Source organism: Diadema antillarum, unplaced genomic scaffold (genome assembly GCF_040938485.1).
Source record: "Diadema antillarum isolate AM-2024a unplaced genomic scaffold, OU_Dant_1.0 seq00000635_RagTag, whole genome shotgun sequence".
Classification (NCBI taxonomy): domain Eukaryota; kingdom Metazoa; phylum Echinodermata; class Echinoidea; order Diadematoida; family Diadematidae; genus Diadema; species Diadema antillarum.
In genome coordinates, this window is record NW_027271552.1 from 754102 (window position 1) to 826190 (window position 72089).

The following is a 72089-nucleotide window of genomic DNA, read 5'->3' on the forward strand; positions in this document are numbered from 1 at the left end:
GTATGTACGTGTTTGCAAAAACTATAGAAAAATACGCATTTGCTTGGTCCAGTTGATATGCTGTATATGTTTGAATTGTTTCATGCTTTAGCAGATTAAGCTGTCTATCTAGATTATGATGCCTAACATTTTTTAAAATATTTGAATACTGATTAAGGTGTTTGGCAATACGAATTTAAGGCATTAGAGAGAGAGAGAGAGAGAGAGAGAGAGAGAGAGAGAGAGAGAAATCCTTACCCATGAATTCTAAGATTTATGACTGACGAGATACAGGAGACTGCGTACTTACCACCGGCATGGTAATACCTGGAATACCAGTTTTGGGGAGAGACACGTCTCTGGTAAAACACCATGCGGTAGAAACTGTTTATGAAACTGATCGCATCTTCTCCTGTGTCTGGTCTGAAATCAAAGCATCAAGGCAGATGTGCTGGTGTATATGCTACCTCTTGGTACATACTGAGGTCATCGGTTTTCTGAGTCAATTGAGTGGAGTTGCAATAACAACTCCCTACAGAGTCAGACAGCCCCTCACACACCCACACACATGTACCCACACACGTATCATTTTTTTTTTTAATTCTGAGAAATAGACGGAAAATACATTTGAGATCTGGAAAAAGCTAATTATCCTCTGAAAAGTCGTCACTACTTGAACCAATGACCCATTCACCCCCTTCCCTAGGAATAGATTCCACGTTCAATAACGTAAACGGCCCCGATAAAGAATATAAGATTCATGCTTTATGTACAACGACTTATGACAACGTGTAACGGTAGCATTAATACAACTGCTGGAAAAATAAAAATGCACTATATATTCCAGTAACAAAACACACACACACACACACACACACACACACACACACACACACAAACTAGCAAAACAGTAACTTCTTTAATGTGTATTTTCATGATGCTCCTCTTCATATCACAAGGTAGTAAAAATCTCCAATAAATCTTGCTCCTTTTAATGAGTTACAAATGCTTTCTCCAACTTGATCTAATCGTGAAATACACCGTGTTGTATACACGGCCACAAAGTGTGGATGTAATATACGTGGAAATGCCCCAATTTAACATACTTTGTGAAGTCGGGACATTTTCACATAAACTATCATGTGTGAACGCATGTTTGTTCCATAAAGGCCGTGTCACACCTTTCCGGGCAAGCCTTGCGTGCAACTTGCGAAGAACATTTTTTCATGCCCGGAGGTCCCTCCAGATGACCCGCAAATGAGAGCACCTAGCACTTATCTCACCCTTTGTTACATGGATTTGCTTTTCACCGGCAGCCAAGTTTAGGCCCTGTCACACATTTCTGGGTAAGCTAGTCGGTTTGTTGCGTGTGGGGATTTTTTTTTCTTCTGGATTTTATTGATCAGATCAAAGACATTGTGCCTTTTTTATAAGTCATATGACATATATATTTTTGACATCAAAAAACAAACATTTGAAAGCATTCAAAAGGTTAAAGCATGACAGCGTGACGAGCAGACGTGTAACTGAGTGAGCTCCCGAATACTCAAGGTCAGGAGTATAACTTGATATTTTCATTTTTATACAAGAGTTATGAATGGAGCGTCCATATAGCTTAAGACCTACTACAACGAAATCGTCAATGCAAAACCTGCAAAAACAGAAGAAAATGGCTTCAACTTATCATTCTACAAGATCAGCTGCTGCAGGTGGCCGCAAACCCTCCACAGTTGGCCGAGAACCTACCATGCCTACCCCGGAGACCCCGGCCCAGCCGAGAGGTAACTACCCGTCGCAGCAAAATCGGAGCCATAGCCCAAGCCAAATTCCCGGCAACGAGGATCACGTGACCCAATTACCTGCGAGTGATGATCATGTGGTGCTGCAGTCCACCAATTGCAGCTCGCCAAGCCCTTCCACCGACGCCACATCTCCCGGCAGCGATTTTTTTTTTCCCGTAACCCTAACGCGTCGAAATTGCCAATTGTGTCACTTGAGCAAAGACTATCAGTGTACAAGTTGGTTTTTGTACGCATGTGCGTGGACTTCTGCAGTTTAGGCGTTGAGTTCGTACTGTTACACAGTATCATGGACCCATGCACAGACTAACATTGGCACGGTCGTCTGCTAACCACAGAATCAGATTACGATGTGAGAATGGGACGCCGTCCTTCAAGCAGAAACATAACAACGGGTTTGTGTGTATGGGTATGTGTATGCGCGTGTGTGTGTGTTTGTGTGTGTGCGTGTGTGTGTGTGTGTGTTTCCACTTCACATGTCATCGCCATCGGGTTCGGCATTGCCTTAGGTGGTATTTCTGTAGATTTGTTAGCCGTCTGCTGACACTTTACCTGTGTCTCGCGAGACTTGCGTTACTAGGATGCATGCAAACTCGACGTCGTCATCAATATCTTGAAAAAGTAAATTGGAAATCTAATTGAAGCTTGGAATAAATCATAATCAAAGTATCATATATACGTAGCGACACGTAGCGGTACCTATATAGTGAAGCAACCTTCTTTGTCAAATTTGTAATATGCTATTTACATGTAGATTAACGTCTGTATATCTTTTCATTTTACTCATGTTACACTATAATCTTGTATATCTTTTGTGTCATGTGTAATCTTTGAGTATTGTATTCACTGGTTTGTTATATTGTTATTTAAACTCTTTGTTTGCTACTCTCATATCCCGAGAGGAGGTCGAAAGAGTCAATAAAATTCACAAAATTCACAAATATTTAGGTCTGCTGCGATTGCTATTGTTAACATTGATCATGTTTATTAAGCCCTACAAAATCAGATTCGAAGAGGGCATTTGGTCTTGGGTAACATGGATGAACTCCTGGGTTCCGTAGTTTGGGTTTATCCTCCAACTTCACAATGATTCAGAAAGGCGAAGTATAGGCTCCTTTTTTAGTTCAGGTTCATATAATTATATCAACGTATACGATTACATTCTCACTCAATAACATCCATGATGAAGATGGGGGAGGGAAGAGAAACTGCGGGAGGGGGGAGCTAGTAATCATCGATTTTGATCGATGAAATCTCTCTATACACATTTTGATTTAATCAGCTTTAAAAAGGCATTTTGGATCGGCATTTAAAAATCAAAAGATGTGCTATTTCCATCAAAATCAATTCATTTTCCCAGACCATACATGTGCAAAATTGCTCTAGTATCACGGTTTGAATTGCTGTATCAATAAGTTTTTGATGTTCACTTTATCATTGCCAACCCTATATTATAGTCCATCTCATCACTTACCTTCGTCACCTCTGCCATCACGACCATCATTGAAGGAAACCAAAACCCAAAAAGAAATGTGGATTGAGTGAAAGCAGCAACATTAGTAGAACACATCGGTGAAGTTTAATGAAAATCGGGCAATCGATGCAAAAGTTATGAATTTTTTTAAGTCTGGATGTTGGAACCACTGGATGCATGGCATCATGTGTGGGCAACAACTGAAAGAAAATATAAAGAAAACAAACATGTTTTCACTTTTCTTGAGTAATGGAAGAGCATTTGATTAACCACTTTCAGAAAGTATAGGGGATAGGGGGAATGATTACTACCCTTAACATAAATTATGTCAGTATCAATTAAGTTGATGGAATGCATAATTGTATCGATTTTTTTTTTATGTGTGTTTGGAATTCTCTTCATATTTTCTTTACATTGTTGCCCATCATGGTCTCTATACGTAGTCTCTTTATTTAGTGATTACAACACAAAAATATAAAAACGAAAAACTTTGCATCGATTGCCCGATTTTTCCTCAATTTTCACTGATGTATAATGCTAACGTTGCTGCGTTCACTCAATCCATATTGATCTTTGGGTTTTGGTTTCCTTTAATATCAACCAATCATCACTATACCATCGTTGCTTTTATTAGATTACCATGCACGACCATAACATCATTACCATCATTTCACAACTGGATATCATCTTATCACCACGATCATCACTCGTATTACCATCGTATATCACCACAAGCAATATATCTTCCACCATTATCGATACTTTTTTCCATGTCATCAATTTTATCAATTCAGAAATCAGAAATTTATCAATATCAGCATAGCCATTAAATGTTCACTGTGTGTGAGAGACAGAGAGAACAAAAAATCAAACCCACAGCTCCGATTCTCAAGTAAAACAGAGGCTACTTTCGAGTTTTTATAAAATACATTCATATAGGAAACTGATAACTATAAGTTTGAACGATGATAGCACCCAAAATATCATGGTTACATTTCGTTATTGAGAAGGTTCGTTATTCAGAAGATTCTTTATTCCGAACGTTTGTTATTCCAAATATTCGTTATTCCGAAGGTTCGTTATTCCGAAGTTTCGTTTTCCAAAGGTTCGTTATTCCGAAGGATCGTTATGGACCCTATTTCATTGTCGGATCAATGAACCTTCGGAATAACGAACCCTAGTTTATTTTCGGATTGGCGAACCTTCGGAATAACAAACCCTATTTCATTTTCGAATAAACGAGCCTTCGGAAAGCGAACCCTATTTTTTCGGATAACCGAACCTTCGGAATAACTAACCTGCGGAATATCGCCACAAATGTTCGGAATAACATACGCTATTTGATTTTCGGATTAACGAACCTTCGGAATAACGAATATCCGAAACACACAAATTCCCTATATACTTAAAGGTTTGTTAACCCTAAATTCCAGAAAGGTTCGTTAATCCGAACATTTGTGAAGGTTCGAAGGTTCGTTAGTCCGAAAACAAAATAGGGTTCGCTATTCCAAAAGGTCGTTTATTCGAAAATGAAATAGGATTCTTTATTCCGAGATTCGTTAATCCCCAAATCAAGCAAGGTTCTGGAACGGGTCATATGACTTTTTTGAATGTTCTTAAAACGTTTTTAAATGTTCCAGAGGGTTTTCAAAAGTTATCTGGATTTCTATAACGTCCAAACGTTTTTCTGTCGGTCCTTAAAACGTTAGAAATTTTTTTTTAGTGTTATCTTACCGTTTTAAAAAAAACCATAACGTCCAATTGAAACGTTTAAATACGTCGAAAACTTTCCACAAGTAGACGTTCTGAAAAAGTTTTGACAAAACGTTCAAATAAACGAACTTGGAATGTTTCAAGAACTTTTAGAAAACGTCTTTGTGTTAGCTGGGTAAAGACGTAAAATTCAAGTCAGTTTTGAGACGTATTTATATCACTTCATATTTACGACGTACTAGTGAAATAAAATTTACTTTGCTCTGCAACCTATTTACCACGTCATATTGATGACGTGACGTTAAATTTACGTCAGTTTTGCGACGTCTTTGTGACTTCATAGAATAAGGCCTACGAATTATAACTTTATAGAGTTATATCAGTTTGCGATATACTGTCGTCAGAACGACGACAATTTCACGTCAGTCTACTGTCAAAAATAAGATTCTTTTTTGCTCAAATGGAAGACATAGAGAGACGTGATTATCTAGATTTCAGAAAGGCGTAATAACTGTCGTTTGTTTGCGGTAAATAAGCAAAGAAAAAAGAAGCTATTTAGACGTCTCAAACTGACACCAATAAGTCGTATTGTTGTTTTAAGATCTAAAAGACGTCATATTTGTGACGTCTTTCTGACGCCTGGTTGGTAATACGAAGACGTTGTAAAGACGTGTAGATTACTAATTTAAAGTCTTATAGACGAAAATAAACACAGATACTTGACATCATATAAATGTTTCAAACTGACGTGAATATGTCGTATTTTTCAAACTGACGTCAATATGTCGTATTTTTGTTCAAATGGAAGTTGTCCCGAAGATGTCATTGGTGGTCATTAGATTCGTCTAAATGACGTGTAAATCACAATTCTAAAGACAAGATCATGAGCACGTCATCTGCACGTTAATTCATGCCTTTTTGATGTGTATTGGAAAAGAAAAAAAGGAAGACGTCTGAAAGACGCCATTTTCACGAAAACTATGTAAACAAGGAAAATGGACGTGATTTTGACGTCATATTTAGATCGTGGGCGGTGAAGGTCTAATAAAGCGCACGTGAGTACCTCAAAGCACAACCATGATAAAAATCTGGGTCCTAGCTGACATTTGGACGTTTCTAAACGTACTTGAAACGTTCCAAGTTCGTTATTTGGACGTTTTGTCAAAACGTTTTCAGAACATCATTAAATTTTTCTGGAATGTTTTCGACGAATTCAAAACGTTTCAATTGGACGTTATAAAAACGTTTTTTTTTTAAACGTTAAAATAACAAGAAACCTTTCTAATCTTTTAAGGACCGACAGAAAAACGTTTGGACGTTATAGACATCCAGATAACTTTTGAACAAAAAAGTCTTATGACCCATTCCAGAACCCTGTTTGATTTTTGGATTAACGAACCTTCGGAATAACGAACCCTATTTCATTTTCGAATAAACGAGCCTTTGAAATAAAAACCCTATTTTATTTTCGGACTAACGAACCTTCGGAATAACGTCACAAATTAATGTTCGGATTAACGAACCTTTCTTGAATTTAGGGTTAACAAACCTCTAAGTATAGGGAATTTGTGTGTTTCGGATATTCGTTATTCCGAAGGTTCGTTAATCCGAAAATCAAGAAGGGTATGTTAATCCGAATATTTGTGGCGTTATTCCGCATGTTAGTTATTCCGAAGGTTCGTTATGCGAAAAAATAGGGTTCGCTTTCTGAAGGCTCGTTTATTCGAAAATGAAATAGGGTTTGTTATTCCGAAGGTTCGCCAATCCGAAAATAAACTAGGGTTCGTTATTCCAAAGGTTCATTGATCCGACAATGAAATAGGGTCCATAACGATCCTTCGGAATAACGAACCTTTGGAAAACGAAACTTCGGAATAACGAACCTTCGGAATAAAGAACCTTCGGAATAACGAATATTTGGAATAACGAACGTTCGGAATAAAGAACCTTCTGAATAACGAACCTTCTCAATAACGAAATGTAACCATAGTATTTTGGGTGTTATCATCGTTCAAACTTATAGTTATCAGTTTCCTATATGAATGTATTTCATAAAAACTAAGTAAAGTAGCCTATGTGACTCTGAACTAATGCTCGTTGCTCCAACTTAATGAAAAGATCTTAAATTTGGCTAATATCGGGCAAATTGATTTTCATTTGGTTATCGATTAATATTAAAAATATCGATTTTATTTGGGTTCGCTAATCCGAAAATAATATAGGGTTCGGTATTCCGAAGGTTCACTGATCCGACAATTAAATTGGGTCCGTAACGAACCTTCGGAATAACGAGCTTTGTTTCAGTTTCGGATTAACGAACCTCTGGAAAACGAAACTTCGGAATAAAGAACCTTCGGAATAAAGAACCTTCTCAATAACGAACTGTAACCATCTCGTTGCTCCAACTTAATGAAAAGATCTTAAATTTGGCTAATATCGGGCAAATTGATTTTCATTTGGTTATCGATTAATATTATTATAAATAAGTGAAATTATTTTGTGCCAAATAACACATTATAAAACGATCGTTTCAAATCTCTTCTACAAATGTGTTTTACTTGAGAATCGGAGCTGTGGGTTTGATTTTTTTTCTCTCTCTCTCTCACACATAGTGAACATAATGGCTATGCTGATATTGATAAATTTCATATACTGTGGTAAACTTTTATCACAGCTCTAATATCTCATCACTTTTTATGTGTACGATACTGCACGACTTCGAGACAACAAATCGCGCATGGCTTCCCTTTTTGGGTGTCAGTCGACAACAAATGGTTTATACACATTTAAAGTCATGAACCCACCTGGGAATCTGATACCAGTTAAAGCCAGGTGTTTGTTTCTATAATATATCGATCATGAAGTTAAAAGTTGCGAGTACTGTATAACAAGCTATTTTGTACGTGTGAATGCGGCTAGTGTTCTTACAAACAAACAAACAAACAAATAAATCAGTGTTTTAATATTCAATCGTTTCTCTTCGTCATTATTTTCAATTACGGGTGCTAGGCCATGTGCGCATTGGAGGGAGTGATCGAGTATGAATATATTGCCAGTCGCAATGCTTATTTAGACTGTTGTTGTTGTTGATGGATTGATGACATGGAAAAAAGTATCGATAATGGTGGAAGATATATTGCTTGTGGTGATATACGATGGTAATACGAGTGATGATCGTGGTGATAAGATGATATCCAGTTGTGAAATGATGGTAATGATGTTATGGTCGTGCATGGTAATCTAATAAAAGCAACGATGGTATAGTGATGATTGGTTGATATTAAAGGAAACCAAAACCCAAAGATCAATATGGATTGAGTGAACGCAGCAACATTAGCATTATACATCAGTGAAAATTGAGGATTTTTTATATTTTTTTGTGTTGTAATCACTGAATGAAGAGACTACTTATAGAGACCATGATGGGCAACAATGTAAAGAAAATATGAAGAGAATTCCACACACAAAAAAAAAATCGATAAAATTATGCATTCCATCAACTTAATTGATACTGACAAAATTTATGTTAAGGGTAGTAATCATTCCCCCTACTTTCTGAAAGTGGTTAATCAAATGCTCTTCCATTACTCAAGAAAAGTGAGAACATGTTTGTTTTCTTTAATTTTCTTTCAGTTGTTGCCCACACATGATGTCATGCATCCAGTGGTTCCAACATCCAAACTTAAAAAATTCATAACTTTTGCATCGATAGCCCGATTTTCCTTAAACTTTCACCAATGTGTTCTACTAATGTTGCTGCTTTCACTCTATCCACATTTCTTTTTGGGTTTTGGTTTCCTTCAATGAATGATGGTCGTGATGGCAGAGGTGACGAAGGTAAGTGATGAGACGGACTATAGGGTTGGCAATGAAAAAGTGAACATCAAAAACTTATTGATACAGCAATTCAAACCGTGATACTAGAGCAATTTTGCACATGTATGGTCTGGGAAAATGAATTGATTTTGATGGAAATAGCACATCTTTTGATTTTTAAATGCCGATCCAAAATGCCTTTTTAAAGCTGATTAAATCAAAATATGTATAGAGAGATTTCATCGATCAAAATCGATGGTTACTAGCTCCCCCCTCCCGCAGTTTCTCTTCCCTCCCCCATCTTCATCATGGATGTTATTGAATGAGAATGTAATCATATACGTTGATATAATTATATGAACCTGAACTAAAAAAGGAGCCTATACTACGCCTTTCTGAATCATTGTGAAGTTGGAGGATAAACCCAAATTACGGAACCCAGGAGTTCATCCATGTTACCCAAGACCAAATGCCCTCTTCGAATCTGATTTTGTGGGGCTTAATAAACATGATCAATGTTAACAATAGCAATCGCAGCAGACCTAAATATTTGTGAATTTTGTGAATTTTATTGACTCTTTCGACCTCCTCTCGGGATATGAGAGTAGCAAACAAAGAGTTTAAATAACAATATAACAAACCAGTGAATACAATACTCAAAGATTACACATGACACAAAAGATATACAAGATTATAGTGTAACATGAGTAAAATGAAAAGATATACAGACGTTAATCTACATGTAAATAGCATATTACAAATTTGACAAAGAAGGTTGCTTCACTATATAGGTACCGCTACGTGTCGCTACGTATATATGATACTTTGATTATGATTTATTCCAAGCTTCAATTAGATTTCCAATTTACTTTTTCAAGATATTGATGACGACGTCGAGTTTGCATGCATCCTAGTAACGCAAGTCTCGCGAGACACAGGAAAAGTGTCAGCAGACGGCTAACAAATCTACAGAAATACCACCTAAGGCAATGCCGAACCCGATGGCGATGACATGTGAAGTGGAAACACACACACACACACACACACACACACACACACACACACACACTCACACACACGCGCATACACATACCCATACACACAAACCCGTTGTTATGTTTCTGCTTGAAGGACGGCGTCCCATTCTCACATTGTAATCTGATTCTGTGGTTAGCAGACGACCGTGCCAATGGTACTGTGTCTGTGCATGGGTCCATGATACTGTGTAACAGTACGAACTCAACGCCTAAACTGCAGAAGTCCACGCACATGCGTACAAAAACCAACTTGTACACTGATAGTCTTTGCTCAAGTGACACAATTGGCAATTTCGACGCGTTAGGGTTACGGAAAAAAAAAATCGCCTCCCGGCATGATTAGTCATGATAGTGTCATCACCGAACTGCGCCAACTATTTTCCCAACTTTCGACGGACATGAACTCGAGATTTGACTCCATTAATCTGGATTTGAACACGATGAAGTTGGAGCTCAAAGAAACAAGAAGAGCTGTGCAGGACATGGAAACAACTGTAACTTTCAATTCTGACAAAATTATGCTGCTAGAAAAAGAAACCCTACCTAAAATCAGAGAGGAGACTGCTCGCAAAAATGACGAATTTGAAGACAAACTTCTACAACTGGAAATGCACCACAGAAAGCAAAACCTACTGATTTATGGAGTTGGAGAAGGCGCTAAGGAAGACATCTATGCTACTGTGTATGAGGTTCTGGCTTACTTTCTCCAAATTCCGCTCGGCGAAGCATCCAAAATACCGCTGGTAAATGCCCACCGTCTCCCATCTCCCCAGAGAGGCATCGGTAAAGAATCAGCACCCCGACCCATCATTATACGGTTTGTCTGCATGGCAGACCGTGATCGTTTGCTTGGTGCTTTCGAGCATCCCCACCGCCGTCGTCCTCAGCAGCCACCACAAGCCGAACCCGCACACCAGGTAAATGAGCCCCCGCATCGCCCCCAGCAAACCCCAGAGAAAGGTTGCTACGATCGTGTCACTATCAGGTCGGATTTGCCACCACCGATGAAACGCGAACGCGGTCGCCTAGCAACACTAGCCTACAAGATTCGCAAGGAAAAACAACTGTCCACCGGAATTCGCATTAATGGGACCAAACTCGTTCTTCAGACCCGAAAACCGGCACGAAATGGTTCCCCCTGTCAAGCTGGATCAATTGGGAAAATTAATTCCACAACAGAGGCCTATTGCTCATGATAGTTGTTAAGCGCCCGTGCAGCACCCCCATCCACCCCCATTCAAAGGCCCACCAGTGATCGCTCTAGAGTAGAACCAAATCAGCTCACTTCATCATTATACGATTATTTCAACTGCCCCGACCCTCCTGGTGTCCATGGAATGATGTTCACTGCTCCAGACTCCGCAACATCCACCAGCCCTGCCTCCCAGGTTTCCAGCGCCAGCTCATACAACACTTCCGGGACCGCTTTGTCGTTGGTTATCGTGAGAAATGCCAGTATCCTATTCATCTCTCCAGGGAAGCGTCAAATAAATAAATCCGGTTCTCTTTTTTGTTTTCTGTTGTTGTTTTTCCCTTTTCCCTTTTTACCGCCCGAAATCGACTACTCTGCACAACAATGAGTGAGAGCCCCGCATGCCCCACCGATCTCCATCGCCAGAAATCTAGCAACTATGTGCCTGAGAGCCTCGGCCATACGGAGCCGTTGTAACCTAACTGCTCAGTCCCTACCTCTTATCAACCAAGATTCTTCCATATCCAGTCTACGAGTAGTACCATGACATGCGGTAATTGTAAGGCAACCGATACCTCCATCCAAGCCATCAGAATGTAAGGAACAATCAACCCTCCTTCTCATTTTGTAATGTATACATGATTTATATTACATACTTTTTACACGTATTTCCAATGACGATTGTTATTGCCTGTTGAACAACTGAATACATTCACTGATATGACTCAGATTTGTGGTAATCTAGATGTGTTTCGATTGATTGTTTGTTTGGGGTTTTTTTTCTCTTCCTTCTTTCTGAAACTCAATAACTCCCCACAAAATTTATTAGTGCATCTTGCTTCTCGTAATGGATGTTAGTAGTTTCAAGTTGTTCCATCACTCAATGGACCAGTGTCATTATCTTGTATAAATATATCTACATTGAATGGAACAAATTAATATTATACTCAGTGCATGCCACTTTAGCGGGCCCATAGAACCATAGTGCTGTCTATATCAGAAGAAATTTCTAAAAGTTTTAACCAAAAGGAAAAGATATGCAACTGCTCTTTAAGGCCTCAAAAAGAAATAGTTTGAGTGCAGATCAGAAAACACAATACATCTATCGAGTGTTTCCGGCAGTTCTAACATTTGAGATGCTTTTTGGTTAACCCCTTACCAGTTTTGAGCGAATATTATCAGAGTTTTTTTTTTTTTTTTTCAATCTTCTTCTTCTTTCTTTCATGTGACACTCCAGTTAATAATGGTTAGTTATTCCAGATTTGGCTGTCCCTGTAAACGATAGTGATTATTTATGTCATTAAAATGTTCAGTATCGTTTTGTGACCCAATTCATTGATATGATTTTGGTGTGATAAATACTCGGAGTAGAGCCTCAACTATAATTATTGAAACCTCATCCATGATTTGTTTTGTATAAGGTTCTGTAATTCCATACTAGAGTTTGCCGAGCCACAGTATAATTACCTGCAATATTTTATATTCTTTACTGTATTGTTTGTTCTGAGTTATACTCATGCATGGGTTGCATGGGTTGCATGGGTTATACGTTTTCACCTTATAACGCACAAAACAAAACAAAAATACTGAAAAACCCCGATTGGTAGACATTATTCTGATTCATGCATTACCCCTCTCCTGAAGTTTTTTTTTCTTTTCCTCTTCATTTCTTTTCATGACAACTGGCATAGGGCATTATCTGGGCCTTGCCCTACAATGTATGTGTCACCAACTATATGCATGCTGAATTCCGTCTCTCATTCTGAATAATAGTCTGTGTCAAATGTGTTCTTAAAGGATTTTGAGGGGTGACTGGCCACAGGTTTGGCATGTTGTTTACGAGCAGCATGCCCTCTCATTTACACCTGCACGGATATGAACTGTTGTCCCAATTTTTTAGTATCTAAGAATCTGTGTCTCTAAGTCAAATCAATGATTTTGTTTTTGTTTTTTTTCATAGTGAAAGACACTGTATTCCCTCACGCTAATACTTTGAAATTGTTGCTGAGCAGGTGTAGTGTACTGCATGGTTCCCGGCAGTCTTATTATGTTGGTTGCTGTAACATTCTTTTACAATGAATGGGTCAAATGAATTATACTCAGTACATGCCACTTTAGTGGGCCCATACAACCATAGAACCAAATACTGAGTAGTGCAGTCCACAAGAAGAAAAATCTAGAAGTTTTAACGAAAAGCAAAATACATGCAACTGTTATTAAAGGCCTCGACAAGACATCTATCAAAACACATCTATCGAGTGTTTCCGATAGTTCAAACATTTGAGAATGATTATGCAACCCTGCTTTTGGTAAATTTTTTACTGGTTTTGTATTACCAGAGGGTTTTTTCTTCTTTCTTTCACGCTACACTCAAGCCAATAATCGCTGGTTATCCCATATTTGACTATCCCTGCAAACGATAGTGATCATTCATGTCACTAAACGTTCAGTATCGTTTTGTGACCCAATCTATTAATATGATTTTGGTGTGATAAGTATTTGGAGTTGCGTTTCAAGTAGTTTATTGGAACCCCATCTATGACTCGTTTTGTACAAGTGTATAAGGCTCTGTAATTCCATAATAGATTTTGGCGAGCCTCAGTATAATTACCCACAATAGTTTATCTTTGTTAATGTAATGCCTGTCCTGCGATATAGTCGTTCATGGGCTGGATGGGTACGTTTTACCTGGGCCTTGCCCGATATGACATCAACTATATGCATGCTGAATTCCGTCTCTCAACCTGAATGATAGTCTGTGTCAAATGCGTCTATAAAAGATTTTGAGGGGTGACTGGCCACAGGTTTGGCATGTTGTTTACGAACAGCATGCCCTCTCATTTGCACCTGCACTGATATGAACAGTTGTCTCAATTTTTTTAGTATCTAAGAATCTGAATCTGTAAGGTAAATTGCTGTTTTGTTTTGTGTGTGTGTGTTTTTTTTTTGAAAGTCTCTGTATCCCCTCCAGCTTATACTTTGAAATACTTTACTTAGCAGGTGTGATGTACTGCATGGTTCCCGGCAGTCTGATAACGCTGGTTGCTGTAACATTCTTTTCATGTACAATTCAATTCAAGAAAAGAGCTGAAACCTCAGGGCCTCATTTCAATGCGTAGCCTGTATGGCTCATCCAGGTCACGACTAATGTTATATCCATTCCTTCTTAAGCCACAGCTGCCTTGTTTTCATCTTTACTTTCATTTTTCAATTTATTTAACAAACAAAAAATATCCTTTTCAGCTTCCCCCCCCCCCCCCTCACGTGGTTTTCTGTGATGGTGTGTTCGCCTCGTGCTGGGGGTTGCTGATGGGTATAAGAGGAGTAGTGGCAATGCCACTGTGGCGGCTGTGCTCCTATACTGTATGGAGTCCATGGGGCATACAATGATCTTTGTATTTCAACTGAATTTTAGCTAAAACATAGCACAATGTACTATACTACATATTCTGTGCACTCGACCCGTTGTGCGCTCTGTACGATAGGTGCACCTCCCTGGTGGGTGCGCTTCCCGCTATGGTGTTGTTTTTTGTTTTTGTTGCTTGTTTCCCCCCTTCGCGACTTTGGCGAGTGGGACGTCCCAATCCTGCGGACGCTGCTTATGATGATCAATGATTGAGCAAAAAAGTAAATACCATTTTTTGTTTCACTGATCTCATCTCGTTCTCATTCTCTCTGCAAACTTGAAATGAATATAAAAAAAATAAACACTTATGTATATATGGAATAATCTTCTATTACGTTAAGCAGATAATTTGTTTCATTCTCTTCAATTTAACTTTAATTGATGTGTTGTAATGGTAGGGATGGGGTTGAAGAAAGCTTACGATGAGGTGATATCCGGGAAAGCTGATAGTATCAATCAGTTATACGCTTATTGTCTAAACTCTCTTATGAGATGTTCTGTATTTGTTATTTGTTTTTCTTTGTTCTTCTCTGATTTCTTTTCCATTTTTCTCCTTCATGACATTCCCACCGAACAAATATTCAGAATTGATTTCTACATCGTAGTTTGTCTATCATGACTTGTGAAGATATGACACTTATTGTTTTATTATGGCCAATAGGCACTTACTGTTAATATCAGAAACTACAGTGTAGGTGTATACAGTAAACATCAAAGTTCTATTCGTGTCTCCCTTCGTCTCTCTCCTTCTCTCCTGATCCCCAAATAACCTATAAAAATTCATATTGATAGTTTGAATTATGCACGTGAATATATCTCGTATGAAAATGATATTTTTTGAATATCAAGGGAGCTCACTCACTCAAATGCAGTCTGTTGTTAAATCCATGCTGATATATGCTTATGCCTCGTTTCAAAATTGTATTGGCAGAGCAGACACAGGCCACGGACGTGTGTGCCCAATTTGATATCATCGGCTATGTCTTGTCTGCGTCCTTGTTGTTTCTCGTGTCTTGTGTGTGTTTCATGTCTATGCTTCATGTGTGTGTTTCTTGTATGTGTTTCATGTTTGTGTATATGCGTTTCTCTTTCTCTTCTTCCAGGTCTGTACATTCCCACATAACTACAATCTCCATGTCTAGGTCTAAGTGGAACTTTTGTCGATTCCGGTGTGATTTTCTTTATACTTATGGCTAATCCAACATTTGTTTTCAACTCTGTGAACGAAGATGAATTTTATGATACAGTTGGGCGCTCTTTTACGTCCGCGCAGGAAAACAAAACTTCCACCTTATATGAAGCATACATATCGAACAAACTTAATGCTTCAGCACAAGAATTCGAATATAATTTTGATCCTGAAGATCCTGTGCAAAGTTCATCATGTGTTTATCTGACTGTAAATCAGTATAAACAATATGTTATGAATAGTGATGATGACAATCTTTTGTTAGCTCATTTGAATATACGAAGCATAAGTAGAAATTTTGATAAGTTGCGATTATTTTTAGAAAACTCTGGTAATAAGTGTTCTGTTATAGGTCTGACCGAAACATGGTTGACTCCCAATATAAGTCATTTATTTTCTATATCCGGCTTTGATTTCGTGTACAGAAATAGAAAAGAAAGAATGGGTGGTGGCGTGGGTTTATACATCCCCAACAAATTTGAATATTCTATCCACGAAGAATTGAATGTCATGACTGATGTAGTTGAATCTCTTTTTGTTGAAATGGTAAACCCGAATGGGAAAAACATACTGATTGGAGTTGTTTACAGACCCCCTGGATCGAATCCGAATGATTTTTTGTTGTATATACAAAATTTAATGCAGAACTCTATCTTTACAAATAAACATGTATATTTAATGGGTGATTTCAATATTGATCTTATGAAATGTAACTCCCAACACATTTCGCAAGAATTTGTAGAAACCTTAATGTCTGTTTCTTTATTACCGTTAATTTCTAAGCCGACCCGTGTTACTGACCGATCTGCCACTTTGATTGATAATATTTTTTGTAATATTCTCCCAATTCCCGAGTCTGGTATTGTTTTATCTGACATCTCTGATCATTATCCAATCTTTACACAGGTGCCAATTAAGTTATCTCCAAGGCAAAATAATTATCAGAGACGTCGTAAGATCACGGCCAATAATCTTATTAATTTGCAAAATAGTTTAACAGATATTGATTGGTTTTTTGTATACAACAATACCGATCTTGATTTGTGTTATGATTATTTTATGAAAACTATCACTTCTAAAATTGATGAACATATTCCGTTTTGCACAAGGAAAAGTTCTTATAAAAGAACTCCAAGACTCCCGTGGATAACCCAATCACTTTTAAGATCGATTAATAGAAAAAATAATTTGTTTTATAAATACAGGAGTAACCCTACGGATAAAAACAGACAAAAATATGTGACTTATAAAAACACGCTTACTAATTTATTACGTTTACAAAAGAGAAAATTTTATGTCAACCAGATAATGAAATATAAAAATGATATTAAGAATACTTGGAAAACAATAAAAGATGTTATGAATACATCTAATGATGTATCTAGTATTTCATAAGTACAATGGGGTAATACCTCAAGAAATGTACCTGCTGGTATGGCCGAAATTTTTAATGATTTTTTTGCATCGATTGGGAAAAATTTATCACAAAGTATCCCTTCATCTAATAAAGTGTTTAATGATTTTTTAGATATACCTAATCCTAAAACTATATTTTTGGACCCTACGTATAATGAAGAAGTTATTGATATTATTCATAATTTGAAAGAAGGGAAAAGCCCAGGTTGTGATGGAATTGATAATTATTTGTTGAAAAATATAATTCTTCAAATAATAGATCCTTTAGTATATATTATTAATTTATCACTTAGTACTGGGCTTGTACCAAGTCAAATGAAGACTGCCAAAGTTATACCTATATATAAGAAAGGGGAGAAAAATGATGTCAATAATTACAGACCAATATCGTTATTAACTTCAATTTCTAAAATTTTGGAAAGAATAGTATATATCCGAACTGTAAAATTTTTCAATATGAGTAATATATTTACGAATTTTCAATTTGGATTCAGAGAAAATCACAACACCACCCACGCTTTACTTACCTTTGTGGAAAAGATTACACATGCACTTGATACATTTTCGCATACAATAGGCATCTTCCTGGACTTTTCAAAGGCTTTTGATACGATTAATCACGGTATACTTCTTTCTAAGTTATCCCATTATGGTATTCGCGGAAAAGCCTTGCAATGGTTTACGAGTTATTTATCTGACAGATTTCAATATGTACATGTGAACAGTTTTGATTCTTCTATGAAGAAAATAGAATGTGGTGTTCCGCAAGGAAGTTTGTTAGGCCCACTGTTATTTATAGTTTACATTAATGATTTTTATAGATCTTCAGATAAACTCTCTTTCATATTATTCGCGGATGATTCCAATCTTTTTTATTCCCACCCTGACCCTGATACTTTGATTAGTACAGTGAATGATGAATTGAAGAATGTCTCACAATGGATATATGCAAACAAATTGTCACTGAATATTGAGAAGACAAAGTATATGTTTTTCAGTAATTCTTTAGATAGATTACCAGGTAATGTTATATTTGACACTACTCCTTTAGAAGAGGTTTCGTCTATTAAATTCTTAGGTGTCTGTGGTTATAATAAGTTATCATGGAAGTGTCACATAAACAATATTTGTAAAGTAATTGCACGTAACATAGGCATAATGAATAGATTGAAATATTATCTTCCTTCTTCGGCTTTGATTACGCTTTATTCAAGTCTGGTATTGCCGTACTTGAATTACGGAATTCTTGCTTGGGGGAATACATATTCGACATTGTTAGATAAACTTTTTCTTCTGCAAAAGATGGCGCTCAGAATCGTTTTTAACCTTCATATCCGAGCACATACTGACAAGCTTTTCTTTGAGCACAAAATTCTGAAAATAAAAGAGTTGTATTTGTTTCAACTTGGTCAATTTATGTTTAATTACAACTGTAATCATCTACCCAAAATATTTTATTCTTTATTTCACCGTAACAGCCACGTACATAATTATCCCACTAGACAATCTAAAGAATTTCATCTTCCCTTAGTTAGAACTGTACACACTCAAAATACATTTGTTTATACCGGACCCAGATTTTGGAATAGCTTAGATAATGATCTAAAAGAATCTGTGAAGTTAATTACATTTAAGTATAAACTCAAAAAATATTTGTTTCTAAATATACCAGTTAATTCTGTTCAATGAAAAAACCCGTCATGTTTCACTTTTCCTTGAGATTTTGTAGTGTGTCCACAGACCTTTTCCATCCCTCTCCTTTTCCTTCTCTATATTCTTCCCTGCTCCTTTTTCCTCGTTCTTCGTTGTCCAGTATCTGTCTGAGTGCATTTCCTCAAATTCTGTTATTTCTGTGTATTGTGTTATTGTTGTTGTTGTCGTCTATATGTATTTTGTGGCCGATTGCATATCTTCCTTTCCATTCAATTTTCCTGGCACACCTGGCCCCATAGTGTCTGTGCCACAAATGTGATATGTTATATAGTTTATACGTTTGCATCCTAAAATCCCAGTAAGTATTGTTCATAGTATCAAGATCATTATATTAATGAGTAAAATGTACAATAGTATATAGAAGAATTTAAAATGAATATGTCTTATTGGTATAACAAATTGGTGCTGTTGTTGTTTTGTTCCAGTGTTCCACGTTTTACAAGCGTGGCTTTTTTAGTGGAACACTGTTTTCCATCATTGTGATTATTTACTCTTTTTGTTGCCATGACAAAGTGCATTGTTTCTTTTTTACGACATCATTCGTGTATAATATACTTTATATTGTATTGAAAAATCCTTTTATCGGACGAGTGTAAGAGAAATGAAAAAATAATTGTATCACTTTGGATTATGTCAACTTTTTCTTTTCTTTTCTATGTGATGATGGAAATAAATAAACTATTGAATTGAATTGAATTGAATTGAATGATAGTAAAATTACCAGGCGTCTGATCCTTATTTGGACTACACTCTCTGTTACACACGTTAACATTAATAACTCTAGAATCGTATACACAGAAAATAAGGGGGAAAAAAGAAAAAAAAATGTTTATGAAACAATTGTTCTGTCCTGCATTATCATCCCAAAGATTGCAGCGCCGAATACCACCCCCTCCCCCTCCAAAGCCTGGAGAAGGGACAGGAGACTTGGGTGTATATGTTATCGTAGAAAGGAGTTTATACGGAGAATGCATAAATGAGCTAGGTGAATGGTACCTTTGTTTTGGTTTTTCTTGTGTGTTTGTGTGGTTTTTTTTTTTACGATTGTAGTGTGTGTTCTTGCGTCTTTGGTTTGTTTTGTCTGGTCTCTGGTAATAGTTATTGGGGATTTTCCAGCATGGTGAACAATTTTTGCAGGAGGACAAGGATTTGGGCAAGTTTCGCATGCATCTTACCTGCTTGACCCGCGCTAGTTTATACGTTCTAACTATACTTCCACGTGCCCTCCGTTTCAGGCGCATGGGTGGCGACTGAGGACTGAAAACTCGGTGAAGGAATCCCTTTGAAGGAATGGCAGAAGTCCCACAGAATGTAATTATCTTTGTTTCATACGGGGAATGCGAAGTACCTGCGTTACACCTGCCTGCGAGATGATGCCGTTAAGGGCGTCCTACTGGCGTTCTGCGTGGACCTCTACGGGCAATCCCCGCAACTCACCCGGAAAAAAACTGTTGTGAGGTCCGGGTAGCAAAAAAAAAAAAAAAAAAAAAAAAAAAATCCCCCTCAATTCAACCGGCAAGGCTTCAGACACGGTGTGACATGTCCTTAAGCATGCTCAAAACTCGTTCCGGGTGAGTCGCGAGGGTTTGCCCTAAGTGGTACACGCAGAACACCAGTAGGAGGCCCTTAACTCTTTATGTGCCACGTTCGCACGTCCGGCTCAGTCGACGGCGTGCCAACTTCGCATATTCTGCTCAACAAACAAAGCCGCCAAAACCGATCGATATATCGCTAATCCCGCGGTACAATTAAAGCGTTTATCGCGCTTTTGTTCCTCTCACATACATGTATGGCTTGCATTCTATGTGGTGATTGACTATCAAGCAATGTTCCCGACTAGATTTGCTTGTACATTCTAAGTTTCTGTCACTATTTTATGTGCAAAAGTCATGCCTTTACAGTAATGTAGCAACTGATAATTAAAAACTGAAAATATAATAAAAGGTGTAAGGGCCTTTAGACCAGGCGTCCACTATGGCGCGGGCAAGACGCGGAGAGCAAATTTAGTAATTCCCCACTCATTCGACAACCTCTCAGCACGTTCTTGAATGAGTCCATTCACTGTCCTAAACATGTCCGGGCATTTCCGCATCTTCGGGAGAGAGAACAATTTCCGCGTCCAAATTTCTGGTCTCGATCAAAACTTCCCGACACCTTCGGCAACTGGTCGTGAGGACATCGTCAGGACATTCCGTCTTTCCGCAACCCTTTCAATCATTCATTCACTTATATTTTATTTTCATTTCCAAACAATATACATAGGTAATACTAACGTCAAAACAATCGTATATTCTTCCGCATACGCTCCTGCAATTCTGCGGTGCTGTTAGCTTCGTGAATGAAAGCGGAAGGCACCCGGGATGATTTAGGACAGCCTACTGCCGATGCGGATCGTAAAATGCAAATGCGCGGAGCTACATGTGATTGTGTAGGCAAGACACGAAAAGTCAACAGATTCCTACTAGCACAAAGATTTTTGAAGGCGAAAAATCAATGCAGCATAATGCCTATGAAACATACAAATAAAAAAAAAAAACGTGGAAGGGTAAGAATAAGATCCCTCTCCTAGGTCCCGCAACCGAACCTTTCTTCCTCTGATGAGGAACATGTAAATGTCCACATTTCCTGGCGTCCAATGAAGAAAGCACAGCAGAATGCAGTGGATACTCTGTCAACAGTAACTACGAAGAAGAGGAAGAAGCCCCCTCCGTTCCGAGTAAACGTGTTCTTTTTGTTTTATTTTCTTTCTTTGTCAGAAATCATATTCATTAGCAGGATTTTTAATACAATAAGTTGCCATTACGTAGTACACTGTACATCGTTTTTCAAATGTGACCGCCCAGCTCAAATACTTATGTCAAAGTACTGTACTAAGATCTACGCTGGAACAATTATTTTAACTTATTAGAATTGGACGGTCCTAACCCATTCAAAGGGAACCGGGACTACTGCTATCTGAGCATCTCTCATAGTTTGTATTGGAAGCAATAGGGCAAAGTTAATTTCAGCCAGTGTGATCGACCTCCGTGACGGCTAGCACTTAAATAAGAAAAATCGAAAGCCGGCTTCCAGTTTATAACCTTGTCCTATTTCCTTATACTTTCCGCGTACCTAACCTATGTTGTCGGCAAGTCATCCTAATTGTCCTCTTTCATTATTTTTTACCACTCCTGGTGTAATCTTAGATGTGTCCGCACTGTACGGCTACAATTAGCATTTTCCGGGGTATTTTGCGCTCTTCCTGATAATTCGGAGTACACTCCTAGGAATGTCTGCAGTCAGTCCGTAGTGATTCCTAGGAATGTCCCAAGACAAGCTGATTCCCCACACTTGTCCCAGTATGACGCGGAAAAGATGACGAAATGACAGAATTTGATTCTGCAACCCTTCCTTTTAGGCTTTTCCACTCCCTAGTGGACGTCAGCCCTAAGGGAATGCCCCTGTACTTTTAAACAAGAGGCTTGCAATACACTTCTGTTTATTACATAAAACTGTAAATGTAAAAGAAGTAGAAAAAGAATTAAAAATGAGCTACATGTACTTCCAAACCAATACAGTAAAGAAATATTATCTGAATAAGTTACAATGCGAAACGTGTAATGTGTAAAAGACACACTAAATTTGATTGCAAACCTTGTTGTAGAGGTGTCTTGGGATTTTAAATGGTTAGGGAAATCTGCTCGAATTTCTTTATTTTCACATTTTTCTTGAATTATCAAGGTTGTTAAAATGTGTACATTTCGTCTCCCGGATACGTTGGTCCGGGTGAATGATCAGGGAGATGAGTCTTTTTTTTTCACCTCTGTCGTGTCATCTAAATCTGCGTTTCTCGATAGAAATCGGAAATAGCTGCTTTTGCCATCTTTCTGGTATTAAATAGAATAATTGCCATTGCACATAGGTAGCAAGGCCTCCGCACACCGAGCACGGTAACGGCAACATACCGGTTTTTGATTTGGTGCACCAAAAGAAACCATGTTTTCTTCCGTTACAATAGCACTTCCCCATCAATAAATTTGTTACAAAATTAATCTTCAACGGGTGATTTTATTTTGCTCTTGAAATGGAGATATGAATACAATTTTTTTGACAATTTTGTAGCCGACATGGTTCTTTCTGGGGCGCCATAGCAAAAACCGAAGAGTTCCCGTGACCTTGTTTGGTGTGAGGAGATGTTTAAAAGGTATTAACATTAACATGCCAGTTATATTGAAATTTCACTGCGTTTGAAGGTAGATCTAAATCAAGACATGAAACGATTGTATATGTTTTGTGAAAATGTTAATGAAAATCTGCATAATATAAAATGAGCAACTTTGCACACACACACACACACACACACACACACACAGAAACACACTATATTTTTCTCTTTATTTTTGTGTGAGTTTTATACGTTTCACGAACAGCTGCATCACCGGCTGTTATCACACAACACGTGACTACCTCATCTTGCTCATACATGTATGTCATAATAGGTGGGAGTTGAGGCAATGATGTTATCACTTTAAAGATCTCATGCTACTGTGAATGACTGTCTCAAATTTGATATACAGTCGATGCACAGCTCACTAATTAAATGATGAAATATACGTACCTGAATTATTTTAGTCTTTATTCTATCTAAAATAAAAGAAAAAAGGTGTTCTAAAAACGCAGTTACCTTTTATTTTATTTTCTTGCATTAGGTAGACTGAAGACGAATAGCGGGATTTGACATCATTATCTCACCTTACGTGCTAACATACATAAGAGTTGTGTGAAAACATACCAGAATATGACGTTCAAGATAAATATCTACCTTGGCTATATTCTCCAAATCTGTTCAATTGATGCTACTCAAATACATTCAGCTTAAGCATGTAGTGGCATTTTACTGTATACTGCCGATCATTAATTACTGCACTATTTGCCAAGAAAGAAAACGGCACACAGGTAAATACAGTGGGACATGTGTAATGAATCTCTCACCTGTGATGATAAACAAACACAGCGCAATGGCATTCCTCATCCTTTCTCTTGACACTTGTCCTACCATTAACTTGGAATATACCCTCTGGAAAAAAAAAAAACAGAGAAGAAATGAATTAATTGTTATGCTTGATAAAAACAATTTGATAGACTCGACTGTTGGTATGTGGTTTTATTATTAAAACAAAAATGAAAATGATCTAGTGCAGTGCTTCAGAGTTTAGAGCTGACTGCAACCTTAATACACAACGTCAGTTTTCGAGAAAGTTTGTGGAAATGGACCCGAGTGCTGACATAACAATGGAAGTCTTTCGCGTCCTCGTGTTTGTTTCTTGTTCTCTCTCTCTCTCTCTCTCTCTCTCTCTCTCTCTCTCTCTTGAATAGCAAAAATTTAGTTATTTATTTATTTATTCATTTCAACATATTTTGACAGGATAACGAGATCAGCAAGTGAATGCTGTTTTACATCAAGGTCTTGTACAATCCAACTATATAAATACAAAAATCATGTTACATAAATATAAGCATAAAAACCACTACAATTAAACAAGCAATCAGAGCTGAAAGGAGCAATACGTTAAATTGAAATCAGTAGTAACCAGATCCAAGTATGATATAATGAAGCAATATGATAGAAAAGGATATATTTTGAACAGTGAATAAAATAATGCAAGATTATATACACAATCATACCATTTGATGTACAAAAGGAATGTAAAAACTCTGCCAGAAAGGACTTGAATCAACAAGCCCACGATCATAAAAAGCAGATAGAAATTCTATGTAAAAATCTACACTAATAAATAGATTACATGCAATCTGGCAGTCATGCCCGTTAAACCTAAACAGTCGAATGCATGTACACCCATAACACACATTTAAGGATTCACGCACACATAATTTGCACCAGGCAAGTTTGGGTAACACAGTGTGACAAAAAATAATATGGTACATAGATTATGTGAAAACAGGGCGTTTTATAAAATCAGTGAAAATACATTTTCTTATACAGGGTGTGTATAACAATTTAAAAGCTGACAATGACTTTGATTTCTTTAAAACATTTGGTAGTGAGTTCCATACCTTTCCTCCTGCATATCTAAAGCAGCTTTTAAAACACTCTACATTCGGTTTAGGTGGTACCACATTTAAAGAATCAGCTGCTCTTGTATTAAACCCATGCCTGTCAAAAATCATCTCAATATTATTGCACATTCGGGTGGGGGCAGGTCCATGGATGCATTTATACATGAACGTTGACAAAAAATCATTCCTTCTATTTTCAAATGCTTGTAAATTCAAAACCTTACTAATGTCATTCCCATTTGCAGTTACGTAATCAAAATTTGATGTGATAATTCGTGCTGCCCTCTTTTGTAATCGATAAAGAATATTTCTATTTTTAGCAGAGCAATTTCCCCATACGGAGCATGAATAATCAATACACAGTTGAATAACTGCAGTATACAAAAGTTTAAGCGAATCTTTACTAAAAAATTGGTTCATTTTGCGTAACATAAATAATTTCATAGAAATAGATTTGGCTAAATTTTGTACGTGTGCATCCCACTGAAGATGGTCATCTATTATAACACCCAAATACCTAAAATCATGAACCTTCAATCCCTTTTCCATCAAGAAAACTATCCAAACTTTTGGAGCACCGTGGACTTAATAACATTACCTTAGTCTTATCTAAGTTGATACTTAATCTGTTTCTCTTGTACCATCTATATATCGAGTTCAGATCATTTTGCAACACTGATGTAACTCTATCAGTATCTTTGCGCGAACAATAAATTACTACATCATCTGCGAATACATTACAGGAACATGAATATACAGATTCGGAAATATCGTTAATAAATATGAGGAAAAGTATAGGCCCAAGTACACTCCCTTGTGGTACCCCTGTCGTGATACTTTTGGATGTTGAGAGATGACCATGGCAAAAAACATTTTGACTCCTACCAGTTAAATAATCAGAAAACCATTTCAATTGTTTGCCCTTGATGCCATAACATTCCAGCTTATGCAATGATAACGTATGATCAATTGAATCAAAACACTTAGAAATATCAAGAAAACATGCAGCAACTACTTCACGATCGTTAAAAGACTCCAACCAATCATCAACAGCTCGATGGAGACAAGTGTTAGTTGAGTGATGGGGCAAGAATGCGGCTTGATCTATGTTTTCGAACTGACAGTTTGTCCGCGGTTTGCTCGAAACATCAACACCTCACTAATGAAAACGACATTCATGGAATGGAAATGATTGTGCCATGAATAACACATAATTGATACTTGATTGAACACATTGCCCAGCCTCTTTGAAAGGTTCGCGCTTCTCATTCCGACATTTGATATGATTATGACTAAAAAGAAATGACCGTCTTCAACATGTTCACAGCAATCCGGTTATCCTAATGCAATGCAAGACATGTATTAATGTCGTCGTTGTAAGTGCATGGTAAAACATATTGGCTCTGTTCTTTTTTTCTTTTTTTTTTCTTTTTTTTTTGGGGGGGGGGTTGTTTGGGGGCTATAATTTGCATTATCGTTTTACCAAAGGGTCGCCGATTTAAAAAAAACAAAACAAACAAACATATAAACAAAACAAAAAAAAACACCTAAAAACTAATATGACTATAAACGTTTATGCAATTAATGTGGCCAACCTCGATGTTGGTCATGTAATGCAATTAAAATACCGTATTATTCAAGATGGACAAGATCCAATCATTAAGAAACATAATACGTAGGGTCTGATTCCATCGCTATACAACAAATGTACAATTGAACAAGTTTAAGGTAATTTCTTCTTCTTCTTCTTTTTTTCAACAGAACATAAATATGTACGAATAAATGATGCAAACGACTCCTAAATAACTTACCATATACGAGTACTTGATTATACAATACATTATCAAAAATGTACCAATGCCAATGTTCAGACGTACTTGACGACAATCTAATGTAAAATATAACTTGTGAAATAGGACATTTTCTTCCAAAAGAACGCCTTTGTACCGTGGATGAAAACAAAAGAGTAGAGTCTTTTAAGCAAATTTGTCTGACTGTGGAGGAAATACAAATAGAGTGTTTTCAGATAGTCAATTGAGTCACAAGGACAAAGACTGAACACAACAGTACCTTAAAAGAGATCACTATAAATAGAATGAAGCAGCAGGTACACGTACAAGATGGGAATGGTAAGGGAACAGGAACAACGTGGAAATTGAGTGGCCAATGATTCAGATCGTTGATAGGCTGTAATTGCGTAAAAGCACCCAGAAAAACTGACAATAGCGACGGTAATTGCATGGAAGATATGATAGTGATAGCGATGTACACAGCCGTATATTTCTGTTTGCCACAAGTGAGTGATTACAAGAGGGATAATTTTCCTGTAACACAATTTTACTCACTAATTTCGTCCTTAAGGCGTTGGAAAGTCTTGGAAGAGAAGTCCATTATTCCACTAGTCTCGATCAAATCGATTCTCTCAGTTAATATGTGATGAGTCTTTCCTCCTGCCTGTTCTGTGTATCCTTCGTCAGCTATGGTGGAATATTTTCCTGTCCGTTGAACAAAGAGAACCACACAACAAAGTCCGGTAACGGGAATAAAAATCTATTTGTTTCTCTCTCAACCCCCCTTCATTTTCCTTGTCTTTTTCTATCTTCTCATATTTTCTTTCCCACTACCTCTTATGAATATTAATAATTCTGAAGTGAGCATGTATGTTACTAGAAATTCTCATAAGATGTATATATCTTTATAAAGACATAATTTCTCAAGAACGGTAATTTCTTACAAGGGTCTTGCAATTCGGAATAGCTTGTTAAATTTTAAACAGTGTTCCACTTTAAGCAATTTTAAAAAGAAGTATAAATTGTAACTCGTAGACGAAGAATAATATTATGCAGTATATTGTAAGATTACATGAACATTTCATTGATTGCCTGTTCTTTCATGAATTGTTTGCTATTGGTGGTGTTGTAGCTCTTTAGTTTGCTTGTATTTGTGTTTGTAGCAAAATGTAAGAAGAGCAGTAAAAACGGGATTAGCCTTGATAGGTAAACGGCTTTTGATAATCCCCATATCTGCTGCGTTTGTGTGTGTATGTGTGTGTGTGTGTGTGTGTGTGTGTGTGTGTCGGATGACATGGTGTCATCTGACCTTATTGCCATATATTTTGTGTGATATTTCGAATTGTATTTCAGCATGTTCTTTACGTGAAATATGATATTGGTGATTTAGATTTTGTATTCCAGTTTATGATGCATTTACTTAAAAAGATGTGAAATAAATCTTAAACCTCGAAACTCTGAAACTGTATTTAGATTGTACAGTTGTGAGTTGTTATTTTTTTGTGAAACCTATGGACACCCAAAATAGAGTATTTTACTGATATACGTTTACGACAACCCCCCCCCCCCCCACACACACACACACGGACATCGAGCACACATACACGAGGAACCATGCATAACAGCAGCTGCATCAGGCATCTTTAAGTTTCATGAACAAAACAAAACAAAAATCAAACATTATTCCATCCTTGCCCCCGTCTTATACTTGGGATAGAAATCAATTTCAAATCCCCTGCAATTGATATCAACTTGCGACTGATTGCAATTTTCCACCTTTTAGAAATCAATCTCAGGTGGCGATCATTTACCATTTACCATAAACATTATTTACCATTTTTATATGACACTGAAATAGCCTCATAACAAAGTTGTGGTCTGCTCACTCAAAAGGAGACAAATCTACGAAAAAATCTTAAGTAAGCACCTCTATAAATGGGGGTCATCCCACTAGACAACTAGTCATACAGCCCACGAGTTCGACAGATACAACACGGGGCTTAATGTGTCGGTCTCGTGGACCTTGTTAGCATGGTGTCGAACTAAGTAATGGGTTATATGACTCATGAGCTGTATAACTCATGAGCTGTATGACTTGTGAGCTGTATGTCTCGTGGGCTGTATAACTCGTGGTTGTCGGTCTCGTGACGTGCACCCTTAATGAACCTTTAGTTCGATGACAACAGCTTCACATACTTATAATGCAGTGCTTTTGAGGGTCACAGGGTCGGTTTTTTGTTGTTTTATTTTTTTGATGTTAACAGACTTTTAAAGCAACCTGAAAAGCGATCTGAACATAGGCTTGAATACAGGTTACAAGTTTCGTGCACATAAAATGACAGCCAAGTTGATCACTTCCAATAATGGTCCTATGGTTGTTGTAGTCCTACTAGATTATAGATGGTGCTCAATTCCCTGCCACTTCCGGACTTACAGATTGAATGACTAAAAAGAACGATACAATAATTACATGAGTCATGATTTAGCAAGATATGTTTTTTTTTTTGGTTTTGTTTTTTGTTTTGTTTTTTGTTTTGTTTTTTTTTTACACTTCTTTGTCATTAAAATATCCCGTCGTAAACATCGTCCTACACAGCTGTAGACGTTACTGCTGTGAGCTTATTCAAACACCAGTGGCTTGGAGGATCTCTTTGCACATAAAAATTATTGTATTAATGTATAATGTAAGAAGATCACTGTGCAAAATGCACATAACCAGAATTGCGATAGTCGTTATTATGCAGGATCGCACAAAAAAAGCATACACACGCATGTGCTTTTGTTTATTTTATCATCATCAGCTCGTTGTCTGCCCTTACGTGTATCATGTTTGAACAAAGTGCACCTTTATATTTCACACATTAGCAAATGAATAGAGATGATATAAGCACTCGATACCTGAATTGATCTACCAGGTATAGGTGATATGCGTTGGGTTGATGGAGCAAGTTTTAGAATTGAAGGAAAGTGCGAAGAAGTTTTGTTATGTTTCTTGGCCAAGAGCGGAGAGTTTGATGTTCGTCTTCTTTCAAAATCAACAAAAGCAGCAATCAAAGAGTGAACTTATATGTATACCTGTTAGAGCGTAGTTAAGCGAGTTGATGAGACAGGATTTGCCAGCAGCGATTTCACCGAAGAAAGCGATGTTTACCTTCGACGGGGATGTAGAGCTTCGACAACATGACCTTCCGGGTTTGTAACCTCTTATCTTCCGTCGAAGTCTATATCTCTTAAGAACTGAGGATGAAAGAAATCTTTAGATACGGAATTCAATGCATTTGGTATTTGTAGATAGTATCACAAACTACTACTTGCAGGGTCGGCACTGGAGATTTATCAATAATAAGCATAGATTTATGAATTGGCGTCTTTCACATGAAAGAATATTGACGAACAAAATCAAAAGCAATCAACCTGCCAAACAAGCATCCACATACATGTAGAAACAGACCCTGAAATGTCCTTTGTTGCTATTAATTGCATTGCTTATTGACTACTTTATATAAACGTAATAGACATTGTATAGTTATGATAAAACTTAAATTGCTCTATTATGTACATATTTTGCAGGAATGTGATGGTAGTGGTTATACTGACCCTGCGAGCAGAAAATAACAGGAATGCGTCATGATACAAGATATCTATAGGTATAATTACACTTCTAAACCACTCGACAATTTCAAATCGCATTATATTTTTCTTATCACCAACATGAATGCAGAAAAGGGATTTAGATTTGAAAGTGGCTTCTGAGTGAGGGGGACGAATATTGATTATTAAATGAACAGGCCCTATACCACACGAAAACGAGTATTTCCTGATTTAATTGAGTTACATACCTTTGGTGTATAGGTGTTATTATTCTTTTAAAAAGTCACTTAGGTACTCATGTTGATATCAGAAGAAACCGCATAAAGAAGAGTAACTGTACACGTTTACATTGAAATTCTGAAATTTCCATGGGCTATATACATGACCCAACAGATTTCATGGGCAATTGTTCGAGTTTACATCATAACTGAAAATAAATTATTTTAGATACGCATATGATGAAAAGTGCGTGTTCACTACGATGCTTTACAGGGTGCTTCCAACAAGAATTTTCCGCTTTCTTGTGGCCACTCTACATTTTTAAACCAAAAATCGACTTGCAAATAACAGACATGAGCAAAACTGCCAAGGAGGCCATTGTTGTTGTTTTTTTTGCGTTTTTGTTTTTGTCTTGCTTTAACAGGTTTCATAAGCAAGAGACCCTGGGGGCCTCGCGGTCATCTTAGTACTGCAAGCAACATTTTACACGGTGTAGCCCTATCTACCATGAAGAAGCTTGACCTATACACTTTACAGCAATGTACTTATTCATAGCACTATACTAGCCTTTTTTTTCTGGTTGTAGAGAAAAACCAACCCAATTTCATGGCCCACTGTGGCCCCCGAGTAGGAATGGTGCACATTTTTATAACTATGTATTTGTATGTATAAATGTGAAAATATGTCGGATGAATTTTATTTGTGTAAATTTTTGAAATTTATAAAAAATGATTGAAATAACTTCGAATACACTGCCATCATCGGCAACAAAACTGTTTTAAGGTTTTTTCGTCGACTTCTTTAGTTTTTTTTTCTCTCTCTGTTCAAAGGAGATAACGATGTGTCAAACATTTCCAAACTCATGATTTTCAATTTCTACTCGAATAAAACAATAAACACGGGACCAGAGGTCTTTCAACTTGAATACACATGGCTTTCAGTATTAGCATGGGATAAGCAGTATCTGCTGCCGTTGAATTGGTGAACATAATGCAGGGACCATGCGACCGACGAGGGAGCTACAACCCGCCCCCCCCCCCCCTCCTCCCTTAAAAAAAAAAAATTGTGGGAATAAACAAAATGATTCGAACAAATAACAACAAAACGGATGACTCTCCAACGGTTACTCCAAAAGATTCCCGTCAGATAGGCGGGGGTTAGGTGTGTGTGTGTGTGTGTGTGTGTGTGTGTGTGTGTATGTGTGTGTGTGTGTGTGTGTGGGAGAGAGAGAGAAAGAGAGAGAGAGAGAGAGAGAGAGTAGTGAAGGGGGAAGGTGTTTCCGTTGACCCTCATTTGACTATAATCTGCCCTCAGTCCCCCCCCCCCCCCCCCCCCCCGGGGTGGAATAGATCAACTGTGATTCATTTGATTTCGGTTTGCTTGGTTACTAAAATCAAATTTTCATACCTTTCCGTCTTCGAACAAGCAACAATAGGATTATTAAAGCACACGGCACACCAATAGACAGTCCAATTATGAGACCAGAGTTATCGCGTTTTCCTGAAATTTTGATACAGATACAGAGGAAACATGTAATTAGTCAATTACTTCATTTATCGATCTTTGAATAATTATGCAAATACGTTTTGTGCATTCTGTGTAATGAGTAACAAACAAATTGCAAATTAGTACTGGAACAAAATTATGATAGTGATCTATCACTTGATCTACTCCCACTTTATCTAATAGACATTACTCTCAACCCAAATGGTCCACTCCCGTTTCGCCTACAATCAGTTCGTCTACTGACCATTTAGTCCAATTGCCACTTTAATAGCCTCTTTACAAGTTGGTCTACTTCCAGATGAGCTATGCCCATGTCGTCTAATACCACAGTTTACTAGACAAAATGGGGTAAATCCAAGCACACACAAATTGACATTAGACCATCTGATTATTAGACGAAATTACAATTAGCCTGACTGGGCATTAGACCAAGTATGGATTAGACCAAACGGGCAATAGACGAAATTGATAGTAGACCAAATAAGTGTAGCCGTATTGGTGTTAGACGAACTGGGAAGTAGACCATCTGATATTAGACTAAGTGGCAATAAACCAATTATGATGATATTCGAATAGTGCGGATAACAGCGTATATTTCTTCATATTTACATAGTGAACTATTTCTTCTTTTAGCATGTTTGCTGCATTGACACGCACATTAGTTTCGTTTTGCCTCCTCTCACCACAACAATAACAGCGACAAAATCGTTCATTCTATCGGAATGAACTTCCCAGTAGCAAACCCAAATCAAACCATGTATTCAAAAATTGTCCCGAAAATTTAGCAGTGACGAGAAAAGCTTGACCCGCCGCACGCCGCTGCTACACTGATATCCTTTCCAAATCAATGTTTTTTCTTCTTTCTAGTTGTTTTTGTTTTTGCTGGTAATTAATCAATTCCCTTTCATCGACGTAAATAAAAATGGACATCATGACATACCCGAGTAAGTATGCCCGCGATTATTTTATTATCACAAAACTCTAACGACTGAATAAAGAGTTCTATACTCACGTCGATGAAGGGCAATTTGTTTGAGTTGTAATTCAATGACATAAGTCATTAATCAATTCCCTTTCATCGACGTAAATGAAAATGGACATCATGACATACCCGAGTAAGTATGCCCGAGATTATGTTATTATCACAAAACTCTAACAAACTTAAAAATGAGTGTTTATTCACGTCGATGAAGGGCAATTTGTTTGAGTTGTAATTCAATGCATAATTCGAACCCCCCCCCCCCCCAAAGAATCAACATTTCACGAAACCTGGTATAGGCAGCACAGTGATTTCTGCGGTAGACGTTCCATTCAGAGAGTCTCCAGTAGCCGTGCACATGAAGGTTTGTTCCTCCCCGTTTTTGGCTGAAACAGTGATTGTCTCAAACCTCTCGTATGTGTCATCAGGGAGTGTTATTTGCTGTGAAACCACGGAATACAGTCTCTTTCCCGACTGCTCTGTCCAGAACATGGTAACGTTCGGCTTGAATCCACGCACGTTACACGTAAAGTCAATCGAAGAAGTATTCAAGGGAGTTTGGTAAGTACAATGGCTTGGATTCGGCTGCCCTTTGTCGACGCATTCCTCGATTGCAGGTTTTGAAGCCTTTGCTACGGAACAAGAAATCGTATTGGAAATGCATTCTTTTTCAAAATTTGTTAGGCAACAAATGACCAACTTCTTGTTATTTATTATATTTTATCCATTTTACTATATCCATGTGACGGAAAAGTGTGTACCTGTGGTTACTTTTTATGGTTTGTCTTTAATATAAATTGAGAATAAACTAAAACGATATTTGTCTGAACACGCTTGTGACACGTTTTAAAGAGATGGTACAGTTGCGGCTGAGATGGAACTTCAGGTTTCCAACTTTTTTATGATTTTTTTATTTTTAGATAATGACAAACCTCCCATGAAATGTGAAAGAACTTAATAATTTACAAGGAATTCAAAGTTCATTTCGTGCATTTGATGAAAGTCATTGTTTTGAAATGCCTGAGATATCCAAAACAAAGCCATCCTGATAAAAGTTAAACTTAATTTTGCCAAATAAACATTGAATTTCTCTCAGAATCCTATGCTTTTTAACATCTCATAAAGTGGTTTCTAAGTACCTCAAAAAAACTTTAAAAACTTAATCCTCACCTCACCCAGTACTATATCATCCTTTAATAATGAAGTGTAAGGCAACAGGGACGGGGCTGGGCTTCTGAGACATTAATTGTGATCGTGCACCTCAAAACGAACATAAAGTCACGCACACTGATTTTGCGTGAGGACTGAAAATAAGTGAAATGGGTCAACCTAGCCGAACTTGACTTTTTCATATTTTCTGAAAGAGCGGGTCTTCGTTTACATTATACTAAAATTTGGTATCATAAAACGGACAGGAAAGTGTGTTTTTTTATCAGTATATCTCGAACATTTTTGGTTAAATAGTGTGATTAGGTTTGTCTTCAGAATCCCTTTTTCATTTCTGAAAAACCTTGTCCACACTCTTCACTTTCAACTCTAATAACTTTTGAAAAGATAGTGCTACTGCTTTGAAAGTTGGCATTAATTATGGACAGAATGTGTTAATGAGGCATGCTTAATTTCAGTTTAATCTGATAATCCCTGCATTGTTGTTACTCTAGTGGTTTACTTCCTGTTTTCTTTTTTTTTTTTGGTCCCATTCATCGCACAGCCAGCACGGTTTGGTAAAGATTAAGCGCTTGAATAGACATTGTACTTCAGAGCCTCTTTTCTCAGTTCACACTTTTCTTGAGATTGTGCTTTCTTTCCAATATTTAAATAGGTTAGGAGAGTCCATTTGATTTAAGTTATACATCATTTTAAAGCTTAAAATCTGCTCTTTCAGAATATGGTCTTAACTTAAATTTTGTGTCTGACGACTTTTTGTTTGTTTTGACGTGCAGGGTCTACTCGTCCAATTTCTACAACCAGCTTTCCCTGTTGGGTTAGATCACAAGAACACTTGGGCTTTATAGGGATAAAGTATATAGGCCCACTCGAACGACGGAAAGGAAGAATCTTTTGCATAGCAAAGACAAGTCACAAATACACCGTTGTAAGTCATAATTATTGTCTATTTCAATGGACACGCCACTGGCTTTCTGCAAGTTTCGAAAGATGATGGGATGTTTCACACACGATGACACACTGCTGCCAGTAGATATTTTTTGCGAGAGTTAACAGTTTAGTGGTAATAATCAACGTTCGATAATTCCTAGCTGATATGCAACCAGTAACATATTTTTCGATTAGTGTGTTATTCCTATAAATGAAAAAAAAAACTAATAGAAACATAAATTTTACATTTGACCTCTTTTCACAATAAATAATGCACAAATAAAATGACGTGTAAATGTCCTAAATAAGTTATCCAATGCCACCTACAGGAGGTACAAGAGATGGATTCACAATGGTCCGTATTTTGTTTGATGAGATTTTGATTTGATTAATTGATTCTCTGTAAGGCACATCATCTACAATTCTCGACCAGCAATATCATCACATCGTATTCTATTTAGTGATATTCATTTGACCATGATTTTTTTTTATCGGTCCCCCAGTCTAAAAATTATCTGTGTTTCATAATTCCCCTAATGTGATTTATCACGGGACCTGCGGTTGTACAAGCTTGCTCACACGCATCAGGCCCCATCATATTTCTCACACTATGACCATAGCTCAACTCTGATGTATACAGACCTTGAGGTTGTACCAAGACAAACTTTTGTACATTCCGGTGAAGTTTCATCTAATTTATGTTTTGTATAATTTTCGTTTCGTATAATTATACTTTTTTGTGCTATTTGCGAGAAATAAGAAAGAAAATTGATATTGAAATTGAATTATAATTTATCCATAATGGTACGACACACTTTGGCTATTTACTGCAAAAAAAAAACAAAAAAAAAACAATCGTTATACATGTGATCCCGACTTTCGTGCCGCCACAAGAAGACTATTCGAAGCATGTACCAAACTGGAGATACTCCACAGTCAGGACGACAATTGATTTATGTGTCTCTGCTTAACCGGCCTCTCTCAAAGGAAAATATGTCGTTTTATCATGGTAATTATTCTTCGCCGTCTCTACTTATAAAAGTTAAGCGGTACGCATGCCTACTGGTCCAGACAAGGGGGTGAACGAATGAAAACCATGCACAGATTAACGAAATACACGTTTAATTGCTCGACCTTACATATCTTAATTCTAATCTGACATACTTGACACTTGAAGATTATACCACTAGTTTAATTTGTCGGAAGTGATCGGGGGAAAAAAACCGTAAAAGCTTGATTCCAGAGAGGGTACAGTTTCATACACTTACACATCTACAACTGAGATTTAGACTTGTTCACATAATCATTTCGAGATGTAACTTTGCGTTAGAACCTTTGTCATCAGGTGACATTTCATTTCATGTAATAGATAAACGAGCAAAATGTAGCGGTTACAATATAAGCCTTTAAAATGCTATTCAGATTGATCATAAAAAGAAAGACGGTGGCATCGAACCATCAAATAATCAAAGGCACAAACGCACTAGGGGAATTCTTTTGTTCGTCATTAGAAATCTGACAACTGTGTGAAAAATTATACCGCTAGAAATCCATTTGATTTCTTGAAGCTCGTTGGTCAAATAAATTTGATTTCTGGTTAAAGGCATAATTTACCATTTGCAGATGAAACAAAATCCCAGCATTAGTGCTTTAAAATAGTTTTTAATGTGATTTAGGTATAGAAAAACCCACTGTAAAAAAATGAATCGGTAAAATCCATGTTAGATATTGTTAAATATACAAAATGTGAACAATAGTTATAATAAAAATGTTTCCAGACTAAACCGTCTACAGTTACGGTTTACCATTTTTTTTTTATATTCACTGTTCCCAAAGATACACAGGACCTTTAACGTTTACAACTTATCTAAAGACTTTGGTACAAACAAGTACTCACAGTTTACGGTCATTAGGGTGGAATTTGAGAAATTTTCGAAGGTCGTAAACACCAACTGACAGTGGTAGAGACCCTCATCAGCCACTTCTAAGTCTGTAATTAAGAGGTTGAAGTTCTTATCGATGTCAAATCGTTGCGCCATGCTCACATAATCCCCGTCGTAGAATGCCTTACTCGTCGACAGCTCGGGATGTGACATGCTCTCCTTGACCCAGTACACAGCGAGAGGCTCCTCCTGAAAGTCACACGGTAGTTGGATGTCTTTCCCTCTCCATCCCTTAATCGTCGGGAGGGTATCTACCACTGGGGCTAGACAACGGGAAAATTAGCATTTCTGTCATTCATATAATATTGCCTGCATGACCCACGGTAGAAACAAGGTGCTGTGAACAACAAATACAATCTATTGTAATAAAGACAACCATGTCTATAGCAATTTGCCCTTCACTATTTAATGAATAAAACAATGTCAACCAGTGTGTTTCTGTCATTCATATATATTGCCTGCATGACCCACGGTAGAAACAAGGTACTGTGAACAACAAATATAATCTATTCTAATAAAGACAACCATATCTATAGCAATTTGCCCTTCACTATTTCTCATGAATAAAACAATGTCAACCAGTGTGTTTCTTATTACCTACATCTTCAAAACCAATGAACAGGTAATCAAAACCAAGAAAAGAATAAACTTGTTATAAAAGATGATCTCTCGGTTTTATTGTACCTAAACAATGCTTATAAATGCAAGGATATATTAAGTGGGAACATCAGTAAAGTTTGATGAAATCCGTTCCTGGGTTATGAATGTCAAAAGTTTGTGTTTATCATGTGCCGTCATCGCCGGATGAGAAGCCTACAGACATGACAAATGTGTGTGATGTCATAGTGGGGGAACAATATAATTGGTTTTGATGATTTATTCAAACATTCAAAATTGCTAACTTTTCCGCATGCAAAATACCCTGTTATTAACCTTTTGCTACAAATGTATTATGCACAATATTATCGTAAGTTTTGTCTCTTACCAGAGAATGAATTCATGGTTGGTAAATCAGGATCAATATTTAAGGCCGTGTCACACCTATCCGGGCAAGCTACGCGGGCTTGTGGCGAGGAGGTAGTTTCCAGCACGTAAAAGATTTTCAGCGGGCGAACAAGAATGTTTGCAATTTTCATTCATGCCTTGTCATACCGTATCTTGGGAAGTTTTGCGGCTTGACTTGCGGGAAAACAAATTTACTCCCCGGAGCTCTCCGCAGTTGGTCCGCACCTGACAGTTTCTAGCGCGTATCTCGCCTGTAGTTGCCCGGAGGTGCTCACGCAAGTCCGATTTAACCGCAACTAAGTTTTGAGCATGACCAAAACTTTTTCCGGGTGAGTCGCGGGAATGCCCGTAGAGGTCCACGCAGAACGCCAGTATGAGGTCCTTAGCGGCAGCACTTCCCAGGCAACTCCCACGCAGGTACTTCGCAGTCCCGTATGCAGCCAAGATAATGAAATTCTGTGGGATTTCAGCCATTCCATAAGAGGAATTCCTTCACTGAGTTGTCAGCCCCCACGCGACTGGTACAAAGGTCACACAGTATACTCGCAAGTATAATTTAAGTAGAACGCGTCCAGCAAGTAAGACACACGCGCTGACTCGCTCAAATCCTTTTCCGCCCTCAGGAATGTCCGGTATGCTAGAAAATCCCTACACGTAATAAGCCCGGGTAGCTTGCCCGGAAAGGTGTGACAGGGCCTAAACACGGTTGCGGGTAAAAAAATATGCGTGCGCACCTCCGGGCGACTACGGTTGAGATACGTGCTAGATACTGTCATGTGCGGATCATCTACGGGGACCTCCGGGTAGTCAAAATTGTTCTTTGCAAGTCGCACGCAAGGCTTGCCCGGAAAGGTGTGACACGGCCTTTAGATCTATTCATGACTTTTCATTAATCCATGGGCCAGGCCAGATACTGGTACCACCTGAGGTGGCAAAACCTTTGTGGTGTCATACTTACCAACGGAGACGTCTCCGCGACGTCTCCAAGTTATCAGTCGCAGCAGTCGCGGAGACGTCTCCAACATAAAAATGTCTTGAGGTCTCACCAAGGAGACGTCTCTGAGGCGAGTAATGGCAAGTGGCAAAAAAATTCAAATATGAGGGAGCCGTTGCAGGATCACCTGACTTGATCTAGGCAGGATGTCAGCACGTAGATAGGTCACGTGGTTTTTAAGTAGGTCAAACAGTGTCAAATAGAGTCGCGGAGACGTCTCCGCGACCTCTCAGCAGTTTTTCTGGTCTCCAGCAGGTCTCGGCGACGTCTCTGAGACGTCTCTGAGACATCGCGGAGACGTCTCAGCAGTCGCTGATATGATTAGTCTCCGCGACGTCTCCGCGACTGATGGAGACGTCTCGGAGACGTCGCGGAGACTACGCGAAAAATCGAACATGTTCAAATTTATTGCGACTAACTGGCGACTAATCGGAGACTCTGTAATTTTCAGGAGACGTCTCTGCGACTAGCAAAATCTAGAGTCGCGAACTAGTCGCGAACTAGTTTCAAGCCCGGTGAGATACGCCCTTCAGGTATGATAGCATTTCCAAATGAGTAGCTTAGTCATGATATAAGTACTTTTAACAAATTTGGTCGCGTTTTTATATCCGTATACTTCTGAAGCCCTGTCCACAGGTGTTCTGCGGTAAACGCCGTGTGCCTAGTCTTTATTCAAGACAGCCAAGGGAATATCCAAAGGTTAGGAAACAATGTATATCCCTGTCTAAAAAAAAACAAAAAACAAAACAGAACAAAGAAAAATAAGACGATTCCTTCTGATGTAAATATTGCCGCAATTTGATATTATTTTTTTTCAACTAGTCATCATTTTCCGGTGAAAACGCAAATTCCACGTTACTCAATTTCGCTTTATTTCCAGCCAACAAAAAACATAATGTAAATTCAATGTACACTACAATAGGCCCTACATTATGATGAATAATATTGTAAATAAATATAGTGACGTAAAAAGATGGATCTACTGAAAAACAAGGCTTGTGAAGGGTGGATCACTCAAAAACATTGCACCAATATCGTATCCATATTTGTCTATTTAGAATTAGAGTTGTTGTTGTTGTTGTTGCTGCTGTTTTTTTTTTACTGACGTTCGTCATCAGATGCAATTTTACTCCAAACACCCAGAGGGACCAAAATTGTGGAATGAGTTACCTATTCAGTTAGCGCAACTGTCATTTGCAGAAACATTCGAATCCTAACTTAAAACATATCTGTTCCTCTCACTCTGCAATGAGGACTATACTTGCTGTCTATAATGTTCGGAACAATTGTATTCTTTCTTGTATTCTGGTATGTTTGTTGTTTGCCATTTTGTTCTCTGTTGTCATGTTTGAACATATACCATTTATCTATCTTTTCATTTTTAAAGCGCCATGCGCACTGAAAGGTGGACCTATGCGCTATATAAGTATTCGCTATTATTATCATTATTATTATTACATGTTGAGGGTAATATGAAAAAGTATAGACTGCGTTTTTTTTTTTTTTTTAAATTCTGAGGACATCCAAACTTTAGATATGAGATATGTAACCGCCCTTTATTCTTTTCAGCAGTGTTTACCAGAACATCGTTGTTGATCAGGCAAAAAGGAAGAACAGAAACATAAAGAATTGACACATAATCAAAAGACGCAATGTTGTAGCAGAAATTAGGAACACGAGGAGAGTACAATAATATGAAGGTCAGAGAGAAAAAAGAAGGATCAAAAAGCAAGTAAGAGAGATCTGACGACACGCAACTCCATCGCCAGCTAGGACAAGTGGAAGTACGAATAGAAGTCGTCCCCGAGATAAGACGAGGTTGTTACATTTCACTGTGTGTTTGATTCATATTATATGTCAAATATTAGAATTCAATGATGTTTTCAGAAAATAGGTTAAATGTTTTATAGCTAATTCGAGGATCACATTCGCTGGAAATGAATATCGAAGTTTATGTTAAACCTACGTAGTTCAGACTTCGTCAAGATTGGATAAGTGAAGTGATAGTAAATTTCCTTATGATATAGGTTTTTCGACTGATTTCATTGTTTTTGTCATTCAATTTCATATCAGAGTGAACATTCAACGTTGTCACATCTGCACAGGCTTCAAAACCGTTTGTCATCGTTCAAATTAACTAATTCATTAACCGATTTGCGCATTCCAAATGATTTGATGGCAGAATGCTCGTACATTTTCGGCAAAGGTTATTCAACTCTTTCTGCACCAGTATTCAATTTCGCTTATTGGTAACAAGAAAAGTTCTTAAAAAGAGTATTCAAATTAAACCTGTCCATCAAAAAAGTACATTACTTGAACTTAGATTGAATGTTAAAAAGTCTACAGTCACGTGGATTACACATGATGCAAATAAGTATGATAAATGAATATCGCAAATAGGGAATTTGATGATCCGGATCAAACTAACGATGTCAATTCGTACCATAAACACAATATGTGACCGTGCACCTCAAAACGAACATAAAGTCGCACACACTGATTTTGCGTGAGGACTGAAAATAAGTGAAATGGGTCAACCTAACCGAACTTGACTTTTTCATATTTTCTGAAAGAGCGGGTCTTCTTTTACATCATGCTAAAATTTGGTATCATAAAACGGGCAGGAAAGTGTGTTTTTTTAGCAGTTTATCTCGAACATTTTTGGTAGAATAGTGTGATTAGGTGTGTCTTTAGAATCCCTTTTTCATTTCTGAAAAACCTTGTCCACACTCTTCACTTTCAACTTTAATAACTTTTGAAAGAATTATGCTACTGCTTTGAAAGTTGGCATTAATTATAGACAGAATGTGTTAATGAAGCAAGTTAAATTTCAATTTAATCTGATAATCCCTTCATTGTTGTTACTCTGGTGGTTTACTTCCTGTTTTTTGTCCCATTCATCGCGCAGCCAGCACGGTTTGGTATTCCCCAAAAAGATTATGCGCTTGAATAGACACTGTACTTCAGAGCCTCTTTTCTCAGTTCACACTTTTCCTGAGTTTGTGCTTTCTTTCCAATATTTAGATAGGTTAGGAGAGTCCATTTGATTTGAGTTATACATCATTTTAAAGCTTAAAGTCTGCTCTTTCAGAATATGGTCTTAACTAAAAATTCATGTCTGGCGACTTTTTGTTTGTTTTGAGGTGCAGGGTCACATATGAAGTTCATAATGCAATTGCAGATGAATATAGAGATAAAGAAATCTATGGCTAACATGTAGGGGAAGTGTGGGAGAGTTGAGCCACTGGGAGAGTTGATCCAGGCCACCTCACATCTTCATAGTGACTGGCAGTAGTCAGCTGCTGCCATTTCTTGTCCATGCCTATATGGTTAACTATATACCAGTGTATGAGGCAGCGACATTGGACGAAGCATGACAAAATAGTCAGAGAAAAACCATTTTTGGTCACCAAAAGTGAATATGTACTTGTTAGCTATGTGGTTTTCTCTCTCACCTATGGTAGAGGATAATTGTGAATCAGTTAGAGTAGCAGATAGTCTATAAATCACTTGTTTCTTTCAGCAAATTTCAACAGGTTTGGTGTAGTCACTTTCATAGGCTTTGAAGATTAGTTTAAATGGCGGCTGAGGGGAGAATTGAGCCAACGCGTTAAGGGAGAGTTGTGCCATGGCTAAACCTATATTCCAATGGCTCAGCCTCCGAGTGGCTCAACCCTCCCTTCAAGTGGCTCAATGGGCGTCATTTTCAGTCAAAGAGAGGGGTCTGCAATTGGATGAGGTGAGGGATATTGGAAAGGTATGTGGTACGTGTTGCTAGGGATGAAGCCCTAAGGGCCGTTTCTTCTTCCTCATAAATCACACAAATCTACTAAAGGTGCATCTAGAAATCCTGATCATGTGATCGTTGGTGGACCCCAACAACATCCACATTATCCATCAGATGACCCTAAGTCGAACAGACGCCCCCACCCCCTCTTTTACCATTACACCATCTGTTCCATAATAGTCATATTTCTTCATAAGCTTGAACTTCAATTAATATGATATGTAGGGCCTAAAGAGTAATGACTCGACTCTCCCAACCCCGTGGCTCAACTCTCACCACATCCAGGGAGAGTTGAGCCATTTTGCAAAATATTTTTGTTGAAGTGTCACCCCCAAATCGTTTGTGCCAGATGTCTTTTTGGGCAATCATATCATGCCTGACTAGTTGTAGTTTACACCTGTGAACGAATAATGCATAAATTATGCATAGTTATGGAACAGTATCACTTAATGTAAAAAGTGGCTCAACTCTCCCACACTTCCCCTAATGGGGATTATTTTACAGTGGTCGACATGACGTGTTTGGCGAAAGAAAATGGATATTAAAAACAACTATTGCTGATTATGATGATGAAATCTAATATGAAAAGTAAAAGTTGCAGTCAATGATTACTTGGACACAATCACTCTTGCTTATTGCTAGATAATTATATATACTTCTATTACGACAGTCACTTGCTCAAAAGCGAAATTAAAAGAACTTTTAAATGCTTATGGAGCCAATGACACTGAAGTGCGGGGTTCTCTTTCTACCATAAGTCCTTTGCTAAGTTTCTTGTCCGATGACCTCCAAATGTTTTGAGTTTCCCTAGAAAATTATTTTAAACGAAATATGTTTTATTCGTGTTAACCCATTCTGGTTATCACTGCAACCAGCACACAAAAGCAAGTTGTGAAGAACTTTAAAGTGCTTTCCCAATGATGTACGGTTGGGAAAAGTCACTAGCGTGGCTCTATATAATTTCTTCACGTGAGATAAGAAACATGATTTGATAAGTTTTGTGCATTTGTTTTACATTTTTTATGAAGTGAATTTTTTGCCTAATCAACACTTTTTTATTTAGTAGCTTCTCCATAGAAATTGCGATAACACCTGCTAATCTCCCTCAGAACAATACATTTGTACAGTCATAACCATAAAAAAGGTTGTTTTAAGGAAATTAAAACGATTGTAGTGCCCTCTAGATTTTTGTCTTCATTTCTAATGTGGTAAGCACCGTTTTCTTGTAAGCTTTGGACCTTTAAATGCACTACATTTGTCGAAACAAGGCTATAAATGTGTTCCTTTGTCTCTGTAGATTTGAAATAACAGCACAATTTGATTCTTTTTTTACTCCATATGCCCAATTCATAATTTAAAGCAAATCAATTGAATATTATTTTGTAAATTTTTTCTTTGTTTTCAGCGTATTTTGACTGAATGCACCCCATCCGGTGTTTTTAGTGAAATTTTGATGGTGTCATTTTGTAGAGCATTATACAGTATACACAGTACATATGTGCCAAATTTCAGAGGAATTGGTTGACAAATCTGAAAATTTTTGTTACCAAAGGGCAAATTGTGCCTGTCTTTGATCATGGAGAGTCAAAAAATGCTTGGTATTGTTCGGGTTAATGGCTCTGAAATCTATGACTAAGCTACTTCTCTGGAAATGCTATCATAGCAAAAAATAATCGGGATATGTGCCATTTCAAAATGCGCAACTAGAACTTGCCACCTCAGGTGGTACCAAAAACCCATTTTTCGGGTCTTGGCCCATGGACTATCATAAAGCAATTACCCTTTCTTGTTTTTCGCCTGTACGGTAGGTCATCCCTACATCCGCCCGAATAATGTCATGACAACAAAAGATTACTTACAGCTAACCGTCAGGTTAGTGGAATTCAAGAGAATCTCGAAATTTTCAAACATGAGTTGGCAATAGTAACGACCCTCATCTGCCACTTGCAAGTCGGTGATGACAAGACTGTAGTTCACATCGATGTTAAACCGCTCCTCTTCGCTGGCAAAGTACCCATCAAAGAATGAAGCCTTTATCGACTCCACTGTCTGATTCGAAATGCTCTCCTTTGTCCAAAGCACGGCAAGCGGCGCCTCCTCAGAGTAACATGGCAGTCGAATGTCTTTCCTTGTCCATACCTGAACGTCGGGGACAGTCTCTACAACAGAGGCTATTATAGGAAATGTGAAAATAAGAAGAGTTCGTTCTTTTGGTTATTGATGCTTGGCGTCTGTAAGCCCCATTGGTTAATAAACCTGTCACAGGCGACAGACAGAGTCGAGTCGACAATGTATGCGCTTTTGTTTTCTTTGTCATTTCGATTTCTATCAAAGGTTAACAATATCATCTCGGTTCTTTTAATCCCGTTATTTTGGGTGTGGTCATTGGGAGGGGAGAGATGAAATTTGAATTCTACACAATATCGTGCCTATGTTCGGGTTGAGGTGAGCTAATACACATCACAAGGTCCCCAGCACTTTAAGACGTAAAAAAAAAAAAAAAAAAACAAGTCCTGAATAAAACGAATCACACTCAGTAGTTTCGTCTACACATAAAGCATACCAAACGCAATACACATCCCATGCTAGAAATCATAAGTATACAACACTATAACAGTGCCACTCGGTTGTTAGTTAATTTTACAAAGTTCACAAGGCTATCTTTTAGTAGAATGAACTTCGCACGAGAGCCCCTTTTTCAAAGTAAAAATATCCATTAGTTATTTAAACAGGCATTCTTTTTTCTCTTTGATCGTCATACTAGGGCCTACCCCGTACCACCACCTATAGGCACCAGTGTATAATACATCACACCTATACATCTGCAATGAGTTTATCTTCAATAAACATTTTCTCGCATAACGTGTAGAGACCAAAGTTCATTTGGTTTTCATAGCTCGAATGTTAGACATGTAATGTTATACATACAATGGTTTGGGCATGCAAACACGACGCCATTGTATGATGCAGATTCTTTTTTATACGTATTTCCGTGTGAAGCTAATTCGGTACCCTTTCAGACATGAAGACATAAGTGTTCCTTGTGATAGTTGGTTTCAATCAATCCAATGGACTTGTGAGTGGCTGCCCCTACTTTTTCCAGACTTGCATGAAAACATTAATTGCTAACTACCACAATGTAAAACAGACTTAAACATTAAAATCCTTAATTTATCTAATCTTCACTTCTCTATTTCCACTAACGTGAGTCACTTCAGAAATGAAATTATAAAAAAAAAAATCAAACATCATCTTTCATGATCCTAATGAATGATTATGTAAGAACTAATATCAACGAACAAGTGATCCCATTGTCATGTACACAAATGTCTTTTCGGTAGGCATTTGCTCATTATCAAATTTTGCTGTTGCCAGCCAATAGTGAAAAATATTGTCAGGCGTACTATTCTTGCATGTGTCAAAAGGAGACTCACGTGTAAGGCAGATCCCCAAATAATATGCACCTCTTACCTTCTATAAGGGGAAAATGGTCCACAATCATAAGAACTGCTAGCTGCAGAACGAGGTAAGTGTAGTCTCTTATATCCATTGCAGGTGGAATGAAATTATGCTCTTAATCCATAAATGATAGTAGTTCGTAAGGGTTTCGATGGCACGAAAAATCTCTTAACGAGTTTATCAACCGACTAGTTTTCCGCGGGCTAAAACGTTGTGGTGCGATCATCATACATATTTGTGATAGATATATGCACCGGTCACGTGATCACTCGACACATACTGGTGACGCTTAGGCTGCTGGGGGCCCGGGAATTCCGATGGCCAAGAGCTATAGTTCTATCTCAAAGATGGTCACATCAAGGTACAGTGAGTAGCTGCAATCTGTCAGCTACTGCGGAAAGATGTGACAATTCTCATTCCCCATAGAGCTGAACAAGGAATACAATGCGAACAGAGACTGGCTGCGTGTTGCACCATGCTCTTCCTTTCTGTATGGCGAAAGTAGTATTGGACATCATCATCTCATCACGAAACGTTTTGGGCAGATATAAGAACTGTACTGTATAGCACACAAATCAGAACCAGCAATAAAAGTTCGGTTCAGTTCAGTTCGAGGGCATTGATTTCCAGCTAATGTTGATTTACATAAAAACAGATAACAAGGCCACCAGTTTTAACGTGCTGGGGGCACATCTCAGTGGTGAAAAACGTGCCCTTAACATAAATGAATATTATATGCAATAGTATGCTATATAATTGTAAATGAAAATACAAAACAGACATAGGGACAAATACAGAGATTGAAACAATGAAACAGACAAAGACAAACAGGAAGACAGGGACATACATCCGGACATTGTCATTGACGTTGACGTAAACATGGACTTACACAACAATATCAAGGACATGGGCAAAACAGATGTAAAGCACAGGTAGATTATTGAGGATATAGAGAATGGAAGATGGGGAGGACAGCCAGAAGACAGTAAAAAAAAAAAGAGAAATATATATATATATATATATATATATATATATATACAGCATATATATATATATATATATATATATATATATATATATATATATATACAGCAGAGTCAGGGTGAGAACAACAATACAACATCTCCATTCACAACACTTTGGTCCGAATTCTTTGTCCATGGTTTATGGACAAAGACCGTAGTTTTGTTTTGGGAACCAAGGGTTGCATGGCCTATTTCGTTAAAGTTCGTCGACGAAATGACCGTTTTGTTACGAAATAATCATTTCGTCGACGAAATGACTGATTTCTTAACGAAATACTCTATGCGACACTTGGCGCCCCATGGTCCTTTTTCATGCTTTAAATCATGGACAAGATTGTACCACCTCTGTGAAACCGGGCCTACATTTACCACGGAGGAGTAACTCGCAACAAAACAAGAAGCCGATTCTTATTTCATTTCATTTTGTTTTTGTTTTTTTAAGTTTAGCGGAAGGACACATTTAACGAGTAACGGTAACTTATGGCAGATCCTTTTTTTTTTTTTTTTTTTTTTTTTTGGGGGGGGGGGGGGGGCAGTAAATCCGACATTGCCTTGGTAAAGGCCGTGTCACACCTTTCCGGGCAAGCCTTCCGTACGACTTGCGTATCTTAACCGTAGTCGCCCGGAGGTGCGCACGTAAATCTTTTTACCCGCAACTATGTTTAGGTCCTGTCACACCTTTCCGGGCAAGTTACGCGGGCTTGTCGAGTGTAGGGATATTCCAGCATACCGGACTTTCCTGAGGGTGGAAAAGGATTTGAGCGAGTCAGTGCACGTGTCTTACTTGCTGGACGCGTTCTACTTAAATTCTACTTGCGAGTATACTGTGTGACCTTTGTACCAGTCGCATGGGGGCTGACAACTCAGCGAAGGAATTCCTCTGAAGGAATGGCCGAAGTCCCACAAAATGTCATTATCTTGGCTGTATACGGGACTGTGAAGTACCTGCGTGGAAGTTGCCTGCGAGGTGCTGCCGCTAAGGGCCTCCTACTGGCGTTCTGCGTGGACCTCTCCGGGCATTCCCGCGACTCACCCGGAAAAAAAAAATGGTCATGCTCAAAACTTGGCTGCGGTTAAATCGGACTTGCGTGCGCACCTTCGGGCAACTACAGGCGAGATACGCGCTAGGTCCTGTCAGGTGCGGACCAACTACGGAGAGCTCCGGGTAGCAAATTCAATTCCCCGCAAGTCAAGCCACAAAACTTCGCCAGATGTGGTATCAAGGCCTTGAGCATACTTCAAACTTGTTCCGAGTGAGTCATGGGGGTTCGCTCGCAGAGGTACACGCAGAACACCAATATGAGACCCTTACCAGCAGCACCTCGCAGGCAACTCCAACGCAGGTACATCATCAATTCTCGGCACCTGTAAGTCGCTCGTACCAGAAAACGGATCGGTTTCAAAGCTCTCACGCAGGTCACACGGAATACACGCAAGCAAAAGGTAAGTAGTACGTGTCTAGTAGGTAAGAAACAGGTGCGAAAATTGCAAACATTCATGTCCGCCCGCGGAAAATTTTCCTGCGTGCGGGAAATCCCTCCTCGCAACATGACCGGTTAGCCTACCCGGAAGCGTGTTTTGTTTGTTTGTTTGTTTTTTTTTGACGGCACAGATTGGGGACTCTAACCCTAACCCTAACCCTAATCCTAACCCTAACCCTAACCCTAACCCTAACCCTAACCCTAACCCTAACCCTTAAACCCTAATCCTAACCCTAACCCTAACCCTAACCCTAACCTTAAACCCTAACCTTAAACCAACGTGTTTCCCATAGGTTTAATACGCGCCATGCCCCAATCTGTGCCGTTTAAAAAAAAAAAAAAAAAAAAAAACGCTGCCCGGAAAGGTGTGACACGGCCTTTAAAGGGGATGGCTAGTAACCGATCAGTGGGAATCAGTGGGAATGCTGAGGGATGATTGTTCCAATCTTTGTGGGATTCATTTAAGAGTACATTATATATCTACTGTTGTGTGAAAATTATTTGCTTCAGAACGGTCTCATATTCAAGTAATATGCAGATTAATGCCCCGTCACTGACCAGGGACGCTTACCTGGGGGGCGTTTCATCAACGAGTTCGTCGGAGGTTTTCACCGACAAATTTGCTATCAGCCAATCAGACGCAAGGATTTACACTGACAACTGTTAAAAGCTAATGAAATCCTTGCGTCTGATTGGCTGATAGCAAATTTGTCGGTGAAAACTCCGACGAACTCGTTGATGAAACGCCCCCCTGGAAGCATTAAACTGCACATTACTTGAATATGAGACCATTCTGAAGCAAATAATTTTCACACAAGAATAGATATATAATGTACTCTTAAATGAATCCCACGAGGATTGGAACAATCATCCCTCAGCATTCCCACTGATTCCCACTGATCAGTTACTAGCCATCCCCTTTAAGAGGGCGCTCTGTTACGTGGTACGTACAAGTAACAGGTTGGATCAGAGCCGTTGGTATGGTATTGCCATTGAGAATGATGAAACTAAAACGGACTGGAAAATCGGGTCGGCAGACTGGCAGAGAACCTTTAGCCCAATGATAAATAGAGACGCAGAGTTGATATTACATTAAATCAGTAATGATAATAAGTTTTTTGAACATAGGCATTCCCCATTTCCTTTATCTGATATTATTAGATTATCTGGTCTGAAGTTGTTACCTCTCTCTCCGTTTCTCATACACAAATCTAATTATTCGAGCTTACAGCCAAACAAGACAATTACTTCTAGCGGCCCCTCTTTCTGGAATGATTTAGATTATGTTCGGTTGCAATCAAGCTCTCTAAGTTTTCTTAAGTAGAATTTTCTAAAACCCTATATACAAGTACGTCTTATTATTTTGGCGTGATCTCTTAAAATACATCTGCATACTCACAATGATTCGTCGCTCGTGTGACTTCATTTGTTTTATCATTTTGTTACTTTACTTAGCATTGATACCTTTGTTTGATCATGGACATCATACAATGCCTTGTACTTTCCGTAAACTTTATTATGTTCTTGACAGGTTGTATTTTTGCATGTTTCGTCTTTTTTGACATTGACGTATTGTACTAAAATTCTATATTATTATCTTTGGAACCTACATCCAACAAGCTTTGCTTTTAGTACGTTCCTCACATTACCCTTCACGTATATGTCCGTAAACATTTGTGCAACTTTGTGTCTAATTTACTGTTGTGTTAAACACATAGTGTATTTTTTTCCTGAAATCAAATAGAATAAACAAAACTTGTATGAAATGTGGAATATGTGGAACATGAAAAAAAAAATACAAGCTTGCTTTGAAAAAAATGTAGATCCCGTCGTACTTCACCTTGTACATCCCGATTCGATTTCGACCAGTAGTTATCATAACTTATACTGTGTATTAGCTATGCAGCTTTATTGTTTTTTATTGACAAGTTACAGGAATCTGCGCTATCATTCTTGATGTAGTATTTATATATGAGAAGTATTAATAAGTTAATAAATTGAAACTGGAACTAAAACTTTACAGTCGGGAGGGGGAAGGGAGGATGGACGCGGGAGGGGAGGGTGTGCATAGCCTTTCTGCTAGACATGAAATTAATGACATGATTGTGATAGGCTGCAGGAATAGAAGATGGGGATAGGAAGACATGGGAAACGAAAGGAAGAGAGAGAGAGAGGCAGATAGAAAGGGAGATTGTTATTTCACTCACCAAACTTAACAAAGTCTCTTGTCCTTTTGTTAAACGGACAGGAAAATATTCCATCATAACAGACGAAGGGTACACAGAACGCCAAGGAGGGAAGACCCATCACATACTAACTGAGGCAATCGATTTGGTCGACACTTGTGGCATAACGGACTTCTCTTCCGAGACTTTGGAACGCCTTAAGGATGAGTTTAGTGAGTAAACTTACTCCAGGAAATTGGATATCATTTAGCATAAAGTCACTCACGTGCAATAATATAGAAAACTTATGTCCTTAAACTACAGTGTACATAGTTATCATCACAAGCTTTCAAGCAGTCATTGTCTTTACTTTTTGTGGCAATCACAGCCTTTCGGAAAAGTAAATCATTGGTCACTGAAATCCATTGTTATTTTCTCTATTAACTTCTTTCTATGTAGATGTGTTTGATATGTTTTATTTGTTGTATCCATTGCATCCTGTGTATGGTATTGTTCTGTGCGGTCGTTTCAATTATGTTCATGTATAGATTGCTTCATTATACTCAAATACCTTCTGAGTTCCTCTCATAGTATTCCCTTGCCAGCCACAGTCAAACTAGTCTATACGACTCTCCATCTTCCCCTTCTTTTTTTTATCTACATTTTATAGGCGGTGCTTCCCAAGAGTAACTCCCAATATCTAACAGTTCATATTTTACATTTGAGATCGCCCATTTCAACACCCACAAATAAAAAAAAATACAAATTGAGGTTTCGTGTAATGTACCCAAATAGTCAGGTGGATTGACCGACACACATTTCTAAAGTTTGTCTTACCTTTAAGAGTTAACTCTTTTCTACCTGAGGTCAAAATGTGGTGACTTGCTCTCTTAAAAAAGTCGAGTGAAAATATTCACTCTTAAAAGAGTGAATACAAAAAAGAGTGAATTTAGAGTGAAATTGGAGTGAATTTTGAGTGAAAATGTTCATTTTCACTCATTTTGGAGTGACCTCAGGGATCACTCGAAGATTTTGGAGTGATCCCTGAGGTCACTCTAAAACGAGGGAAAATGAACATTTTCACTCAAAATTCACTCCAATTTCACTCTAAATTCACTCTTTTTTGTATTCACTCTTTTAAAAGTGAATATTTTCACTCGATTTTTTTTAGAGAGTGCAACAGTGCTAAATCGAGATTTTATCAGTTTTATTGGATCATATTTAGTTCGGATAAGTACTGTTTTCACTGTGATTTTCATTGATACTTGTGCACATCACGCCTGAGTATAACCTTATAATCCTCTTTTCTCCTTTTTCTATGAAACTGTACCACCTATAGTCTCTCTTATTCCAACCACATTTTTAACAAGTTATCTTTCAAAGTCCATGCTTACTCCTCTAAACTTTGATTATAGGAAAGTGACAGTTCATTTTGCCTACTGGATAAGGGTTCTGAGCACGCCGGTCACATTGATTTCAGCTAAGGCTACAGTTAACAACCCAAAAAAATCAGCCTGCTCGGCGACCGGTCGGCGAGTTTTTAGCCAAAACTGGTCGGACAACGACCGGTCAGACCGACCAGGCGCCACTGATTTTTAGGGCATCGGTCGGTCGCCGCTGAAATTTTAACGCGGAGTTAAAATTTCAGCGGCGACCGACCAGTTTTCAATCATTGCCCAAAATACGCTCGATGTCCGAACGGGAACCGCCCAGGCACTGACCTAATCGAGCGGTCGCTGCCGAGTGATTTAGGGAACAAAAATAACAGAGACAAAAATGACAACGGCACAGAAGAAAACCAAGAGAATAGATCGAGCGGTCGCCTTCGAGCGATTTAGGGACTAAATAACAGAAGCACTGAAGGTAACCAGAGACTTGATGGAGAAGATAATCTAGCGCAATGTGGAAGAAGCAGGGGGGGGGGGGGGTGGGGGAGAGGCAAGGAAACCCCATCAACATCTCAGCATCTCAATATCTCGGCAACCAACATGAGGGACATGAAAGTCAGAGGCAACCACTTTAGGACAAAAGACGCGGATGAAAGCTAAAAGTTAGTGTCGATATGTTGACATAGTAAAATATGGTTTGGCTAACTTATCATTCATTAAAGGCTATTTGAGTGAAGAAGAAATGAATGCGAAGAGATGGGGAAAATTAATATATGAAATTGAATAGGAATATTGAAAAATACCGTAAAATATATAAGCAAACGAAATAATTTGGAAAATTCTAATCTATTCTAATCTTTGTTCCATTTCGGATGTTCCTCCCTTTTGTTTTATTTCCTAATTTCTAGTTATCTGTGGTATCACATAGCTGAGGTTTGTTAGTTGATAATTCAACTCTTAGATCTTTTGCCTCGAGTTTTATCTTAATTAATTAATCAACACATCACAAATCACAGGTACATTAATAAACACAGATAGCTCGTGAGAAATATTTGGCAGAGACCGGCGGGTGGCCGCCGGTACGCCTACGGGTCACCGGTAGATGACTTATCGATCACCCGTCGGTCGCTGAGCGATTTCGTAAAAATCGGCCGGTGGCCGGTGGGAGATCGTCCAGTTGCCGATGGGGCATTGCTCGGTGACTGCTCGGACTCTGCGCGTCGTAGATCCCCATATTTCGCCAAAATTTTACTGAAAATCGATGGGTGACCGACGGGAAATTGACAGGGCACTGCTCGGTCATCGCTAGGGTTTAACAGCCCGCTCAACATGTCCAAAAACTGCTGAGCGGTGCCAAAATTTCAGCAGCGACCGAGCAGGCTACAAATTTGTCGGTCGCCACTCTGAGTTGTGACCGTAGCCTAAGGAAGGGGAAAATAATTATGCATCGATATATTATATTTATTACAAAACGAATATTCGCCTTCGATAAAACTTATTAGGAATTATCAGCAATGAGTTAAAGTACACTGTACATGTTCTGCTTTTGAAAAGAAAGTGAACAATATTATCCTGTACTTAAACAGTGTTTAAAGAGCGAAGGAAATGGTATACAAATAATGCACAGGGGAGAGGGTGTCAGAGCAGATGCAGTTCACTCGAGGGTATTTACATTATGCAAACAACTTTAGTGTGCACACTATATCTGAGCATACATGTATAAAAACAAACTATGGTAATTGCACGATTCACACATTATAAATTATACGCTTTGTGAATACACGTCATTGTTCTCATACAATCATTTGATTGGTATCCATAGTTTATAACCATTGTATGATAGATATAGGCCCTATGTGGTAATCGATGTCATTCTCCGTACAAAACATAAGCTACCTAAAGAGTGTTTTGTACTCTTTTACACAGTTATCCAAACATCGGGCTGACTATATCATTTCAATTGTTGAGATTTATATATTATGAAGAGTTTGTTCGCAAAAACCGATAAGTAAATATTTACCAAATGGAGATATTTGCGATTAAAGGTCAAGAAAAATAAAGAGAATAATAAGAAAATTTTTGCTTCTTTTGACCATAACTGAAATACCTTTATATGTAGTGACCAATATATTTTAAAAGGTATTATTTTGTACTTTATGACAGAGACCGTACTTCAAAATCTTCAAAAATGGACTTATCGGTTTTTGCGAACAAACTCTTCATATTATTCTGATTATTTGTCTATTCGAATAAACGTTCTCAGTTGAATGGATGAAGCAAAACCAGGTACATGCACATGGGCGTTTCACCATCAACTTTAACGATGACGCATATATACGTCATACATTGTATGGAAGAGGCCCAATGTAATGTACAAAGAGCCGGAATCTTGTGAACGACGGCAATTTGTTTCATATGATTCCCAATCATGATTATATCAAGTGTCTCAGAGATATGTGTAAACGTACCAAAGAGGCTGGGTAACGTTTTAAGTAATATATCAATTGCACAGTCTTTAGTTGCATTCCTTGAATTCCTTGATTTCCTCTTTTTTTAAGTGAAGTGGTAAATATGTAGACCAAACGGTGGACAATCTTTGACTGCCGAAATAAGTCTACTACAAAAAGAAAAGTCAATATATTAACATTCAGATCCAGTTCCACCAAATTACCTTGAGGACGACGTAATGTATCAATCTAGCCGTCAATTCTGAATACTGAAACACTCGTTGTATTTATCATGATAATAGATACATTAACAACTATCATACTGCTTTTATTTTTTTTTCAGATGGTGTATTCCGTGTTCCAAGTGGGGCACGTGTCAAGAGAAAGGATGAAGAATATCATTGCCCTGCGTTTGTTTACCATCACAGGTGAGAGATTAATTACATAATGGTCCACTGACATCAATGAATTTTTAATTTGTCGGCAAACAGTTGGGTTAATGATAAGCTTTAAGATCGGAAATACCACCACGTGTGCGTAAAATGTTGTATTAGTACTCTCGAAAAATCGAGTGAAAATATTCACTCTTGAAGAAGTGAATACAAAAAAAGAGTGAAATTAGAGTGAAATTGGAGTGAATTTTGAGTGAAAATGTTCATTTTCAATCATTTTGGAGTGACCTCAGGGATTACTCGAAGATTTTGGAGTGATCCCTGAGGTCACTCCAAAACGATACTACTGCGATACCTCAAATGCAATGTGTATCTTCGAAAATGTAAAATAGATATCAGTACCTGTAGGTATCGAATATGAATTATATCAGTAATCGGATATTGATACTTTCAGACCAGATGCGGGAGAAGACGCAATGAGATTCATCAGCCGATTCTACGACACGATGGATAAAATCGGTAAGTACGGTCTACATATTTCTTCCTACATCTCAACCAAAAACCATGAATTGAAGAATCAACGCAAAACGTTTTTTTTCCCCGTTTTATCCTAAATGCCTTACTCATATGCAAACATTAGAGGAATGTAAGGCATCAAGTATTGAGATATTACCATTGCCTAAATGGATTGCTTGCCATTTGTATAAGATGAAACAAAAACCCATGCTTTAATGCTTAATAGTTTTAACGTGTGAGTAAGAGATAAAATCAAACAATTTAAAACTATTAGTCAGTTTATATACACGATGGGAACAATTACAATAAATTTGTTTCTTGAATATAACGAAACGGTCTACATTTTTTCCACTGACAAATATAGTAATATCTCCATATATTTTAGGCTTTTTTGCAAAGTTATTATGTGGTAGGATGTATAGTGATACAACTGACCTACACATAGTATTGACTTGACCCCTCTACATTGTCCACTGACCTAATCAGTGAACAATTGAAGTTGGCTTTAGGCTTTTGGCTTTCTGTTTAACATCACATCGCAAATCTGAAAAAAAAAATCTTGAAAAAAAAATCATCACATTTTGATCAAGCAATGGACGAAAATAAAAGAGAACTCATTGACATTTCCCAAGAAAAGAACAAGGAAAGAAAAGGAGTGGAGAAGAGCAAAGGATCGAGAAAAGGCGGAGAAACCGAAAAAGTGCCCTATGCACTGTTTTTACTGTTAGTTACTGAGTTTAAGCCATTTGTCCCTCAAATTATGTAAGTACAAGCACTTTTTTTAGTATGGACTATGCCTTATATGGCTTAACAGCTTATAGATGTGTGACAACTAATATGAAATCAAAGTTAATGTGTTGAATGATAGTTACATGACATGAAATTCATGGGTCCACGTCATACTCGGTGAAACTTGTGTATTGTATGTATGAATATACTGTCTGTACTTTGACACCCTACCTGCAGTGTTTCACCTATACTGTGCTATCAAGTTCTTTACGTGTAATTCCAAACGTGTATAGTTAATTGTTCCTATTTACTTATGGACCGTCTTGATTTCATCAAACTGGTAAGAAAATTCCAGAATGAAATTCACGTATCAAGAATTTAATTACATCGTTGATACAAAACTGTACATTCAGATGTTGCTTTAACCATTTCCCCTTCGAAGTTCCAGTGAAGAAAATGAAGACAAAGAGAGAGATAACGAAAAAAGAGAATTGTATAGACACGTGAATGGAGAATTCACAGAAAATAAAGATAGCAAAAACAAAGTGAATAAAACACAACAAAGAAATCATGAAAGAAAGCCCTGAGGAAAAAAAAAAGAAAATGGAAGAGAGAAATCACTTGGGTGAGAATGAAAAAAAAAATGAAAAGAGAAATTAAAAGGATTGTGTAGATGGAAAACGACAAATAAATCCCGTGGGAAAGAAAAGGGCCTAGGGGATCATATCGTGGGCGCAGTAATGTTCAACTGTCCCCGCTACCTGGTTTGATAATCCGGTATATGGGCACTGTCCCTTTGTGACCCCTCCCCGGTATTGCTTTTTGTGCATGATTGACCCACCCCCCCCCCCCCCTCCCCCAACCATGCTCGATGGATTCGGGACAGTACAGCGGGCCAAATTTGTTTGAATGCTAATGACCAATGACAATCATTAATCCAAAATATTGGTAGGCAAGCTGGCGTTCTGGTTATAATGCTAAATGGAGCAGAGCATTTAGCCAAGGCCCCCTTGATCTCGTATCCCATCCCAATCGACTCCATAGCTAAAAAATAATAATGATAAATCGACGAAATATTTCAAAGTGAATCTTTGTGAAGTTTTGGTTTCAAAAGGTACCACACCAACTCTCGGTTTCGAAGGGTACTTCATCCACAGAAATATTAAAATGATGAATTCATCAAAAGTTAATGTTTCGACCTTAAATTCTTTGTCTTGCTCAACGGGGATGCGGGGAGACTAAGGGATCGCCTGCGGCGTCTGTCCGTCCTTCCGTCGTCAGTCCGTAACGCTACAAAAACTTGATAATTCTCTACTGAGAACGTCAATTTCAATCAAACTTGGAGGGAAGAGGAACTCGAACGTCACCTCAAGGTCAAAGGTCACAGGCAGGGGTCATTGAACTTTAGGGCCAAATGTTAAGTTTTTACGGAGCGTTTCGATTATGGCTCATAACTTTTTATGTATATGTCCGTTTGTGAGCAAACTTGGATGGTAGATGTCCCTTAGGGCGTTGAAGGTCACCACAAGGTCAAAGGTCACAGACAGGGGTGAACGGACTTTTAGGGCCTAATGTTAAGTTTTTACGGTACTGAGTGGGGAAAGGGTAAATTTAAAAAGGATGAGGGATCGTTTTAATTTATTAGAATGGAAGTGACAGATTTGATGCACACTTTTTGTTGAAATATTCGGCATTGGCCTAACACTCTAAAGTGTAATAAGTATATAATAGTTAAATTAATAGTTAGTTCATTTATCCTATTCCTTGTCCGCCTTGGACTACTTAACATAACAATGTCGGAATCTCGGAGCTTGGGTATTTGTTCCATGTTCATCGTGTCACTGCCGGCAACCAGGGACAGCCTGGTGGTATTGTCGCTGCCCGGAAAGCAGTAGATGACAGGTTCGAGTCCCACTGGTTCCTTTTTTTCCGACATGTTTGCTTATTTACAGATCAGCAGTTGCGATCTTAACAAATTTTCATTTGTAGAGGATGACAAACTGAAGAAACTCAAACCTGAGCTATATAATAGTTGACGAAATGGGGAGGGTATTTGAAGATTGTTGGTGATTATTAAGCTCTGTTTAGCTCCCTGAAGGCGGGCGTAAGAACGTACGTCAGACAGTATACCGAAATTGATCGAATCACATTTCTGCTTCTTCCATTTTTTTTTAATTCGGGGAGGGGGGGGGGGGTGATTGGGCAGGCCATCCCCCCCCCCTCCTCCATTTCTGAGCCCCATTCCCTCATCCCCTCGGGATTTATGCCCATAAATATGTGTCTTGTAAGTCCATCATGCCACTCGACGAAAGAAACGATATGTGGTTAGACATTCATTCAATTAATATTTATGGTGAATCAATCTTGAGATGATATCTTATCTTTTTATGGTGAATATGTTTTAAGATACTTAGTCATCTTTAGTCTTCAGCCATGTCTTTTAAGACACTAGAAGCTACCATTTGTGTTTTGTTTATTTGCTTATGGCTTTTTTCTAGGTTCAGTTTGGATGATTGCGATAACCCACAAGAGTGAATATGAAGACGCAGAGGCTGTTCGTCAGGAGATCATCAGTGTCACAGACTGGTGGGAAAAGGCTATCTGGGTTTTTGACAGCTATACCCCTACAAATAGCGAGGAAGACATTGAGAAAGATTCAGCGTTTCTACAGTTCCTATGGTTTGCCCTGAAAGGTTGCGACTGTAAGATCAGTTGTGAACGTGACTGACCTATAATACTTCAAACTTCATTTTTCACAATAGTCAAAACGCAAGATTTCGTTTGTGTATATTTGCCATATTTATATTTAAGTGTCTGATGTAGTTCAAAATGATTTCATTTTACCCACGATGCAATGCTATTTCAGATAATGATAAAAACACAAATTTTCTTTTGATGAATCAAAATGTGCGTGACTATTTGTAGGGCTGTAAAATTCGAGATGAATTTCATGTAAAGCGCGTAGAGACTTGTGTGTAACAGAGACTTCTGTCTACCAGATGTTGCACGATTAACACCTCGATCTGAATACGTATTAGAAAAACTCCGACTGCCATTATCTTTCTTGTTGCTAAGCAGTCAATTCAGTATGAAAAATTTGGTATACGTAGTATTGAGTCAGTACGGGCAGGTATCGGACACATTTTTGCCTCTTTAAGGTATTTGTGACCCTGCACCTCAAAACAAACAAAAAGTCGCCAGACATGAATTTTTAGTTAAGACCATATTCTGAAAGAGCAGACTCTAAGCTTTAAAATGATGTACAACTCAAATCAAATGGACTATCCTAACCTATCTAAATATTGGAAAGAAGCACAAACTCAGGAAAAGTGTGAACTGAGAAAAGAGGCTCTGAAGTACAGTGTCTATTCAAGCGCTTAATCTTTACCAAACCGTGCTGGTTGTGCGATGAATGGGACAAAAAACAGGAAGTAAACCACCAGAGTAACAACAATAAAGGGATTATCAGATTAAACAGAAATTAAGCATGCCTCATTAACACATTCTGTCCATAAGCAATGCCAACTTTCAAAGTAGTAGCACTATCCTTTCAAAAGTTATTAGAGATGAAAGTGAAGAGTGTGGACAAGGTTTTTCAGAAATGAAAAAGGGATTCTAAAGACACACCTAGTCACACTATTCTACCAAAAATGTTCGAGATAAACTGCGAAAAAACACACTTTCCTGCCCGTTTTATGATACCAAATTTTAGCATAATGTAAAAGAAGACCCACTCTTTCAGAAAATATGAAAAAGTCAAGTTCGGCTATAGTTGACCCATTTCACTTATTTTCAGTCCTCACGCAAAATCAGTGTGTGCGACTTTATGTTCGTTTTGAGGTGCACGGTCACATTTAGTAAACACTGGTCGACAGGTTATCTATATCCGCAATAGAGCTTGAGCCCCGGTCGATTGGTATCACATTTTATTCAGTGATTAGGTTTTAAATAGATAATTTTAGTATGACGCTCGGTTTAGTGAGCTTAACCTAGCATATGTGTTGATACTACTGTCGCCCCAAAGACAAGACTGAAAACAAAACAAAATTAAACAACGGCACAGTTCGGCGTTTTTTTATAATTTCTCGCTATTGTATCCATTCACATTATTGATTACTACATCATACAATCGGGTGTATTTATGAACTACGGTTTCTATGTTGAATATCTCCAAACTGTCTGCGAACAGTTTCTATGTTGAATATCTCCGAACTGTTTGCGTAGTAGATGGTAAAGTCTGTATTCTTTTTTCTTTCTCTTGTTTTACGAGGCAAAGTTTGATAGTCGTAGGGTGTATTGCAGAATCAAATCGGTCTTTTATCCGACCCCAACTTCAATCCGTACATTCTGTTACAGCCGTTAGCAATGCGGAGGCCCATCCATTATGTACTGTTTAACGCATGTCCGCATTTCTCCTGTCAACTGCCGAAGCGATGGTGCTTCAGTTTATTCAGCGCATTGCATCCAAATATTTTTTTTTTTTTCCTCTACTGATGTAATATATTGTCAAGGTATGGTGCACATTGGGGTGCATTGTGGGGTCGGCGTGGTTGGCTGCCGGGCCCCCTTCCACTCCTTTCATATGGTATAAAACCATGTGGAGGGGGGGGGGGGGGGTCCGGTGGTTGACCGTGTTGGCCCTGCGGTGTGCTCCGGAGTGTCACTAACCCTTAATATGTTAAGTGTAGGCCTCTTCACAGGTCAACAGACAACCGGTGATTCATTTTACAAACTACTACAAGTGACGCTTTGTATGTTGGACTAGACACCTGCACTACATCGAAAGCGGAAACTTTAGAAAATGTCAATGGTTGGTATGCATGCGGTGTAATTGCGAAAGCAATTATTATACAGGATGATCTGAAATAACCGCATTTCAACGTAATTGCGAAAGCAATTATTATACAGGATGATCTGAAATAACCGCATTTCAACGTTTCACACCCCTTATCAAAGAGCTCCATTTGTGTGTTACAGGTGAACCAGATTTTATGTTCTATTCTTATGATAGTAAATCCAGTGCAGGAGTTTTGGTAGAGTTTGCATTGAGGACTCAATGAGGTGAATAATAGTTAAATGTGCATTTATACGCAGATTTATAGCTAAGTTCCCCTGTTTGTTTGTTGTTGTTTTTTATGACTACTAGTAGTAACGTAATCATGTTGACTCTGGCTCTAAGTATTTCATTTCAATTACTCCTTTATAGTTTGTTACAGCACACCACGCACCGATGCACCTCATCGTATACACCCCGTGCATACGATATGCACTGCACTCCACGTTGCACCACGATATGCAGTTATCACATAATGTCACTCATTGTAAATGGATTTTGATTTTGGAATAGATGACCAACAGCTAGTGAACCACACAAGCCAATACTTCACTATCAACGAATTTAACAGTCAATTTCCTTTCAATATCGCAAATCAGATTTGTGCTAATTTCAGTTTAATTCATTTTAATATAAGAAGTTTAAATAAAAATTTTGAAATATTTGAATTATTTTTAAGTTCCCTCAATGATTTCCCATTTTCCGTCATAGGAGTTACCGAAACATGGTTGCACACCAATTCCCCGGACCTATTTTGCATTGAAAATTACAATTTTATTCGTAATGAAAGAAAGTATGGCAAAGGAGGTGGGGTTGCCATGTACGTCAATAATCAAATTGAATTTAAAATTCGAACTGATTTGTGTGTTCAGGAAGCAGAAAGTTTATTTATTGAAATCCTAAATGAAAATGAAAAAAATATTATAGTTGGTACAATTTACCGTCCTCCACAAAATGACATTCAATCTTTTTTTGATAACTTCGACCATTGTGTTAATGAAATCTTTGGAGAGAGAAAATCCATTTTCTTGATGGGAGATTACAATATAGATTTATTGGAACCTACCCATTTCCACGACATATTATTTTCCAATTCAATGCATCCCCACATCAATAAACCTACTAGAATAAATAACACCACACATAGCAAAACATTAATAGATAACATAATGTCTAACGTAATAACGGAAACCTGTACGAACGGCATTATTTACTCAGATATATCCGATCACCTACCAATTTTTATGATAAATGATAAATCTGTAACAACCCCAATACGTCACCAACCCAAACAATATTTGAAAATGCATAGAAATGTAACGCCACATAATATTGATTCATTGAATCAAGATTTATTTGAAGAACAATGGAATGACGTCTTTGAACTCCAAGATGTTAATTCTTCTTATGAAATTTTCTTACAAAAATTATTAGATTATTGTGATAAGCACATTCCTTTAACTCCCAAAAGAAAAGGAAGGAAAAAAGCTCGGCAACCCTGGATTACTCAAGCCTTATACGTTCCATTCTCACTCGAAACCGTCTTTATAAAACATCTTTGAGAAAACCTACTCCTGAAAATGTGAAAAGGTATAAAACATATAGAAATAAATTAACTACTTTGATTCGAGTCTCACGTAAATCATATATTTCAAATAAACTCGAATCTAATAAGGATGATAAAAGTGCTCTTTGGCGGACTGTTAATGAAATACTCAAAAAGAAACCTACGGAATGTCCTGACAGCATTACTCATAACAATAATGTTATTACCAATCCTGACCAAATTGCAAATATTTTTAACAATTTTTTTGTTAATGTTGGTCCTTCTTTAGCAGCATCTATTCCTGCAAATGATACAAAGAATTATAAAGATTATTTATTTGAAAGTAATCAAAATTCTTTGTTTTTTACTCCAATTAATAAATCGGAAATTATTGATACTGTTCGATTTTTGAAATGTTGTAAATCCTGTGGGTCTGATAATTTAAGTGTGAATTTGTTGAAAAAAATAATTTACCCCCTAGCAGCCCCTCTCACCCATATATTCAATCTATCCCTACTCAACGGAAATTATCCAGACTCCTTCAAAACGGCCAAAGTTATCCCCATTCATAAAAGAGAAGATCCCTTAATGGTGAAAAATTATAGACCCATTTCATTGTTACCTGCAATATCGATAATTTTAGAAAAAGTAGTTTACAAGCGTCTCCACTCGTTCATGATTGAAAATGAAATATTAAATGCGAATCAGTTTGGTTTTCGGAAAGGATTTTCTACCGATTATGCTATAATTAAATCTGTTGATAATATTATTGATGCGCTTTCTAAAAAGGAGCACATAATTGGAGTTTTTATGGACCTTAGTAAAGCGTTTGACACTATTGATCATGATATTTTACTTGAAAAATTATATAACTATGGTGTGAGAGGGATTACTCTGTCGTGGTTCAGAAGTTATCTAAGTCATCTAAAACAATATGTTGTATTTAAATTCACTCACTCAACATATTCAAACGTGTCATGCGGTGTCCCTCAGGGATCTATCCTTGGGCCCCTTCTCTTTTTGATTTATATCAATGATATTATCAACTCCTCTCCTCGTTTAAATTTCATCTTATTTGCAGACGACACCAATGTTTTTTTATTCCCACAAGGACATTGTAACACTGGTTGACACATTAAATACGGAATTAAGCAACATCTCGAAGTGGTTTAGAAGTAATAAGCTTTCATTGAATATTGATAAGACATGTTTTATACACTTTCATACGTTGCAATCCCAACCCACCCTTCCTCAAAGTATTTTTATTGATGATATAAACATTGTTGAGAAACATTCAACCAAGTTCCTAGGAGTAACCCTAGATAGCAATCTAACTTGGAATACTCATGTTCAGAATATTACAACAGCAATATCTAAAGCAACTGGTGTTTTAAGAAGAATAAAATATTTAATTAATGATCAAACTTTAATTATGTTATACAACACTTTATTTTTAATGTAATGTACTGTAATATTGTATGGGGCAACAGTAGCAAAACAAAATTGAACACAATTTTTCTTCTCCAGAAAAAGGCTCTTCGTATATGCACACATTCACATTTTTTGGCTCACACTGACCCCATATTTTATCGCCTAAAAACTTTGAAGGCCAATGATATACATTTATACCTAACTGCCATATTTATGTACAAACACACTCGAAATGCATTACCATTTTTTCATAATACCCTAGTAACCAATGACCATATTCACTCATACCCTACCCGTCGTTCCCATGATTTTCACTTAAGTAATCCGAAGCTTTTACTTGCTCAAAAGTCGATTAGACATGAAGGTCCGGATACATGGAACACTCTTCCTGAGGAGTTGAAACAGTGTGCCTCCTTGTTTTCATTTAAAGCAAACTTAAAGAAGTACATTTTATTACAGTATATTTCAAATATGAACTAAAAACAAATAAATTATATACACCTGTAACTAATGTTGGTCTCCTGATAGCAACAGCGCATATCGTCCCCTCTTTCAGTAAACCAACTTCACTATTCTAAATTCCAGCCTATCTGCTATTGTGCACCCTCAAGCACCTGCACACACATTCACCACCACCACCATCACACACCAGAGTTTATTTTCCCCTGCTACCTTCGCAGCAGCATTTATATTGTTACGAATTTAGTACGTCCTTATCTTTTCCTCGGGCCGGCCATCTTTTCAAGCAATGCTTATAATGGCGGCCCTTTGCATAATCGTTTCTTAACTATAAATGTTATTCTTATCACTGCTGCATAGACATGCATACTGTGTATTAAATTTCTTTCATATCGTTGTTTATGCAAGTCAAAAGACTGTGTTAAATTTACTTTACATATGTCCTACATGTTCATGATTATGTACTTAGTATGTATCGTGGTTTATGCAAGTCAAATGACTTTGCGTTGAATTTACTTTGTATATTTCCTGCCTTTTCATGATTATGTAACTTATGTATATTGATTTGCAGAAAATAAAGTATCTATCAAACAAAACAAAAACATGCGCGATGTAAGCAGAATGTATTATTATTATTATTATCATTTCAAGTCGTTATTATCTGCACGCTAAGAGTTACATGCTTGAGGAGGTCGTGTTCCGATACCTCCCTGGTAAGCAAAGCGTATAATATCATGCGTATTTTGTGTTTGGTGTGCTTTTTTGGCGTGTGTGTGTGTGTGTGTGTGTGTGGTATCAGGAGAGAATATAGCTTTTCCCGTCAGAAAATTTCAGTACTAAGTTGACATTTCAACTGTGTATTTCAACTGTGTATTTCAATGTTGCTGAAAACTCGACTTATTGATTTTCCTTCAGAAAAAGAAAACTGCTGTCCATGTATTATGTCCTAACTCTGACTAGAAGTCGCACGCGAACCAGTTATGTGTATGTGTGTGTGTGTGTGTGTGTGTGTGTGTGTGTGTGTTTCAATTGCGTCCACTCCCTATACACGACATGCATTAACTCCAAAGTGTTTAGGTACAGATTACATTTCCATGAACTCTCCACCAACCCGTTGAACATGCTTCACTTTTAACAACTTAGCTATTCATAGTTATCCAACCAGAACATCTAAAAACGCGCACTTCTAGTGGATAGAAGATCCAAGAACGTCCCTTGCCGACCATGCTGGTCCTGACATATGGAATTCTCTTTCCCATGAAATACAACTGTGTCAAACAAAGCATTCTTTCAGAAAAAAAGAATACCCTTTTTTGGTAAATATGTCTAACTAATATCAGTTGTATGCCTCTTGCCTGCACTCCCCAGGTTCACATGTTTATTTTGTTATGTGTACATCACGTAAAGACACAGTAACAAGCCTTTCCACGCTATCAGCATTATGAAATTTGAATATTCACTTATCACTATCATGAAAAAGAGTACCCCTCATTTTAGTTTCCTCTCATTTTTCTTTCTCCTCTCCCCTTCTATCATATCCATAACTATGAAATATATTTAACGTGCACAAATACATTTTATAGTGTTCTGTACATAATTATGGGTACGTCATATCTACTGGACGTCCCAGTCAGACTTGATGGCTTATGACGATCCGCACAAAATGCATATGCCATAGAATTATATTCCATGTAAAACTATTTATCATTTTGTGTATATTGCATGTATATACAATCTATATATTTTTTCCAATACATTAAATGAAAATACTGGGGTTTTTTCAATTCCAATATTCCTCCTTTTAACTCTTTCTGTGCCAATGAGACAAATGTGCACACATTTCACACACAAGCTTATGGAGATGAAATAAACGTGGCACTCAGATAGTTGAATAGAATATAAAACACGCAATAATTTCAACATTCTCCGTTTTTATATCAATAATACAATTGATGCTTGTTGATAAAGCAGTGTAATTTTTATTTTCTAAATGATCCTGACTTTCCACCGTTTTGTGAATTTACGTAGTTCTTCATGTTATTATTGATCATGTTGAGTACATGGCTTTGTGTTTGGGGTTCGTAATTATCTTCCATGTATTTTCTCGTTATTTTGTAATCTAGGATTGAATATTTCATAATGTACATTCTTGCTTCCACTGAACCGGATAACCTATTTTTTTTTCTCCTGTGAGGTGCCCACATTGTACAAGCACAGTCTTTTGGGTGGGTACCTCCACTTTTTTCGCAGAATGTATAAGTATGTTTGTATGAAAAATGCCTCATATTGTAATGACTATTGACAAATGTTATTCTTTGCTGTCTATGTACCATTCCTTCAAACGCATGTCGAATTTATACTTTTTGTACATTCTGTTGAAAGAAGTGAAAATAAAACCTTTGAACTGAATTGAATTGATAAAACAACAATCTCTTTGCTTTACGCGAGGGACCCCACACAATATCGTAGAACAAAATGCAAAGTGATCAAGACTAAGAACATTTGCATGTGGTGTGAGATACATGTGCCAATAAAGCACGGCCTCTTACTGATCTCAAATGGCACTACACCTAGGGTCTTCATGTTTGCATAAATTTCACCGTGGCAGGAACATAACTTGTGCTCCCTCTTTTTTAAACATAGTGCCTTTAGTCTTTAGTACATTGGACAGTTTATATCCACGTTCTTTTTTTTATATGACCTTTCTCAAGCCTACATTTGCCTTCTTTGCCACGGTTGCCTTGTACAGTTCTGAATAACCTCGCTGAATATTGGAACAGTCGGGTCCTAAGACATTTAATTTGTTGAAAGATACAAATCAAAGAAACTTACACCTGAGCCTTCAATCCTCTAAATGATATCTTTCTTTCAATAAATATTTTGTTTGCACCATTCTGTGTCTGTATATAAATGATTTTCAGCGTTGTTGTAAAAGGAATTCAATCAACACACGTTTTGCACAACAAATACACGCAACACACACACACACACACACACACCCAAAGAAAAGTGAAATACGCATTTGGTTGACCGAACTTTGTTGTTTTTTTTTTCACAACTGCCACTATGGCTACTATCAGAGCTAAAATGAAGAGGTAGTGAAGACTTATTAGAGAAAAATGTGTCAGAAACAAATGCCGAACATGCATTTGCATTGTATAAACAAAAAATGGCACTAGAGCAATGTGCATTTGAACCAACACGTTTTAAACGCTATGTTCCTCGATTACGCCCAAATGTAGGGCTATGTCAGTTTGTCAAATTTAGAATTTTTATAAACACATACTATTTAGACATTATAGTCATGTAGGCGCTGGTGTTATTAGAAAAATAGTCTCAGTCACTGTACAGTTTCACTATTGAATTTAAATTGGATTAACATTCACACAGATCTACATCCGGCTCATTGCTTTGCAAACCTTGCTGCCTTATTTTGATTTGTGTTGGTGTGGGTGTCTGTGTGTGAGCGTGTGTGTACTTGTACTTGTGTATATATTTATGATCACCAGTATCAATATTTTGTACGTCCAAGTTGCAATGAGGGAAAGCCTTGGCAAGCATTCTTTTTTTTTTTAAATTCTATCCACTGTATTCACAGTTTAGAGGTAATTATTATGATATGGTATTTCCTGAGGTGGGATTCAGCTTTTAACTTTTTGCATGATACTTAAAAACCACTTCATGAAATGTTCAGCATTGAATTCTGGTAGTTATTAAGGGTTAATTTGATGAAAATCGGTTTTGATATGAATTACATATCCAGAAACAAAGTAAGACAAAGATATCAGACTAAAAGGTGGGTTCCACCATTGATAAGGATTGCTTTGTTTGGATATCGTAACTGTTTCAAAACCAATTTCCATCGAATAGACTTTGAATTCCTCCTAGAATTGTATATTCTCTTGTATTTCATAAGGTGCTTCTCAGTTCAGAAAAGCATAATAAAAATGTTTAAAATCAATTTTGAAGCCCCATCGCAACTGAAACTATGACATGCATTACAAAGGTTCACTTTTATCTGTGACCACTGAACCAAATTGAATGGAGTTTTCTGTAAGATGTAGGTAATAGTTATATTATGTTCTAGTTTCATACATTGAAATTTCATTTTAATTGAGTCACTAATTCTAAAGTTATCATTTAATTTTCCTTAATTCATGCCGCTATGTACAGGTAAATTATGCGGATTATGCGATCAGCTATTATCATGCCTTCTCATTTTGCAAAAACGTATTGTATGCTCAGTACAATAAACGCGAAAACATTGCTTTCTTCTTTAGTGAAACCGGGCTGACTTGGAGACAGTTTCTTTGATCTAGGGGAGTTTCCAATAACAATTGAAGACCTAAATATAAGAACGACCCAAGTCCAATTTTTGGCCAAATTCAGTTTGACATGGGAAATTGTAGCTTATGCAAGGACTCATCTTGTGTATAAATGATAACTCCTAATTACCCCCGGAAGTGCCTGAAATGAATGAGTTAAATCTCATTATTAATGTAAGAATGAAGGACTTGAGTCATTCTTAAATTCATATAATAGCGCCCTCTCTCATTCTTCTCTCATCTCTATACTGCAGAATATCATGTATCTGAATCAAAGAACGACCCAAGTCCACCACACAAAATGGCCTCTCCACAATTAATGTAAATGTTAATTGTCATTATGTTCTAATTTGTATATGAAATGTTGCCTTCCCATCACAGTGAAATAGAATATTATTGGACAAAAAAAAAGATATGAAGTTTTTTTTTTTAGTTTACTCGAAATGGTCTTCCATGGACTTGGGTCGTTCTTATATTCATATACTCAATTGGTTTTTAAGCAAACTCTCACGTCTTAGAAATATTCTAATTTGATTTATTGTAATTTCAGTCTGCCGTTTGATCGTATATTGTAATTTGGTAGGGGCAAGGACATCCTTTTCAAATATGAAACATTAATATTTTTGATAGCTATTCAAAATACACCAAACTCGAACAAGAGCGCATCCATGGTAATAATTATTGAAAAGAACAAGTTAATCTGGTAGATCGACAGTTCAAGATTATCAAGCTTTTTTTTAACTATAGGGAGATTATCAATGGACTTGGTCGAGAGGAAGTTTTATTCAAGTTCTATGGATACCTTGATAGACCCCCCCCCCCTCCATATCAATGACATAGGCCTAATTCTTCACAATCTGAGTGCATCCGTGCATATTCGCTATGTGGCCTTTAATACAATTATAGACAGTCTACTAAGGTCGCTTGAGTCACACTGTGTCGCTTTTACGTCTGTAGCACCTTGTACCGTTCATGACAATATTTCGGTCCAAACATGCCAAAAGTTGCATTCATTCAGTTTCCGTCATGTTATGTGCGGGAATTGAAATGAGGGTATTGGCGTAAATTACGAGGTGAGTTATGTATTATTTATGTACGTAGTCGATATAAAACAGATTATAATTTGGTTGTGTTACTTCTTTGTCGTAGACGGGGGTTGCGGGGATGGAGAGGGATTTCGTGAATTCTATACAGCAACATGCCTACATTTGGGATAAAAGTGAGCTAATGTGTATACCCATCATTACGTTTTAAGATACCAATAAGTCCTAAATGAAATGAATCACACTCGGAATAGTCTCGTCTACGTCCAATAGCCTGAGAATGTTATGCGTCATACAACCCATACTAGAGGTAGTGTGCTATTCACTTTTTTTTAATATATAAAAAAATGTCATAAGGCTATCTTCTTTTTTTCCTACATTAATTTTCTAAGTATCATTCCTCATTGGTAATTGAAAGGATAATTTTTTTCTGCATTTCCTTTCCATTTGTGTCTTTGTTTTCATGCATGCATTGTATTAGGGCCTAGCCCGTACGCCTGCCACCACCTATGACAATAGTATATATTTGCTATGACTGCTATCTTCTATGAACATTTCTCACATAACGCTTTGGGACCAAAGTTTATGTGGCTTTTATAATAGCTCGAATGTATGTACCAATATCATACATTCAATGATTTTGGCAAGCAAACACGACACCATTGTATGATTCAGGCTCTTTTTATTTCCGTGAGAAGCAAACTGGGTACCCTTTCAAGCATGAAGACATCGGCGCTGCTTATGATATTTGGTTTGAATCAAATCCAACGGACTTATGAGTGACTGTCCCTACTTTTTTTCTTCTAGAGTGGAAGGGGAACACAAACTAATGACTACGACAATGTAAAATAGAGTTGAACATTGAAACACTTAATTTATCTTCACTCCCAATCTCTATCCCGCTTACGTGAGTCACGTCGGAAATGAAATAGTATAAAAATGCAAAAATCAATTTTTATACTTACACTCATTGAATCTGAACATACATTTCATGATCCGACTGCATGACTATTGACAGCTTAAGAAGAAGTAACATTAGCAACTGTTCGCGAACTGGCTATGTAGCAGAACTGATATCAATGACATTGTCATTTACACAAATGCCTTATTAGTAGATAATTGCTTGTTATAAAATTCAACTGTTGTTAGCCGATAATTAAAATTATTTTCAAGCGTACTATTCTTGCAAGTGTCAGAAGTATTCTCATCGTTATGCAAATCCAAAAGCCCAAAAATCTTTTTTAGCCCAAAAATCAATTTTAGCCCAAAAATCATTAAAGCACAATGGACCAGATATTTGGAATTCTTTACCCCCTAATTTAAAACAACGTACGTCGTTGAACATTTTCAAACGAGAACTAAAAAACACCCTCATAATCCAGTATACTTCTGACACATAAATATTCATACCACCTGGTCAACAAACACCCTAAACAATGAGTTCACGGCCATATTAAACTGAAGTAACATTCACCTCATCACACTGATACACAAAATAACACTCAACGTACAAACCAAGATTCATCCCAACACAATGCACACCGCACTGCACCGCACGCCCTTCGCACAATTACTTCCCACTCAGTGAGTGGCAAGATTTTCTTTATGTATCTCTTCGTTGAGCCCATTGCACAATTACCCCCCACTCAGTGAGTGGCAAGATTTTCTTTATGTATCTCTTTACCTGGGGCCATCATCCTCGTCAAGCTTAGCTTATGATGATGGTTCCCTGCATTTCATTTTTATCATTTCCTATTGCTTCCTTTCATATATGATATTCGTTCTTGAAAAAAAAGAAGAAAATGTATGTAAGATCCAAACGTTACGAATATTAGCTGTGTAAATGACTATGTAAGTATTTTGTTGATTTGTATTGATTTTGAAATGCAGAAATAAAAACTGAACTGAACTGAACTGAAAAGTGATATGCACCTCTTACCTTCTAAAACGGGACAATAGTCCACGGAAACAAGAACTACTTGCAGCAGAACGAGGTAAGTGTAGTCTCTATCCATCGCAGGTGGAATGAAATGATGCTCTCATTGCCTTATATGATAGGATTTTAGATTCCGATGGCACGAAAAACGATCATGCCAAGTTTATCGACAGACTAGTTTTCCGTGCGCTTAAACGCCGTGATGCGATCG

The 72089-nt window shown here is 37.6% G+C and overlaps 1 long non-coding RNA gene across 1 annotated transcript; it reads right to left on the reverse strand.

Moving 5' to 3' along the window:
- Positions 1 to 351: 351 nt before the first annotated feature.
- On the reverse strand, positions 352 to 27185 carry LOC139736284 (uncharacterized). Its single transcript, XR_011711250.1, has 3 exons — positions 27137 to 27185; positions 23706 to 23790; positions 352 to 402 (listed from the first exon to the last, which is right to left on the reverse strand). It is a non-coding gene; the product is annotated as an uncharacterized lncRNA (long non-coding RNA).
- Between the last annotated feature and the right edge of the window lie 44904 nt (positions 27186 to 72089).